The following is a 65,848-nucleotide window of genomic DNA, read 5'->3' as shown; positions in this document are numbered from 1 at the left end:
TTTACCTTTAGGATAAATTACAAGCTCCTGCATAATCTGGCCCCTACTTGTTTATCTAGCCAGCTTCATTTCTTGGCATGACCCGCCTCTCTCTCTAGACTTTAAATATACTGAACTCTTCGCAGGTGCCTGACCGAGTCATTCTCTCTCTTGCCTCCAGGCCTTGGAACATGTTGTTTTCTCTACAGGGAGCATGTGTGAATTTCCTAGGACTGCCTGAACAAAGTAATACCATGAAGTGAGTGGCTTAAAACCATGAAAATTTATTGTCTCCTGGTTCTGGGAATGAGAATTCCTAAATCAAGTTATCAGCAGATTCATGTGCCCTCTGAAACCAGGCTCCTTCCTTACCTCTTCCTAGTTCTTGGTAGTTGCCAGCCATTCTTGGTATCCCTAGGCTGGCAGTGGCTGCAATTCAATTTCTGCCTCTGTCATCACATAATCTTCTTCCCTTGTGTCTTCACCTCCTTTTCTTTCTTTATTTTTTATTGTTTATGAATAATGAAGTCCTGGGTCTTCATTGCTGTGTATGGGCTTCTCTAGTTATGACACACGTGCTTAGTTACAGCATGTGGGATCTAGTTCCCTGACCAGAGTTCAAACCTGGGCCCCCTGCATTGGGAGTGTGGAGTCTTAGCCACTGGACCACTAGGGAAGTCCCACACATCCTTTTCTTATAAGGACACTAGTCGTATTGAATTGAGGACCCATTCTACCCCAGGATGATCATATCTTTTTATTCCCCCATGTTTATTGGGATATAATTGACAATGATGTTTAAGATTAGTCATTTTAAATAAGGTTAGTAATCACCTCTGTCACCACACATAATTAACATTTAATTATTGTAATGAGAATGTTGGAGATCTACTCTGTTAACAACTTTCAAGTATATGATACAATATTGCTAATTATAGTCACCATGCTGTACATTAGATCCTCAGAACTGATTCATATAACTAGGCATTTGTACCCTTTGACCACCAACTCATACTGATCTAGGGTGGCATCATCCTGCAGCAGCTTGAAGCACGTCTTGGCTTTCCAGCCAGAGATTGAGGTTGGGTTACGGTGCTGAGAGCACTGAATCCTAGCTACTAGACCAGTGGTCAGTGACAAGGCCCTGGCCCTTTGGCTGTGCAGAAAAGAATTCCCACAAAGATGGAAAGTAGTGAAACAAGTAAAGTATTTATTGGGGGAAAAATAGAGTACAGTTCGTGTGGTTAAACACACAGGCAGGCTCAGAGAGAGTCGCTGAGTCACACCCTTGTGGCAGTTTGAATCACTTTTATGGGCATTTCTTCCGGGTTTCCTTTGACCAATTATCTTGCTTTGTCTGGTCCTGAGTCTGTATTTGGTTTGTCTCAGGGTCCTCCCGTGTGTGTGTGTGTGTGTGTGTGTGTGTGTGTGTGTGTGTGTGTGTGTGCGTGTGCGTGTGCGTGTGTGTGTGTGTGTGTGCATCTCTCAGCCAAGATGGATTTGGTTTGTCTCAGGATCCTCCCATGTGTGTGTGTGTGTGTGCATCTCTCAGCCAAGATGGATTCCAGCAAAGAGGCTTACGGGTAGTTGAATCACTTACTATGAGGTGACAACACCCTCTCCCTTTTGACCTCCAGGGAGCCTTTCTGTGTATGTGTAGTCAGGGAAGTCTCCTTGACTTCAAGAATGAGAAATATGTTGTCTTTTATCTCTTATCTTGGCAGGGCCCAGAATCCTCCATCACCCTGCTTTTATGGAGTTTCTGCTGTTATGGAGTTTCTGTCCACAGAGGAGAAAGTGTTCAGCCTGGGGCCCATCTATCTCCTACCTCAATACATATAGATCACATCTTCTTTATGCATTCATCTGAGCCATACTTTCTTGTTTCTTTACATGCCTGTAATATTTTGTTGAAAACTGGACATTTTGAATCTTATCCTGTACTAATTTAGATTATGTGCCTCACTTCCAGGATTTGTTGTTGCTTGCCTTGGGTTGTAGTTGTTTGTTTAGTGACTTCTCTAAACTACTTTTGTGAAGACTGTGTTCTTTGCAATGAATGCTATATGAGGTCTCTGTTCCATCAGCTCAGTGGTCAGCTAGTCATTGAACAGAGATTTCCTTAAATGCCTTGAGTCAAATTTTTAAAAATAGAAAGAAAGAATAATATACTCTCCAGGTCCTTGAAGAATGGCTCCCTCTTGGGATAATCCTTCATATGTCAGTCATACCATTTACAATTCTGCCTAAACTTTCACTTGCTACTTAGTTGGAGCATAAAGATCAGCTATATGTAGAAGTGTATGGTTTTCTCAGGTCTTTTTTGAGCATGCCTCCTTCCCTGGACATGAATGTGGCCTTCTAGTTTCCCCAGTCTACAAGGCAGCTTGTCAAAACTTTTATTCCCCAAAGAATATCATACCCAGCTTTTCCTGTCAGGCTGTCAGTGTTTCTGTCATTTGCCCCGGTGGTTATGTTTTGCCCCAGGTCACAGTGGCTTTCCTTTCAATGCTTTTGAGGGAGGATCTTTGCCTGGTCCCTCCTCCACTCTGAGAGAGCTCTGATTTAGAGGAAACAAAATCAAGCACTTGTGCCAGTCCTTCATGGAACCCCTAGACCAATCAAAACAGACAAATGCTGCTCCTTGGGATTAAGGTCTACTCTGGTCCCTCTACAACCAGGTACCCACAATGGGAATGCAGGCTGCTGTCTTCAAAGTCACTGCCATCCTGCAGGGGGTGATGGGACTAAGGTAAATTAAAATGCCACAAAGCTCTCCTACTGTGTTCTCATGGCCTTTCTCTTAGTTAAGTATTCACTTGTTGCTGTAAACATTTCATTATCATCCAGTGTTCTGATGAGGTTTCTGCTGACAGTTTTCCCCCAGGTTTTTCAATGATTCTGGGCATGGACAACCTCCCTGATTTCCTTATTCTGCCTGTATTAATCTACTCAGGCTGCTAAAACAAAATACCACAGACTGTGTGGCTTCAATAAGTGAATTTTTTTTTGCACAGTTCAGGGGGCTAGAAGTCCCAAGGTGCCATCAGGGTTGGTTTCTGGTGACGCTTCTCTTGCTGCTTCCTCACTGTATCCTACATGGACTCTTCTCTTGCACACAGGGGAGAAGAGAGAGCTCTCTGGTGTCAAAGTCTTCTTATGAGGACACCAGTCCAATCAGATTAGGGCCCCATCCTTGTGGTCTCATATAACCTTAATTACCTCCTAAAGTCCCTGAGTCCAAATACAGTCACAATGGGGGTTAGGGATATAATAGATAAGCTTTATTTTTTATTTATTTTAAAAAATTTTATTATTGGGTTATAGTGCTTTACAATGTTGTGTTAATTTCTGCTGTATAACACCATGAATCAGCTATTTGTATAATAATTCCCTCCTTCTTAAGCCTCCCTCCCACCCCCACCCCCAGATTTTAGAGGGACCCAATTCAGTCCGTAAAACCACCATTTTCACTGACATCATCCTTGACTTCATTATTATTACAGTTTTTTCAATAAATGGAAAAATTTTCCCTGTAATGTTTTATCTTCCATGCTCCTGGAAGATATTTTTTTGTTTTTTGGTCATGCTGAGTTTTCATTGCTGTGCACTAGCTTTTCTCTAGTTGCAGTCAGCAGAGCTACTCTTCATTGTGGTGTGTGGGCTTCTCATTGAGGTGGCTTCTCTTGCTGAGGAGCACAGGCTCTAGGTACATGGGCTTGGTAGTTGTGGCACACAGGCTTAGTCACTGCATGGGCAGGTGGAATCTTCCTGGACCAGGGATCGAACCCTTGTCCCCTGCTTTAGCAGGTGGATTCCTAACCACTAGACCACCAAGGAAGTCCTGGAAGATTATATTTTAAAGTCTACTTGCGAGGAAGTTTGGGAGCTTCCAGAGACCTTGTATTTGTTGTTACTTCTGTTTTTGTTTTCATTCTCTATACTGGGAGGCAGTGGAGGAGAAGGGAGTTAACAAAATCTTGAGAGTAATGAAAACAGTGCCTGCTGTGCTGGTATTTAACAGGCTAAACCATCCTGGGGAAATGGATCGAGTTAGAGAGTACCTCATTTTGACTCTGAGCTTGCATTGCTCATGGTGCCTCTTTGATTTCAGCTATTTCATTAATGCCTGCAATGCAGGAGACCCAGGTTCAATCCCTGGGCTGGGAAGATTGCCTGGAGAAAAGAATGGCTATCCATTCCAGTATTCTTGCCTGGAGAATTCCATGGACAGGGAAGCCTGGCAGGCTATAGTCCGTGGGGTCGCAAAGAATTGGACATGACTGAGCGACTAACCCTTTCACTTCATTTCATTAATAATTGCAATTTTATACAGTCACTTAAGACTCAAACATTGTTCATCATTGCACCATATTGCTAGATATTTTATGAGAGTTTTAGCATCTAGAGCCACATATTTCCATGGACACTATCAGCTTTGATGGGCATGTGTTATTTTTAAGCCCAATTAGCGCTTTTAAAACTTAATCACACTCTCAGGACTGATATTTATCCAATTGTATGTGTATAGATATAGACATCGGAGAAGGCAATGGCACCCCACTCCAGTACTCTTGCCTGGAAAATCCCATGGATGGAGGAGCCTGGTAGGCTACGGTCCATGGGGTCGCTAAGAGTCGGACACGACTGAGTGACTTTACTTTCACTTTTCCCTTTCATGCACTGGAGAAGGAAATGGCAACCCACTCCAGTATTCTTGCCTGGAGAATCCTAGGGATGGCAGAGCCTGGTGGGCTGCCGTCTATGGGGTCGCACAGAGTCAGACACGACTGAAGTGACTTAGCAGTAGCAGTAGCAGATATAGACATTTAAATTTCTAAGGCAACTGAATAAATATTAAATATCATCCAGAGTCATCAAATCTTTTTTTAAATTGTGGTTTCATTTCCACAAAAATGTTTTCTTTGTTCAAAATCATAAATCCATTGAGTCCAGGGAAGTTTAATAAGGGAAATAAGTGTGATCTCTGAATTATATAACAGTCTGAGTTGTGTCTGAATATCTTCACTTCCTTGAACTGACAACAGTATTTCACATTTTTAGCCTGTAGTTTCAGGTTCAGTGTGTGCAGATGTCTTCTCACATCAGTGAGAAAATAAAACCTCATGGTTCGTTTGAACTCTTATTGTAGAGCTTCTTAGACTTTTTAAATTCCTGAGATCTTAGCGTCAAGAAAGCAGTGCAGTAAATCTCACAAGTAACCACGAATTAATAATCTCACTGTGCTAAAATCAAATAGTCATTACCTGCCTTCTTATTTTTACACATGGTTCCTAAATTAGCAAAGTTTGAAAGTCCACACGGAGGAATATTCTCATTCTTGATCTACCTCATATGCAAGGGATGACTTTGCCTAACAAAATCATTCTCCTGATGCTTGTTGTAGTAGAAGGTAGGCACACCAACTCTTCCTTTGGACTTGAATAAACCACTCAAGCATATTTTTTTAACCATATATTGTACATGACCCACATGTGGCCAATGAACTCTACTTTCCTATATATGCTCACGTTCTCTGGAGTTCTGCAATCTTCTTCTCCTTAACAGCCAAATCACTGCAATTCGAACACCAGAGAATGCCTGGACATCCAGTGTCTTTTCCCAAATATTTCTAGGAATTTTTCAGACTGTTGGTATCCTCCTGATTGTCTCCTGCTCTTCCTTTCATATCTGATCATCTCATCATTTTCTTTTTCTCCTTGCTGCCTCAGGCCCTCCTAGTCTATTTCACCACATGGCCAGTTTCCACTTTATCCCTCAAGATGACCATTAATTCAAGGCTGATGCTATGTCATGCTGGTTTATCAGCTATAGTGAAGACAGGAACAACATAAAGGAATGACACTATAGAAAAGGGAAAACCAACAATCATTATCGTGTGGCCCCGTTCTTGCAGATTATTACCACGAACAGGAAAGTCCCTTATTGCCCATGTCCTCTTTTTCTTTTTTTTAAAATTAGATGACTTCCCCGCCCCCCCACCCCCCACCGGCCATGCCACAAGGCATGTAGGATCTTAGTTCCCTGACGAGGTATTAAACTGGCGCCCCCTGCATTGAAAGCATGAAGTCCTAACCACTGGGCTACTAGGGAAATCCTGCCCATGTCCTCTCTTGGGCCAGATACTCTGTTCTGTTCTTGGGCCTGTTACTCATCTCTGTGAGAAACACTTCTGTCCTCCAGGACATTCTCTTTCATGGTCTCCAGTGCAAGCCTCATATCAAGGTAACACTGTAAGTTTCTCCACTCAAGGACATCATCCTTTTGTTGTATTATTCTAAGCAGCTTAGCTTTTCTCTGACTCTACCTCTAACCCCTTGACCAGGCAATGCCTTTGAATCACCAAGAAGCCTGTTGAAGTGCCTTCCCTCACAAAAAGCAGCATCCCCCCAAAACCAATGCTGCCCCCAAGTGCCAGAGCAATCTGTACACACTGAAGACAGCTTCTAATATGTCAGATTTTTAAGCTGCTTTATTTAAAAATGATGTCAAGCCTGCAGTAGAGTTATCAGAACAGGACAAAGAAACCCAATGTGCTGTTGACCCAGATTTATCAGCTATTGCCATTTTGTCAGATTTCCATGATCATGGTTATTGTTTTTGAACCATTTGAAAATAAATGGCCTACATTTACTCTGAAAGATTTCTGTGTGTGTTGCCTAAGAGTAAGATCAGCAGCAGCAATGTGACAGACTGACATCACGTGCCTCCCTTTTGTGATGCTCTGACAAGGACACTTGCCATTTCTAGCATATTCCCGCCCAAAAGGCGTAAGTTGAGTCTAGTCATAAACAAATGCAGTACCTCAAAGGAGGGACATTCTATGCAATAACCAGCCTATATTCTTCAAACATGCCACAATCAGGAAAAATAAATAAATAAAAGCTCAGGAACTGGTCCAGATTAAAGGATCCCAGAGATACATGACAACTGTATTCCATACATGATCTTAGACTAGATTCCAGAGCACAACAACAAATCACAAAAAGGGCAGTTGGTAAACTCCATGAACTGTAGGTTACACAATAATATTGTATTTGTGTTGTATCTCTTAATTTTGACAACTGTACTGTGATTATATATCTTAACAGATTTTTGCATGTGGCTACAAGTATTGACATGAAATATCTTCAGTTTCTCCTTAGCAAGCAGTCAGACCCTATTATTAATAGTTTTGTTAGGCTAGACATTATTTGGTGAAACTGTCAAGGAAACTAGACCTCAGGCTCACATGAAATGAAGATGCTTTTTCTCTTGGAGAGAATCCTATTTCAATGCCAGTGGTCCTACAAGAACGGACACTTGCCTCTCTCATGTGGCTGACACTTGTGATGACAATGATGATGTTTAGTTGCTCAGTCGTGTCTAACTCTTTGCGACCCTATGGACTGTAGCCCGGCAGACTCCTCTGTCCATGGGATTCTCCAGGCAAGGATCTTCCCAACTCAGAGATTGAACCGGCATCACCTGCATCTCCTGCCTTGGCAGGCAGGTCTCTACTCTCTGAGCCACCTGGGAAGCCTGGCTAACACTGAAGTGACTGACTAACATCTTCTCCAGAATGATCCCTTGCTAACTGCTGCAAGTGGGGCTATGAGAGCTCAGATACCTCCTGGGGCAAGGAAAAGTGATAGCAGAAACACAGAAACAGAGTTTTCCTGCTTCAGGTCAAGGTGAAATATGCAGAAACTGGTTGTACGGAGTCACCCTTGTGGCTCACCAGACTCCTTCAGGCTTCTTGGGTGGAGCCGGTTCTGCATGCCAATGGTTACTGCAGGAAACCATCAGCAACATCTAGACTGTCAGAGGGAGACTGGAAATCAAGGGCAATTCTGGTCAGTCCTTGGTGGGAGAGCTATGTGTTGCAAACTAACAGCAGGATAGCAGAGTTCAATCCAGGGATCTTGGGACAGCAGCTGATGCTCCAAAATAAATGATTTTATTATTGACAGTGAAGCCCTAGCTTTACAAAATGATTCTGGAGGCATGAATAAGCAGTGATGCATCAGACTGCCCGCATTCAAATCTCAGCTCCAGCATCAAGCAGCCATGTGATTCTGGGCAAGCTACTTTATCTCCTCATGGCTTTTATCTCTGGTCTTTAAAGAGGGATATGAGTCTTCTATTGCTGCTGTAACAAATTTCCACAAACAATTGGCTTAAATCAGCACAAACTTACTTTCTTGCAGTTCTGGAGGTCAGAGGTCTAGAATCCCTTTCATGGGGTTAAAATCAAGGTGTCAGCAGGCCTGCATTCCTTCTGGAGGCTCCAGAAGAAAATCTGTTTCCTTACCTCTTAGAGATTCTGAAGCTGCATTCCTTGCATTCCTTTGTTCAGGGCTTCTTCCTCCATCTTCAAAGTCAGCCACATAGCATCTTCTCTGTTCTCTGAATTCTGCTTCATCCCTCACATCCTCTCTCAATGCATCTGGACCTCTTGCCTCCTTCAAATAAGGGCCCTTGGGATTACATTGGCCTACTCAGAATAATCCATGATAATCTCCCCATCTCAAAATGTTTAACTCCATCATGTCTTCAAAGTAAAGTTAAAGTTACTTTAACCATGTAAAGTAACATATTCATAGGTTCCGGGAATCAGTACCTAGACATTTTGGCTGGGGTGGGGGACAATACCTTCCCAGGTGGCTTAGATGGTAAAGAACTCGCCTGCAATGCAGGAGACCTCAGTTTGATCCTGGGTCACAAAGATGCCCTGGAGAAGGAGATGGCAACCCACTCCAGTATACTTGCCTGGTGAATTCCATGGACAAAGGAGCCTGGAGGGCTACAGTCCATGGGGTCGCATAGAGTCAGGCACAACTGAGTGACTAACACACAATATTCATCCTACTTCAAATGGATATGATAAGTTTGCACACCTCATAATGTGACTGTGAAAAGTGAATGAGATAAAGCACATCAGGCACTTGGCATGTGTAAAATGCTTTACAAATGTTAGCTATTGTTAGGACCTAGCTACAGTCTATAAAAATAGATTTTTTTCAAGAAAAAAAAAATATTTATACAGGAAGCATCCTCGAAAGTTTTAAATTCAAATCAATGATTAGTGAGAGAAAATAGGTAAGCTTTCCTCATTTTCTTCCTTATTCTTGTGAATAAATGTATGCAAATCACAATCTAAAGAGTTAAATTTTAAATCCTCATCACCAGACATTTTCACTTTCTAATAAATAAAATATCAGGTAAAACCAAGTTCTTAATGCCTTTAATCACCTACATCAGTAAATTACCCCCTCCTCCCTGACTGTCTTCTTTTACTCTATTTTCTCCTTCAAACAAGAAATAGAATATCTGGATCCCATTCCAGAAGCCTTATTCAACTTTCACTAACCTTTGAGACTGTGGTTATATGGAATAAAAGTGGGTTGCATTACAACATGCTTTAGTAGGAACCCTTCTAGGTATAAGTGGTAGAAAGCCAACTCAAACCGTTTTTTCTTCCCCTTAAAAATAGGAATTTATGGCTTGTGTAACTGGGTTGGATACTATAATGTGGCAACTTCAAAAGCAAAAGACTTACTCCCCTGCTGTCGACACTTCCAGGGAGTGTCTTAGTGAAGAGCACTATATTGCCCAAGATCACCCAGTCATCCGAGCTTCACATCTCCACACAAGGTTACTGAGGCCTTCTTATGACCACATGATAATTCAGCCTCTCCTTCTGCCCACTGCTGTTTTCTTATTTTTCCTTCCTTTACGTGGGCACATGCCTCCAAAGACACTCTCAGATCAAACTCCTGAGCACTAATCTCCAACTTGGAATGTACTTCCAGGGAACCCAATCTGTAAGAATAACTGAGATATCCAAGTGTCTCAGGTAGATCAGACCCAGAAAGCAAGTGCAGTTATATTTGTCTCCAGGCCTCTCACTCCTTCCCCAACTACTGATCTGATTTTGTGTTGGCATGATTCTTATGCAGCTTCTTGGCACGAAGTAGTAGAGATGGTCAGTGGCAGCCGCAGACATGCATATTCACAAAGAACAAAGAAAGAAGAACTTCACTCTCTCCCCTCCATAGACCCTAAAAACTCCCTCCTTTTGCAAAAAGAACACTCATTGGCCTCATTTGGGTCAAGTGCCCATCCCTGAGACAGTTACTATTTCCAGGAGGATGGCGTCCTCTCAGTCATCCTTAAGCAAGGGAAGTGGGGCCACGTAACTCATGGATGCAGAGTGGGAACATGATAGTTCTGAAAAGAATAGCTTGCACAGTAGAGATAAATGGAACAGAAATCTATTTTTCATTATTACCAGGAATGAAATTTCTCAGGAATCTTGGTGCAGTAACATACCTGCCTTTCTTCACCATTCCATACATCCGTCTGGAAATAACTTTAGTATATATATATTTTTTTAATTTGACAAAGCTTTCCTGGTGGCTCATACGGCAAAGAATCTGCCTGCAGTGCAGGAGACCCAGGTTTGATCCCTGAATCAGAAAGATGTCCTGGAGAAGGGAATGGCTACCCACTTCAGTATTCTTGTCTAGAGAATTCCATGGAGAGAGGAGCCTGGCGGGCTATAGTCCATGGGGTCGCAAGGAGTCAAACATGACTGAGCAACTTTCACTTTCACATACTTTTTTAATTTGACAAATCGGGAAAGAATTATACTCAGAATGCAAAATCTAAGGATCTCCTGGAGACATGGGTCTGCTTCTCTCTTTTTTCCCTCCACAAGAGGTGTCTAGGATTTCAATCACAAGCTCATGGCGTTGGTCATTGTCATTACTGCCTGCTAGAAGGGTTGAACACTTTCTTGCATTCATCACAGTCTAACTTGACACTAACAGCTTAGGAGGCAACTGAAGCCCATTGACTGGGAGAAGATAAACTGTTAGGTGATGCATAGAAGTTCAGTTTTCTTCATTCTCCATGTCCAGTCAATACCAGTCAACCAATACCTGTTGCTCCTTTATCAAACTTTTTGCTTGTCTTTTCAAGAGCAGAGCACATTGAAATTAACTTGAACAGTGTTCTCAAAAGGGAAGTTACTTGCTATAAAAGAAAGATTTTACTCTTCATTTCAACTGAGCTCTGAGCTCTCTTCCTCCAGCTGTGAAACTGATTGAGGTTCTTAAATCTCTCAAGACATCTCTACTCACAGCCCTGTGATTACTTTTATGAAGGAGAAAAAAGAAGCCATAGGAAGGAATGGTTAATCACCCATAAAAATATTCTTTCTTTTCTGAATTTTCTTCTCAAACTGTGGAGGGAGGGGAAAGGAGTTAGGAAATATTCAAGGAACATTATTTCCTAGTATATGAGTATCCATGGTCCCCTCACAATTGCTGCCCCAGCAGAGCATGGTTCTTGGGATGTAGATGACAAAATGTGGGAGAGACTTGAAGTTTAAGGTGAGTAGGGTAAAGGGACGATCAGCCAGTAGGTTAGGAAAGAGAGAAGCAGGGAGGGGTGGAGAGGGGAAGACTTTGGCAAGTTTTGTTGTTTTTTTTTTTTAGTTGGGGTATAGTTGCCATACAATGTAGTGTAGGTTTCTGCTGTACAATGAAGTGAATCATATATATATATATATATATATATATCCTCTCTCTCTTGGACCTCCCTCACACACCCCCCTACCCCACCCCTCTAGGTCACCACAGACCACCAAGCTGAGCTCCCTGTGCTATATGGCAGATTCCCACTAGCCGTCTGTTTTACACATGGTAGTGTATATATGTCAGCCCTAATCTCCCAATTCATCCCATCCCCCCACCATGCCCACTTGTCCAATCTCTACATCTGCATCTCCGTTCCTGCCCTGTATGCAAATAGATTCATCTGAACCATTTTTCTAGATTCCACATATATGCGTTAATATATATTTGTTTTTCTCTTTCTGACTTACTTCAGTCTATACGACAGACTCTAGGTCCATCCACGTCTCTATAAATGACCCAATTTCTTTCCTTTTTATGGCTGAGTAATATGCTTCCCTGGTGGCTCAGATGGTAAAGAATCTGCCCTGCAGTGGGGGAGACCTGGATGTGATCCCTGGGTTGGGAAGATCCCCTGGAGTAGAGCATGGCAACCCACTCCAGTATTCTTGCCTGGAGAATCCCATGGACTGTATAGCCTGGTGGGCCACAGTCCATAGGATCACAAAGAGTCGGACACAACTGAGCAACTAAGTGCAGCACAATATTCCATTGTATGTAGCACATTTTCTTCATCCTTTCGTCTATCGATGGACTACTTTGGTAAGTTTCAAAGACCCTGATGGAGCAGGAATCATCCCTGTGGAAGAGTTTAAGAGTGGCAGGAAGAGAGAGAGCAGACTTTAAGGTGTTTTACTCCTCTTTAGGCATACATGCCTCACTTCTTTAATTCCATGAGAAAATGAGTACAGGTCTGAATTACTTTCTGTATCAGGCGAAGTCCAGTCAGAAAAACAGAAACCACCCTGTTTCAACAGAGGGAATTTCACACCAGGGATTTGTTACATGGATGATGTGGAAGTGGAGAATCCCAACGTGGGTGGAGAGGCAACAAAAAGATTAACAGCTACAGGGAGTGGTGACCACCCTCCGGGTTGGAGGGAACCTGGGAGGAGTTGGTGTAACTCAAGCCCAGAAGCGAGGGCCATCTGGTAGGAGCTGGACCTATCGTGGTGATGGCCAACAGGACCTCAGGCCACAGGGAGAAAGGCTGACTGGTGGGAGCTGGAGTTTCTGGTTAAAGGCAAGCACTTCTGAGACACCTCTTGAAGCTGAAAGCCAGGGGAAGAAGCACTCTGACTCCTTGCCTGCTCCTCATCCTCCAGTTTGACTGAACATCCCAGAAGCCAGAGGGCCAAGGAGCCTGGCAAATACAACTCTCCCTAAAACAGAACAGAACAAGGAAAGGGCGAGGAATAGATCCCAGAGCAGAGAGGCAAATTACTGACATATAACTTGATTGTCTCTGTTTCTTTGAATTCATCTCTGTGTGTAACTGAACCATGAAGCTGACTGTCCTTGATGTGGGTTACGCATGATTCAAGAGCCATGCAGAAAGTCACAGTTGAGTACCTTTCCTTAAATATTAAAAGGTGAAAAATAATTACTTTACTCATGGTCACAATCCTGCAGGTTGTCTTAAGTGCTTCAGTAGACACCAACCCAAATAGTTCAGGCCTCTCTTTCTTTTTTTTCTTCTCTTTTTCCCTTTTGCTCCTCCAGTTTCTTCTTTTACCTATCTACTCTAGCTGTTGTACAAACACCTTGATGCAATTAGTCAACTTTGAATTCACAGTGGCGTTACCACCCTACCCGCTGTCTCTTTCATGTCCTGAAGACTGGTTGGAAGTCAGGGGGGGAAAATGCTAAATCTGACTTTTGACATCCACCATCTCGAACATACCTTTGTTCTGACCCTGTTTACCTACCCTGCCTAGAAAAATGGCCTGTCAACCTGGGACTACTACAGCCATCCAAACATCTTGGCCTGTTTGTTGTTTTCTTTTCCCATAGTTGTACTGGAAGTGATTTGGGACAGGGTTGCCACTGTCAGGCTTTTCTATTTTGGTATCATGGTAAAAGTATGGCCAAATTATTTGGCTTTCAAATCCCAACTCCACAGTTTCCTAATTGCATGACCTTGGCCAAGTAACTTAACTGCTCTGGGTCTCAGTTTCCTCATCTGTGAATGTAATCATAATAATAGAAACTACTTTATAAGGTGGAATATTAGAATCAAATTAATTTATTTACATACTGAATTTATATATGTGTGTATATGAGTGCCTTTGTTAGACACACACATAGATGTGTATCAACTTATATATATGTGTGTGTGTGTATATATGTACATATACATACACACATATGTATCTTAGAAAATTGGCATAATGTAAGCATGGTATAAATATCAGCCATCACTATTGTTATTATTTTTCTCAGTAAGATTACAAATGCTGCTCCAGCCTATCAAAAAAGATCACGTCTATCTAATTTTTTTTTTTTTTTTACCTAACAGGAAGTCGTGGCTAGTTGGGTGACTTTTTAAAACTTGCCATTTGCTAACCAGTCAGTCCAAAAATTAATTCACTGTGTAATTCACCATGAATTACACTGTTATTTGTCTCTCAGTTGTAGAAATTAGTTTCATTTCTCACTATGTTTAATTGTGATTGGATCATTGTAGACTTTTTCTGTCTTTTTTTTTTTGTGGTTTAAAGATTTAAATTTGTTATGGAAACAAGCTTTTCAGTTGACCAATGATTAGCTAATTTCTGACAATAGAAAAGGAAACAGATTGCCCCAAGGCTGCTGTTTTCATTTCTCCTGGGAAGAAGAAGCATAGCAGAGAAGAAAGGCAAAAGCAAGGCGTTGAACTTTTGCTACCATGGGGAACTGGGCTGTGAATGAGGGCATCTCCATCTTTGTCATTGTAAGTACCAGTAAGAAAGAAATTACGAATTCTCTAACTTGTCTAAGTTCTCTTGAAAATGAAAATAGAGCAAAGCTTTGTTTTATTCATTTGCTTGAGAAATTGTGTTGAAACTTATTTATGTGAACATGCATCCATCTGATGGATACAGAAAGAGTCCATTCTTCCAAATTTATTCATGGAAGGAATGCATCTAGGGGCTCAGTTTGCCTAGTTTATTTCTGGAATTTTTTTAGAAGTACTAAATTAGCCGGCCACAATTTCACAGTGGGAATAGAAGGCATTTCATGATAAAGATCCCTGAATATGAATTGGTTACAATGTTTACTCAGAAGCAAATTTTTCTATTTTTTATGTACTTATACCACCTATAAATGGGCAATTGAAACTTTATACAGTTTTCCAAATAACAAACACAAGATTGGCTGATGTACGGGAAATTGGCCTGCATTTTCAGTAATTACACCAAAAATAATTTAATTTCTCAATTTTCTCTTTTAAAGAAGTATCTTCTTTCTTCTGAGGCAAACTTTAGTTATTTGTGAAGTTTTTTTTTAAAAAGTCAAGGAAAAGGAATTGAAGTAAACTATCCAGATATACAGAGAAGACAATGGCACCCCACTCCAGTACTCTTGCCTGGAAAATCCCATGGATGGAGGAGCCTGTAGGCTACAATCCATGGGGTCGCTAAGAGTCGGACACGACTGAGCGACTTCACTTTCACTTTTCCCTTTCATGCACTGGAGAAGGAAATGGCAACCCACTCCAGTATTCTTGCCTGGAGAATCCTAGGGACGGCAGAGCCTGGTGAGCTGCCGTCCATGGGGTTGCACAGAGTCGGACACGACTGAAGCAACTTAGCATACAGATATATGTGTATAATGTATGTATGATATATATTCCACATAGTTATATATAAATCAATATAATCTATCATGAGAAACAACTTTTAAGTAAAGATATGGCAATTTTTCTAATAGACATGTTGATTTCTTTAGTTTTTTGGGGGGGCAGTTTTAGTTTTGTTTTTTTTTTAATTAGTTTATTTTGTATTTTTTAACTTTACAATATTGTATTTGCTTTCCCATACATTGACATGAATCCACCATGGGTGTACATGTTTTCCCCTTCCAGAACCCCCCTTTTTAGTTTTTAACATAACAAATATCAACTATTATTTTAAGATGGTAGTCTCAGCAAAGCAATCGCAGATGGTTGGGAAGATAGAAATATGATTTATAAGTAGCTTTTCCAGTAGACAATGAAAGTATTATCCAGATTTTTAAAAAGGACACCTGTGAATGAAATTTTTGAAAGAATTTGTCATGAAGTAAATATGACTTTTTTAGCTGGAGAGGTAGAAACAAGTGGCATAAGTAAAATAAAAGCCACACTATTTTTTTCATTTAAAAAATCAAGCCAAATTAACACTAATGAAATACAAAATTGTTCTGAGAACTCAAAGCTCTTAAGTTGATTTCTCATTTCTGTTTTAAGAACAGATGACTCCTATAGAAACTAAGTTCAAATTATACTTTTAGCCCTTGCCACAGTTTTCCCAGGGAAATGACCTCCATCTAAATTATGCATTCATATACTTGAAAGTGAAGACACAGCTTGGAAATCAAGAGTAAACATGACAAAGTTAGGAAATGGAGAAGTGGTTTTAGCACCTTCTTCTTTGTAAAGAGAGACTATTCTCCAGCATTGAAGGACATTAAATCAGCTGAAAGCACAGTTAAGAAAAGATAGCCACTGGGGACCTGAAGGTAGAGCTCCAGACAGAGTCATTGTTGGATGCAGTCAGTGCTTGAGATGAAATGAACACTCACAGTCTAGAAGGATCTCCTTTTAATAATAATAAATCCCATGCCTCTCATCCCCTTGGGCTTCTCAGGTTGCTCTATTGGTAAAGAACCTGCCTGCCTATGAAGGAGACACAAGAGATGCAGGTTCATTCCCTGGGCTGGGAAGATCCCCTGGACGAGGGCATAGCAACCCACTCCAGTACTCTTGCCTGGAGAATCCCATGGACAGAAGAGGCTGGCAGGCTACAGTCCATAGGGTCACAAAGAGTCAGACACGACTGAAGCAACTTAGCACGCAGTCATCGCCTCATTGATGCTCGCTATTCCCTCTTTCAAAAGTGAAGCAAAATTCATCAAGTAGAACTAAAGAATTGCCATTTTAGCTGAGGAGACTCCCACTAACTGGGGCAAGATGCTGTGTGATGGAGGGAGATCTTCCACCTGTGAGAATTGAGAATCGAACACAGAGTCCTCCTGGTGTGAGAAATAGCATAGTAACAGATTCCTTTCCCTTCGAGTCACTTGCTATCATCTATCAACCTAAGAGAAGGAGAAAGAAACAAGAAGAGATAGACAGATAATAACGGCATAGTGGCCAAGTAGTAGAACAATCACAGGGGACAAGACAGAGTGGAAAGTTTACTACCAAAGTGCAGAGACACCTTTGCAGGAAAGAGCTGGTTCAAAGCTGGTTCCACCCAGCTTTGTAACTACCTTTATTGAGGGCTGTCCATGGGGAAGTCCTGACCCTGGTCTGATTCCAACATGGTGTGAAATTTGCCTGTTGAAACTTGAAAACTTCATGCAACCATTTCTATTTGTGCAGCTGGTATGGCTGGGGATGAACGTCTTCCTCTTTGTCTGGTACTACCGGGTTTATGATATCCCAGATAAGTTCTTTTACACTCGAAAACTTCTTGGGGTAAGTATAAGTTCCATTTTCCATGGTATTGACCGGCTCCTGTGTCTAATCAGAGATTCTTGTTCCTATTCCTCTTAACATTTTAAAGAATGTTTATTCTGACCACCCCAACAGCACCATCAGCCTCAGTCCCTCCATTGCAACTCCCTGAGCAAGAGTCTTTAGGTCTTCCAGTGTGGGACAAACAGAAGGGTGGCAGAAGGTCCCAGCAGCAACCTTCCCCTCCCAAGAACTACTGTGCACCTGTTTAGCTTAAAGGAGAAATCCAATACTGACTCTGGAATGGATGGCCAGGTTGAAGAGATCCATCCAGGGTGACACAGGTAGCACAAGTGGGACTTTCTATATTCTCTAAATCATCTGATTCCTACTACTTTTTTTTGCATGAAAAGCCCTAGTGACATGTTATGAAATAATCTTCAGGAAATAAGCCTCTCCCTACATATGGAGCCTTTGAGGAACTTGCCCAAAGGTCACATCTGTTGACTAGATTGGCGGAACAAAGGGCCCTGCCTTTCCTTGGGCCCGTTAGCATTCTCAGTTTCCTTGAACTGCCAGAGTTCTTCTTCATCATAAATGAAATAATTACAATTAGGGCTGCCTCAGAGGATGTCATTTGTTACATCATGCTGAAACCACAAATTGATTACTTAATGATACTAATTATAATATGTATTATGCATCATATGCATAAATACTTATAGCATATAATTATACTATGTTATTATAATTGTTAATTTATTCAGGTTGATGCTGAAAAGGATGATTTCCTTTTGCATTTTCCTCCCCCCATATTTAATTGCATATATGCAATTTCTTTAGGTATTACAAAGAACAGTTTTAATGACAAAGCATTACACCATACCAACTTAGTTACTGTTGAGGTTAGTCTAAGTGCTAAGAAAATCTTCTTTACAAAGCCCCAGTTTCTATACTGAACTCTAATTAATGATATGCATACTGAGGTATTCAGGAGGAAGTGGACTGATGTCTGCAACTTGGAAATGCATCAAAAATAAGATGCATTGATGGATGGATGGATGGATGGATACAGAGGTAGGCAGATGAATGGATAGATTAATAGACATGTGCTAAAGCAAGCATCATAAAATGTAAAAGGTAGAATCTGGGAGATGAATAAACAGGTATTCATTGTGAAATTATTTAAGATGCTCTTTGTGTTTGAAAATGTTCATAATAAAAATGGGGTGGGGAGCGAGGCCTTAAAAATAAGTCCTTGGCTCTGAAGAACCTTTGTTCCCAGATAACTTGATGTCTCTGGAGTGTGGTCCTTGTGCTTGCTGGGAAGTGTGGGGGTTGGGGGGCCGGAGTGAGATGGGGGGTGTTCTGGGCTCACAGGAATCACCTGCTTTTCATCCTGCCCTTTCCAGTCAGCGCTGGCCCTGGCCAGAGCCCCTGCAGCCTGCCTGAATTTCAACTGCATGCTGATTCTGCTGCCTGTCTGTCGAAATCTGCTGTCCTTCCTCAGGGGTTCCAGTGCGGTAAGAACCAACGTTTACAAAGTTTGAGTTCCTCAAAATTTCGAAGGCCATCAAGCTCAACGCCCTTTTATAGGAAAAGCAAACCAAGGGTTTATGAGAATTCCAACCACTGTACAATATTCATTATACAATCAAGCCATGCTTGATTCTCTAGTTTATTTTTATATTATCTGTCGATGGAGCTCCCTGAGACAACCTTTTAACCTGGAACAGACATTGAAAACAAAACAAAACCCCCCAAAAAACAAAACAACCAATCTAACTATACCTCCACAATAACAATAAAGTACATGTACACACACACACAGACAGATATACATAACATGACATATATGTATATATACATACATATAGAAATTTATGGGACTGATGTGAAATTTGAGGATTAATCTCATAGTGTCATGTTTTTCAGAATGTTTAAGTCAGAGAAAATCTCTTTGGTGGATAATATCCCAAGAAGATGGGAACAATGAGCCATGAGTCACTATGCAATGAATGTGACAGGTGTTTGGTCCATGGAATTGAGGAGTTCAGAGCTTTCTAAATGCCCTAGGCTCTTTCGCCCTCACTTTAACAGTCTACTGAACCCCTAATATACTATGCTGGAAGAAAAAAAGATTATGTAGGAAGAACTGTTGTCATCTGTAAAATGGTATACAAATTTCTTATTGTTATACAAAGATGAGAAGCAATGAACTTGGAATCTACATACATACTCAAATATGATACAAAGCAAAATGTGATGGGTCCCACAAAACGTTACAAAGAAGGAGCTACAGGGAATCAAGCAAAGGCAAAGGAAATTATATCAGGTGGTGTGGGGGATGAAAAAAATTCTTAGAGAAGGTGGCATCAGATATGGGCATAAAGGATAAAGATAAGCCTGTAGGAGATATAAAGCACAGGAAATGGTGAAGAAATCATACTCTTGAAAGAGCTGTGTGATCATGACTTGTGGCTTCTCTTTGGCTGTGTTGGCCATTGCTGACCACATCACAGAGGGTAGCTCTTCCAAACTTAGGGACTGATGCCTGGAGGGACCCATTCCACTGCTCATTAGTGACTAGTTGCCTCTGTTTGGGGGCTTCCCTGCTGGCTCAGTTGTAAAGAACCTGCCTGCAATGCAGGAGACCCAGATTTGATCCCTGAGTCAGGAAGATTCCCTGGATTAGGAAATGGCAACCCACTCCAATATTCTTGCCTGGAAAATCCCATGGACAGAGGACCCTGGTGAGCTCCTGTTCATGTGGTTGCAAAGAGCTGGACATGACTTAGCACGCATGCAGCCTCTGTTTTTCCTTTTAATAAAATGTTCCTTTTATATTAACTAGCTTTTTTAAAAAATGACCTATTAAATAGAAGTCATTTATAGTGGAGAGAAGCAAGCAATCTACTTTGATGAGAGTGTAAGGATTTTAAATGGTAGATACCTGAGGTCAAGTTGGAGCTTTGCAAGTAAACTTGGACCTGAAATGTATAGCTTAGGTGTTAATCTTAATTGGTAATCAGTGACTCCGTGGGGGAAGGAAAGTGATCTAAACTGTCAATAACAATTAGAACTTGCCTTGAACTCTACCTCGCTTTTCCCTAGTCTTACTAAATTCACACTGATCCTAAGGAGATTTTTTTTTCTTTAAGAACTATACAACACTTGATTTACAAATATAGGGTTAACAAGCCATAACTAACACATTAATCACAAGGATTTCCAAAATAATCTTCTCAACCTAAGAAACCACAGAGGTAGAACTCCATTTGATGGAAAACTTTTCTTTTTTATTGAAGTATAATTGATTTACAGTGTTGTGTTAATCTACACTGTATACCAAAGTGACTAAGTTATACATATACATACATTATCTTTTATATTCTCTTCCATTATACTTTATCACAGGACATCATAGTTCCCTGCTCTATACGGTAGAACCTTGTTGTTCATCTATTCTAAATGTAATAATTTACATCTGCTAATACTGAACTCCATCCCTCCCCACACTCCTCCCTTTTGGCAACCACATGTCTGTTCTCTGTTTCTGTGATTCCATTTCTGTTTTATAGATAGGTTCATTTGTGTCATATTTTAGATTCCACATATAAATATCATATGGGATTTTTCTTTCTCTTTCTGACTTTTTTCACTTAGTATGATGATCTCTAGGTGCATCTATGTTGCTGTAAATGGCATTATTTCGTTCTTTTTTATGGCTGAGTAATATTTCATTGTATATGTGTACCACATCTTCTTTATACATTCATCTGCTGATGAACATTTATTTAGGTTGTTTCCATGTCTCAGCTACTGTAAACAGTGCTGCTATGAACATAGGGGCACATATCTTTTTGAATTATAGTTTTGTCTGGATGTATGTCAAGGAGTGGAATTGCTGGATCATATAGCAATTGAAAAGTTTTCTTGAAGGGTGACCTGTAAAGTACAACATCTGGACATTTTCTAAATGAAGTTCAAGGACTGTAGCTGTTTTATTCTCCCCCAATACCGTCTGTTCAAATAGTTTCTATTTAGAGGAAGTAAACTCTGAGAAACAGGCAGTGTTTTCACCAGAACAGCCTGTTAAGAAATCCTTGTTAATCCACAGGCTCAAATTGCACTGCCGTTTCATGTCTATGATCAGCACATGTTGTAATGGCCACTTTTAGGCTTCTTGTGACCTAAAGGGAGTGAAGATCCTCATGAGGGTCTCTAAAGACAAGGGTGAAATGAGGCTGTTCTTCAAATTGCAGAGAAGTTCAGCCCTCTAACTAGAGAGACCTGTACATCAAAGAATGCATTTTTCAAAAATGAGGAGCAAGTAACATTCTTTTATAGATGGGGTGTGTCCTTCCTTCCAGATTTCCGAACCTGAAATGTGAACTTGGCAAAGAACCTTCTTTTCTGATTGGGATTAAAATGAGTGGACATACTGTGGCTCATTGGAAACGGTAACAGCTGCCACTTACTGAGTCTTCATAAACCTTACCTCCATGAAATCTGTATGTCAGGCCAGTGAGGTGGGGATGAAATTCAATGAGAGTGTTGGGGTTCCAACCCAGGTGTTTGTGCCCCCAGAGCCTATTCACTTTCCCACTTGCCACCTAAACTCAAAACTCTTGTGGTGCTGTTACAGTCTTAGGAAGTCCATCAAATATATGAATGTTTGGGCAGGCTGAATAACCTAACCTAGAAGTGGCAAGGATGTTGTAGATTCAAGGATTTATTAGTTGGCCTTTATGAAAACTAAACAGTCACAGAACTTCAGTGTCTAATGGTCTTAATCCTTTAGAGCTGGCTTTATAATCCCTCTGGTTAGCTGGAGAAAGAAAACCCCAGGGTTGGCCTTTCCCAGGGAAGATAGGAGTACACACTCTGAGCCTGCTCTGTTGAGCGAAATGGGGAATGGTGGGATTCAGCAGACAGAAGTCCCTAAAGAAACCTTAACAACCTCAGTTTGGATGGAAGTTCTAGTCTGAAGATCAGAAAGAAGCAGAAACATGAGAGAGTGAGCTCTTTTCTATAACCTTATACAGCCTGAGAGTCAGAGGCTCTCAATGTAGCCCTCTATCTAACATGTGGTCCAGGGCAAGGCTCTTAGACTTCCTGTCTCGTAGTTGTTGTTTTTTTCTCTTTGTTGTTGTTTTTAGCTAAAAAGCAAATGAAATAATGCGAATGTAAGAACAGATATGAATAATATTCTCACAGTGTATTAATTGACTAAGTCTGTCAACTAGTGAGTTGTCAGTGAACAAATATTTGTTGAGTGCTAACTATGTCTTAAGCACAGGGACACATAGTGAGTAGAGGGTAAGACATGGATGAGCCACGAGCTCAGAGAGCTTAGAGTTTTGTGGAAGAGATAGAAGATAAACATGGAATTTTAAAATTATAGACAGTGCTATCTGAATCCAGGGGTGATCTTCATATTTATCGCATATTCTAATGCTTCCAGGTTTCTGTCAGCTTCTTTGCCTCAGTTCTGTAGAGTCAAGGCTGGCTTTGCAATTTCTCTCAAATTGCATATAAATATCTAATTCAGATTCATTTATGGCATTTGTGGTGAGACCAGGTGTACATAAAATAGAACTTTAAAGTTTCCGTTAACACTCATGTTAAAGAAGCTAATGTTATGCTCCATTAAATATGCACTTCTTTGTAGTTCTGTTTCTCAATTTTTTTAATTTTCTTACTCTTATGCAGTTTGAATCAAGCATAGAAATCTGCCAAGGTGACTCAGTAATTTCCCTTGCACTTGAATGTTAGCTTATTGAGCTTGAGCAAGGCTCTAGCTGACAGTAACAGAGGACTTCCCCATAAGTCAATGGAGAGGAAGTTCCCTGATGGTCCTGTGGCTAAGGCTCCATGCTCCAAATACAGGGACCCAGGGTTTAATTCCTGGTTGGGGAACTAGATCCTGCGTGCCTCTACTGAGGATCCCTCATGCCACAACTGAGACCCAGCACAGCCTAATAGATAAATATTTTTCTAAAAAAAAGAAGTCACTGGTCATTCAGTGAAGAAGCTATGGTGCATAATGGCAGCTTGGGTCATTAGTACATGGCTGGTGGTAATTCACAAGTGACTCAAAAGTATAAAAATGGTATCTGCATGGTAGAAAGGAAGAATAAAGCCCTGGGCAGTCACAGGCAGCAAAGCCCTCCCTTCCCAACCAACCATTTCACCCCCACTTGTCAGGAAATGATGAAGAAATTGTATCTGGAAGCCTGGTATAATCATGATGTATGGCTTCTCTTTGGATGTGTTTGCCATTCCTGACCACATTATAGAGGGTGGCTAGGAAAAAACTGAGGGATTGGTGCCCTAGTAGGACCCCATTCTACTAACGCATTAGTGACTACAAGTCTCTGTTTTTCCTTTTAATAAAATGTATATGGTAGTGGTTTAGTCACTAAGTCATGTCTGACTCTTGCAACCCCATGGACTGTAGCCCACCAGGCTCCTCTGTCCATGGGGATTCTCCAGGCAAGAATACTGGAGTGGGTTCCCATTCCCTTCTCCAGGGGATCTTCCCTACCCAGGGATGGAACCCAGGTCTCCTGCTTGGCAGGCAGATTTTTTACCACTGAGCCATCTGGCAAGCTTCAGTTTTGTTACCTGTAAAATGAAAATAGTAATATTTATCTGGTTATATTAAACGGTATAGTGATTATGGATAAGCTGCCTGGCTCATAGAAGGCACTCAACAAAGCCTAATTGTTTTTCTCCCTTTTTCTGGAATCATGTGTCTTCCTTACTAGTATTTCTGCAGTTTCAGGAATCTGCTTTCATGATCCAAACAGCCTGCCCTCCCTAAATGTAACTAACTCCAAGATAGTGGAGTAAGCACAATTTTACATGTAATTCTATTTTTTTCTGTAAAACCAGAATATTTTATTAAAAATAAGTAAGTCAAATATTTAATACCCCTGTATTGAAATTAAATAGGTTTAGAACCAGTTATTTATAATACCTAAGTTTTTTGTTTTGTTTTGGGGTTTTTTTGCTTTGGTCTCCTTAAAAGTTTTCTGAATGTTTATACCAATACATCTACCCTTGGAAACGAAGCAGCCAGAGTGAGCACTTGACCCCTTTTCAGGAAAACAAGGTTCCAATTCAACAAAAAAGCAGGGTTTTTTCTCTATTTTGGGCGATGACCTGAATCCAAATTGAAACATTGAAACCCACAGCCTCTAACATATGTTCGTAAGAAAATTACACTAAGCAATGACCATAATTCCATTGTAATGCCAAGGTAATCATAACAGGTAAGAAATATCAGATTGTTGATATCTCTAGCATCAGGGGACTGGGGTTTAGGCCCCAGCCAACTCTGTCACTTATTAACTGTGAAACCTAGGGGAAGGTAACCTCTCTATGCCTGTCATGTGGTGATAATAATGTTACCTCCCACATAGAATTTGGAGAAGGCAATAGCCCCCCACTCCAGTACTCTTGCCTGGAAAATCCCATGGATGGAGGAGCCTGGTGGGCTGCAGTCCATGTGGTCGTTAAGAGTCGGACACGACTGAGCGACTTCACTTTCACTTTTCCCTTTCATGCACTGGAGAAGGAAATGGCAACCCACTCCAGTGTTCTTGCCTGGAGAATCCCAGGGACAGGGGAGCCTGGTGCGCTGCCATCTATGGGGTCGCACAGAGTTGGACGCGACTGAAGCGACTTAGCAGCAGCAGCAGCACATAGAATTAATGTAAGAATGAAATGAGTCAATGCATGTAAAACACTTCTGCACAAGCTCTTTTGTAAATACCCTTGGCTGTTATTATTTTTGCTGTGATTGTTTAATGATTTCCCTTGTTTTGTCGTCTCTATCAACATGTGCAGGTGGACACTTTTCTACCTCTCATAGTGTGTATTTCCTGGAAAGGTGCTATTCTAAAACTATTCACTTGTTGTAAAACTGTTCATTTGTCTGTGTCCCCACTGGACCTTCAGATCTTTGAGGGCATCCCTGTCCTTATAAAATTTCTATATCCTCTCTTTATTGAATGAATTAATCTGAACTAGAAGCTACATAGTTAGACGCTTTCTGTCCAAATTCATATTTTATACAATTAAGCAATGAATTCCATGCGAGGCTTTTTATGTTAATAGTATGAGAACCTAAAACATTGCTTAAGCCAACCATGCTACTCATTGGCTGTTTGACCTATCTGAGCCTCAGTTTTCTTATCTGCCAAATGGGTAGGATGATATAGGTTTTGGTTTTTTTTTAAAGAATTGGTTGTAATAATTAAATGAGAAAATGTGTGTCTAATATCTGGCACAGAGAAAACTTTCTTGTTAACAATTACTATTTTTCCCTTTAATCCAAAGTGCTGCTCAACAAGAATTCGGAGACAACTGGACAGGAACCTCACCTTTCATAAAATGGTGGCATGGATGATTGCACTTCACACTGGTAAGTTCATTCAGATATTTGAGATTGCAAAGAAAACTTGGAACCAGAGTATTCCCTCTAAGATACTTTTAAAATACGAGATCAGCCTTTGCAGGTAGGTTGAGATATTTTTTTGAACGAGTTCTCTTAGAAAAATATTCAACACTCTTTCTGCCATCCCAAGATTAGGATTTATTCCTTCAGGTCTTAAAACGTTATTCCCTAAGGCTCTTCTGATAAAATCCCAGTGCACTCCCCCTTTTCCACACTTTTTAATGTGAAAATTGTTTGTTAGTTCACATATAAGAGCTTTTGTTCATTCATTTTTTAAAAAATACTTGGTTGAACATATAGATTCATGGGTTTCTTGCAGTAACCCTACAAGGACCATAGCCCATAAATTGAGAATCTAAGATAGACATTATGAGCTGAACATTTTATTTTTATTATTGTTTATATATGTATATATAATAGTATTCATGTATTTATATTATTAAATATTTTGTTTTATTATTATAATTATTAAGAAAGTGGTGTTGGTGTAAGAAGGGATCCTTATCAAATCTCCACTACTCTATCATAGAGTCAGGAAATGGCAACCCACTCCAGTATTCTTCCTGGAAAATTCCATGGACAGAGAAGCCTGGCAGGCTACAGTCCATGGGATCACAATGAGTCAGACATGACTGAGCAACTGAGCACCACACAGACACGCACACGTGCGCGCACACACACACACACTGGGACTGTAGCCAGAAACTCAGCTCCAAATAAAATTATGTACACCACTCACCCTCTTTGTTTCTCTCCTCTGCCCTCTTTAGCAATTCACACCATTGCACATCTATTTAATGTGGAGTGGTGTGTGAATGCCCGAGTCAACAATTCTGATCCTTATTCAATAGCACTCTCTGACATTGGAGATAAGCCCGGTGAAACTTACCTCAATTTTGTTCGACAGAGAATCAAGGTAAGCCTCTAACTTCCTAATTCAGATGTTCTCTAGACTATTAAAACTGAGGATTAGATTTCAGTGAGTGAACAATTTTACTTGATCAGAACAGCAACAATGACAAAAGTAGACTAAGAGGGCCAGGTCTGTAGGTTCTAAGAATGTGGGCACAGAGAAAATGCCTCCCATACTCCTGATGCTAAATGTGGAAGGTCACGAGATGTTTTCCAGTTTCTTAAACTCGCCTGTAAGAACGAGTGAGTATACATGAAGCCTGGAGCAACTCAGGCTTATCCTTGACAAGGCCCAGCAGTCAAAGAAATCCAGGAACATTGTCTAGTCAAACAAACTTGGGTTTATTACTTACTGCAGCAAAGAAACCTCACACTCTGAGGAAATCTGGGGTTTCTCAGGAGGATGTTGAGAAAGGCTTGTTGTGGGATTTGTGTCAGATGATTTGGGAGGGGTTTCAGAAAACAAGCATTTGCTCTGGGTCAGATTCAGTCCAGAATTGGGGATAGTTCCAGTATTAGGTATCTTAATATTTTTTTTTCTAGGAGGCAGAAGAATGGGGCTAAGTCTGTAATAGGCTAAGAAGCAGCAGTCACACATGTGTTTGTCTTGACTGGTCTTAAATGACAAGGTCACAGAATGACCTTGTCTGATGTTGGTGTTCTGTGAAACTGTTTATGTGAAATAGGGAAGCTTCTGGCTGAGGTGTTAATACCAGGTCAGCCACCAGCTGACACCGATCAGCAATGCTTTTCCTCTTTCTTGCTTACAACATCTGAGAGGTGGCCTCTGTCTGCTAATTGCTCCAGCAGCAGCCATATGGGCAATCCACAGGCAAGGACTTCTTCCCTTCCAGTGGTTGCTAGAGCCTTCTACACTCAGAGGGAGAAGGTCGAAATCATCTTCATGTGCCCAGTGGTTGGGTAGATAGCTGAATCACATCACTCACTATACACTGAATTCCAAACACATTTTCTTGTCCGTTTAGATTACAAAAAAAAAAAAAGTCCTTTAATTTTGCAGAAATCATTATCCTCAGGGTGATATTTTAAAATGTGAATCTATTTAGGGACAGAATTAAACAGCATCAAATAAAATAGGAATTCTTTTTCTATGATGTCTTGGATGACTTTTCTTTTATTTATACAATGATACATAGAGGTGGCACTGCGAACACATCAGGTGAGCTGACACTGCAGTGCTGGGCCCAGATCACTCTTCTGATGTCTGTGCTCCCCCGCCCTTCTGTGTGCTTTCATTTTCAATTGCCTGTATTTGTGTTTCTTCCTCAGAGGATCGCCCTGGGGCTACTGGAGGCCTTTGCCCACTAGCTCCAAGATCTGAAAGGGCCTAGATAGCTATCTCACTGAGCTGGTCTTAACCAATAACTGATGGGTTCAGGCCATAAAAACCCAGCTTCTTTGCCTCTAGTCAAGATAAACACTGAGGTGTGTTTGACCCTCTGCAGTTTCCCTGCAGCATCAGGCTGAAGATTTGGCCCAAGATCACCCTCTCGGAAAGGACTCTGATGCAGGGAAAGATTGACGGCAAAGGAAAAGGGGGCAGCAGAGGATGAGATGGTTAGATAGCATCACTGACTTAATGGAAGTGAATTTGAGCAAACTCCGGGACATAGTGGAGGACAGAGGAGCCTGGTGGGCTGCAGGCCATGGGACATGACTAAGCCACTGAACAACACCCTCTTATTTGACTTGACATATTCCTCTTCCCTGTCCTATTAACCATCCTCTTACCAGTTTCTTCAGGAACACATTCTTTCAAAATCACTTACCCATGAATCCTCATCTCAGGATCTGCTTTGGAGGAACACAGCCTAAGATGTGGCATGCCCAGAATACTTTTACAAGCTAAGCATTATGACACTTTCCAAATCAAAGCAAGAAAAGAGCTTTTGACCCTTTTAGGACATAGAGTTGATACTTTTTTCTGATACTGAGAACTACTTTTGTATATCAATTGATATTTCCTATGACACCTCAATCATGTAAGACTTTTAATTTGGAACTATCCATTCTAAGTCTATATGGGCTTCCCTGATGGCTCAGTGGTAAAGAATCCGCCTGCCAGTGCAGGAGATGTGGGTTCGATCCCTGGGTCAGGAAGATCCCCTGGAGAAGGAAATGGCAACCCACTCCAGTATTCTTGTCTGGAGAATTCCATGGACAGAGGACCCTAGTGGACTACAGTCAATGGAGTCACAAGAGAGTCAGCCACAGCTGAGAGACTAAACAACAATTCAAAGTCTATACCACCCTGTTGAGGGATGGTTAGGATTATCTAAAGAGGGAAAGAACATACCTATTGCCCTATTCACTGGACACTCTATAGATAGGGAGTCCTGCATCTGTGAGCATACAAATAATGTGTGTTTGTGTCTGTGTCTATGTATTTTACAGAATCCTGAAGGAGGCCTGTATGTGGCTGTGACTCGGGTGGCAGGCGTCACTGGAGTCGTCATTACACTGTGCTTGATACTAATTATCACGTCCTCCACCAAAACCATCCGGAGGTCTTATTTTGAAGTGTTTTGGTACACACACCATCTCTTTGTGATCTTCTTCATTGGTCTCGCCATCCATGGAGTTCAGTGAGTATTTAAACTCCAAGGCCAAGTACTTTATGCCCCTCAGTTCCCAGACGTGGTGCTCTATTAGAGGCACAGTGACCTTGTCTTGGTATGATCAGCCTGTCTGTTGAGAGAATAAGAGGTGAAAACAGAAGTCACTTTGATAAAAACCACTCAGTACCACTTTAGTTTCTGGTATGCAACTCATAAATATTCATAGTGCAGTTATTTATAGCAAGCTTGAAAAATACACCAAAGTTTTGAATATCTTTGCAAGCGTATATAAAGCATGCTGAGAGTGCAGGTAGAGTCTTGCATGTCCACAATGATGTTTCCCATGGCTTAATCCCTCGTAAATTAGACAAACTCCCAAACCAGGGAGGGTAATGATTCATCAGGTGAAAGGGTCTGTTGTAGTTCAATGAGTTTTAATTCAAGCCAATCATTCACTGATTACCTACTCTATATGAGGGCCAATCTCAGACACAGTGGGGAATACTAGAACGAGAAACACATGGTTATTGCCTTCAAGCATCCTAACATAATAAAGGGAAGACCTAGCTTCTATTGAGCATCTGTGACAGACGTGTTTGTTTTAACCTATAAAAGGAAGACATGCTCTTACTGTCCTCATTTCCTGGGGAAATGATAGACAAGGAAACAGACTTATAAAAGGTAAACACAGGGTTGGCCAGAAAGCTAATTTGGCTTTTTTTGTACCATCCTATGGACAAACCCAAATGAACTTTTGGGCCAACCCAGTATGTAGCCAAGCCACCACCAGTTTATCAGTGGTTTAGGTGGGATTGGAGCTCAGAGGGGCTAAGGCAGGCAGTGATGAATCTGTCCTAGAGACACTCAGTGCCTGGATGTGCGGTTGAGAGAGTTTGCCTTATTGGGACCCCTGTTTCATACCAGGCTTCCTTTTTCTACTGTTTCACATGAGCTGATTCTCCCACCTGCACGCAAAAGCAGGCCTGGGAAGTTCCCCAGTGGGTACGGGGCTGCAGATAACTAAGAGTAGAGGAAGTAGGTGCTCAAGGCTCAGTGACTCTGCTCTGAGTCAAGTCAGCCTAGAAGTGGCTGAGACTTGAGTATGAAAAGGGGAAGAGTGGGAAGAAGCAGTCTGTGGCAACCCCTCATGTGCATTCTTTTTTAAAAATGTTTTATTGAAGTATAGTTGAGGTACCATGTCATGTTAGTTTCAGGTGTACGGCAAAATAACTCACTTATACATTCTTTTTCATCTTCTTTTCCATTATGGTTTATTACCAAATATTGAATATAGTTCCCTCTCCTCATGTGCATTCTTGATCAACTTGCAGACCCTGACCCCTGGTCATCCCTTTCTAAGCACTGAAATATCTGTATAGACAAAGATTCTTTCAGTTCAATTCATTCGCTCAGTCGTGTCCGACTCTTTGCGACACCATGGACTGCAGCATGCCAGGCTTCCCTACCCATCACCAACTCCCAGAGCTTACTCACACTCATATCCATAGAGTTCATGATGCCATCCAACCATCTCATCTTCTGTCATCCCCTTCTCCTCCCACCTTCAATCTTTCCCAGCATCAGGGTCTTTTCAAATGAGTCAGTTCTTCGCATCAGGTGGCCAAAGTATTGGAGTTTCAGCTTCAGCATCAGTCCTTCCAGTGAATATTCAGGACTGATTTCCTTTAGGATGGACTGGTTGGATGTCCTTGCAGTCCAAGGGACTCTCAAGAGTCTTCTCCAATGCCACAGTTCAAAAGCATCAATTTGTTGATGCTCAGCCTTCTTTATAGACCAACTCTCACATCCATACATGACTACTGGAAAACCCTCTTAAACCAATAAGTATCTTTAAATGGGACTCGGTCATCATCCATTTGTTTCAGAGAATCCTAGAGAAAAAAAAAATTAATTTCTTCCCCTCTCTAGCTGAGTAATTCCACCATTTTACATTTGTATAGATTCATAGATTTGTATCTTTTTTTTTTTTTTTTTTGGCCCCGGATCATGTGGTATCTTAGTTCCCAACCAGGGATTGAAACTGTGCCCCCTACATTTCACGTGCAGAGACTTAATCACTGGACTGCCAAGGAAGTCCCTCATAGATATGTATCTTACTGTGGAGCAGGCAGAGGACAGATATGTTCCCTGTTCTCCATCTGCGGAGAATCTGCCACTTACACTGGTTGACTGATTACTTAGTCTCATAGCTAGGTAGCAGCTGAACTGGGATTATAAAATGCAGGTTTTCTGACTTCTGGTCATGGCGCTGAGAAGAGAAGAAAGTCAGATTTTTTTTTTCTATCGCTCCCCATGTGATCTTGAGCATTAAGAACTCTAATAGTTACCATTTGTTGGATCCTTACTTTGTGTCTGGCATCTTATATGCATCATGCCAATTGATTCCTAAAATAAACTTTTAATGAGGTACTTATGCCTATCTTATGGGCTTCCCAGGTGGCATTAGAGGTGAAGAACCTACCTTCCAATGCAGACGACATAAGAGATGCGGGTTCGATCCCTGGTCAGGAAGATCCCCTGGAGGGGGGCCTGGAACCCACTCCAGTATTCTTGCCTGGAGAATCCCATGGACAGAGAAGCCTGGCAGGCTACAGTCCATGGGCTCACAAAGAGTTGGGCATGACTGAAGAGACTTAGCACACACACACATGCCTATCTTACAGCTGAAGAAACTGAGGCTCAAAACAAGTAAAATAACTTGCCCAATTTGCCACTAAATTAGCAAGGGGTGGATGTGGGATGTGAAACCAAGGCTGTCTGGCTTGGGTCCAGAATTGCTTTCACCAAATCATTCTGCTTCTAGTTACCTGGTCTCTCTAAGCCTCAGGGTCCTCATATGTAAAATGAGGGTGCTAGTACTTACATTTCAGGCCTGTTATGAGAACCAACTGAAATAATTTGTGTACAGTGCCTTTCCCACACCTGGCACATGACAGATGCTCAACACATGGTAATTCTCTTCCCTAGGACCTAGGGATAGAAAGCAATGGTTAATGACCTTGAAGTAAAACATCTTCTGAATATACCAAGTGGCCCAAACTTTTACAAAGGGCCTTCTATGTGTCATCTTATATATTTTGAAGTGTTAATGTTAGTCATTTGGTCATGCCCAACTCTTTGTGACCCCATGGACTACAGCCCGCTGGGCTCCTCTGTTCATAGGATTTTCCAGGCAAGGATTCTGAAGACCTTGCCATTTATGTTTCTAGAGACCAGAGACCTGATTCTTTCAACTTTGTGCCTCTCTCCACCTGTTCCTACTCAACCTGCATTGTCTTATGTTATAGTAGTTGCTCAATTAATACTTATTGAAGTGAATGGGCTCTGAGCATTTCATGGAACATACTATCAGTGTTGATGTGTGTGAGAATGGCATAATCTCCACAAAGTCATCTTAAGTGGATTTCAGCCTTTTGATTTAATTTAGATAATTTTGAAACAACAAATAAAGGATCTATACCAAGCCTCAGGGTATACTGTAGATGGTTGTGTGGGTTGTCAGTTACACAAGCGTACCTGGCCAAGGGGGATGAAATTAGTCCATGCTCTGCTGGCCAAACTCTTTTCCCCTAGGACTGTCCTCAAAGAGGTGGGGCATCTTGTTCTAATTTGCACAAAGACCCTGTACCTGTCAGCAGTTGCTCTTTTAGATTTGCAGTTTTTCTGTTTTTGTTTCTAAATGAGAATAATATTTGAAACAGAAGCACAAATGTTGCACTTCAGAAAACATGTATGGATGATCCAAAACTTACCCTGTAGATGTAATGTTACATATAAATATCCTTTGTGCCACCATACATGTTTTTCCTTTTTATTCTTTTTCTCTTTTTTTGGCTATGCTGCGCAGCATGTGGGATGTGGGATCTTAGTTCCCAGACCAGGGATCAAACCCACATCCCCTGCAGTGGAAGCTTGGAATCTCAACCACTGGATTGCCAGGGAAGTCCCCATATAATTTTTTTTTTTCTATTGCTAAAGATCATGCATTTTTCACTTCCTCTAATCTGTTTGGAGGGGGCAATAAGATATTGGTTTTAAATGAAAAGTATAAGACCCATATTAGAATACTAAAAACATGTCCAGAATCTCAAAAAATTAAGAATTCAATGTCTCATTTCTAAATGGTCAGGACTTACATTTCCTCCTCAGGCGGATTGTACGTGGGCAGACTGCAGAGAGTTTGTCAGAACACAAACCAAGACAATGTTATCAAAACATCTCACAGTGGGGAGAAATAGAGAACTGCCCAATCCCGAAGTTCTCTGGGAACCCTCCTATGGTACGTACAACCCATTGTTGCTATTATAGTTTTATTACCAACAATCTTCAAACTGCATCTAAGAAATACATACAAATGTCATAGAGTTGTCCATTATGAATGTCATGGAACTGCTAGGATAAGTATCCAGTGTTTTTCTGCTATGCTAATTGTCTAGAATTAGTTCTTGAAAAGTAACCTTTACATTAGTCTGTTATGAGCATCCTGATATAAAACTTGGAAAAGTGTTGTTTTTTTAAAGTGCATTTGGATTCAAGAACTTCTATCTCTTCTGGATATGATGGCCATGATAATATCAGTTATTGATTTTCAGAGGGATTCCATCCTGAGCTGAATTGGAAAGCTCAGATAATGATTTATAATATAAGGAGCCAGGAGCCTCTTCAGATACCAGGAAATAAGATTTTCTATCCAGATTTCAGAGCTGGGTGGAAATTTGTGAGATGGTACATAGGGCTGCCATTAGGTATCAGGAGGTCCTGTCTGTGAATAAAGGAGACTGGAGAGCCAGGTTCATGCTAACACCCAATGGCACTTCATGGTAGAGCGGGAGCGTGGCAAGGGTGACCAAGGGAAAGGATGCTAAAATATTTCCCTTTTGTTGGGAACTCTCAAGAACTCCATTTTGTTTATTCTCAATATCTCTGTTCCATAGAGTGAGAAGTGAATCCTGTGATTTTCATACCTTTTCCCCCATTGGCAAGCAATACACATTATTGGTTATTATGTTAGCTATTGGTATAAAACTAAGCAAAAATCAACATTTGTACAGGTCTTCTGAAAAGGATCATTAATTGTGTCCTTAAACACAGTATAATATAAAGGCAAATTTCCCATCCCATTTCTCCTTCCTTTTTCCCTGCTCTCCTAATATAGGAGTACTCTTCCTCTAGAAACAGCATGCTATCTGAGGACTTAACATCTTTCAGCATCCTTACTTATTAATGAAACTAACCAGACACATCATTGAACTACCCCCACTACATAGAGACATCAATTGTTGTTGTTGTTTTAGTCACTCAGTCTCATCCGACTCTTTGCGACCCCTATGGACTATAGCCCACCAGGCTCCTCTGTCCATGGGATTCTCCAGGCAAGAACACTGGAGTGGGTTGCCATTTCCTTCTTCCAGGGATCTTCCCAACCCAGGGACTGAACCCACATCTCCTACATGGCAGGTGGATTCTTTACCGCTGAGCCACCAGGGAAGCCCCAAGACATCAACGCTGCTGCTGCTGCTGCTAAGTCGCTTCAGTCGTGTCCGACTCTGTGCGACTCCATAGACGGCAGCCCACCAGGCTCCCCCATCCCTGGGATTCTCCAGGCAAGAACACTGGAGTGGGTTGCCATTTCCTTCTCCAATGCATGAAAGTGAAAAGTGAAAATGAAGCCACTCAGTCGTGTCCTACTCTTGGCGACCCCATGGACTGCAGCCTACCAGGCTCCTCCATCCATGGGATTTTCCAGGCAAGAGTACTGGAGTGGGGTGCCGTTGCCTTCTCCAGAGACATCAATAGACAGGATTAAAAGGGAACTGTATTGCAGGTCATCTTATGAGTTGGGGAAGGCACATTTCCTTGAAGACAGCTGGAGTCAGAATGCTACTACCTTAACAGACACCTACCTCAGACATGCTCCTGGATTTTTGGGAAGATTAGAGGCAGTGTCCAACACCTGGCTCCATTCAATGTGGCCCCAGGTGGCCCCCAGGAAATAGATGGATAATGCTAGACGGTTTGAAAAACCTGTCCCATGAAAATGAAGGCCAGTAGCAGAGGATTTGTGACCTCCAGGCAGATATTTTTCAACTTTGACTAGAGATAGGGCTATTTGGGTGCTCTCAACTTCCAACAATAAGTTTCTGAAAAATTTTCATAGAAACATCATAAGTGAGAGTATGGAAAGTCCTCTGGGATTTCTTCCCCTCTTGGAATCCCTTCTGGGATGTCATATTTTAGATGATATCACCTTCTAAAATTCTTTGCTACTTCAGATATTCAACTAGGAACCTAACTGACTGAATCCCAGGATGGATCTGTTTGGTCTAAATATTTTTGGACAGCCAACAATGCCACAGGGTAATTCCAGTGGTCTGAAACATTGCAGATTCTGACAAGAAGGAACTCTAGAGAAAGCTGAAAATTTCTGGATCTGTCCCTATTCAGCAAGTGCTTTGCTTAGCTCTGAGAACTTGCCAGAATATTGGAGAAACAGCTAAATTCTTACATGAAATTTCTCAACTTGTGACGAATTAAGCTTTGACTACGTGACTGAGAGAAAGTAATTGCAATGTTATATTAAAAATATGATGTTGTTGAAATGCTATCCTTTAGACAAATGTTAATTCCGAAACCAACTTTACTCTGCTGTAGGATTATTGCAACTCCTATTGCAACAATAGGAGGAAATCCCATTCTTGTGGGCAGTTCCTCTTGGGAGAGTTTCATACTGTAGATAAAGTTCCCCAATGTGACCAAAGAGAATGTTCATTTTTACTGGCTCAGAAATTTATTTCAACTTTAGGTATTTTCATGCATTCTTTTATAGAATAAATTTACTAATATAATATCAAATATCTAAACATGCCCACAAATGTTAATTGCATGTCTAAAATGTTTTGTCTTCTTGAATCTTTTATTAACTACCACCCCTTAACACACGTTTTTTTTTCATTGTTTGTTCTGATTACAGACTTGGAAATGGATAGTGGGTCCCATGTTCCTATACCTCTGTGAGAGGTTGGTACGGTTTTGGCGATCTCAACAGAAGGTGGTCATCACCAAGGTAGGCACTGGCTTAGGAATGACTATCTAACTATATCATAGACAAGTCTACCCAAGTTCTCTACTACACTGTCAGAGCTGTCTTTTACTTGGTTTCTTTTGATTAAACTTAGGGCAGAGAGATGACCTATGGTTTGTTTCAGTGCTCCTAGCCTGATAATCAAATGATTGGACCTTTTCATTGAGGACACTAGAATTGAACATTTTCTGTTGACAAATGAACGCAAATGTTTTATGTAAATGAATTTGTGTTATGTGTGTGTGTGTGTGTGTGTGTGTGTGTGTCAAGGGGAGAGGCATGAGGGATGATGTGATTAGTTAAGAGTAAAGAAGTGAAAGAGATGAGTTCAAACAGTCACAAAGATCATTTATTGAGCCTTAAAATATTCAGATGCCAAAAGAATCAGGGAACCCAGGGCAGGTCTTACTGAGATAGAGATCATTCCCCAGGTCCTCTTTGCCTCCTTCTCTGTGCTTTGTATGTAGTCACAGAATATCAGAGGTAACGTCCTCAAAGTCTTCAGTAAGCTAATTAAACTTCATTGGGAGTTGAGTCTGATAACTTCAAATATATAGTGGTTTATTCCCCTCATGTCAATGCCACTTCTTATCACTAAATAAATAAATATCTAACTAAATAAATAGAAATAGAATCACCTTATTATAGTTTCAGGAAACATCAGACAAGACTATTTTTTTCAAATAAAATTGAATTCAATTCAGTTCAAAAAGTATTTACCAAAATTTGCCATGGGTTGCTTTTGCAAAACACACAAAACCTTCCTGTCCACCTACCTCTTCTTTCTGGACCTCTATGGAAAGTCATAGGAACATAGTCCCACTGGCAATGGAGATCTTGAAATACAGGAAGCCACAACAGTTCTCCTTTTATGATATTTATATTGTGTGAGAAAAAGCTCACAGATCAGCAAAAAGAGCCACCACAAAATTTCCCTTACTAGACTAAAATGGACTAACCAGACAAGTATTTCTGCTAGGCCTATTTCTAAGGCAAACTTGTTTTCCTGTGAATAAAATGAATATCTATTTTCTTCTCATGTCAACACATGTAAGAAATGAAGCACTATCCAAAAGTATTCTGTGACTGTGTTGTCCACTAGGACATTTTACTCCCTCCTGTCCCAGTGTTGCCTGTGGTGGCAACATTGCAATATGGTAAAAATCATGTTCACCACACAAAATTGCAATGTGAGCAGTGTAATTTTCAAAGTCATTTTCATCAATCTTTATCTTCTGTTTTCAAAATGAAGTTTTACACCCCCTTAATTCAGTGATGAAGGGACATGGGTGGCAGCCTTGTCATTTAAGTTATATTTGAATCACAAATTTTGGAAACATTTGACAATTCTTCTTAAAAGGATTTCCCATTTTCCTACTCCTCACTCATGAAAAGAAAAGCTCAGCAGTATCAGTCAACATTGTGCTGAGTCCCTTCAGTCGTGTCCAACTCTTTGCAGCCCCATGGACTGTAGCCTGTCAGGCTCCTCTGTCCATGTGATTTCCTAGGCAAGAATACTGGAGTGGGTTGCCATTTCCTTCTCCAGGGGATCTTTCCAACCAAGGGATTGAACCAGCATCTCCTGTGTCTCTTGCATCGCAGGTGGATTCCTTACCACTGAATTACCAGAGAAGCCCATTAGTCAACATTAGGAGACTGCTATTTTGTTTCTGTTGATTTTCCTTTCCTTTGATGTCCCTTGGTTTGTTTTCTGTTGTGCATATTAAAGTCCTTCTAAGATCTCAGGAATCATCACAGAAACAGCATATTACAGCGAAAGCATTTTGTTGTGTTCTATTTTTATTTTTATTTACTGACTCACCAGTTGATGGGCATTTGGACTGTTTCCAAATTGTTTTGCTATTGTAAACAAAGCTATTATGAACAGTCAGGTACATGGAGGACAAACAACGGGTGGGTGGGGCCTGGCTTTGGGAGAGATGGACGGTGTACTCCCCAAGTAGGGAGAAACAGAAACAATGCATGAAATCAGGCAGGCTCAAGGTGGGACTTGGGACAAAGACAGACCAGCACCTCAGGCTTGGTTTGGGGGACGTTGCTATATAACTAGTCAATGGGGTCACCTTCTGCCTCTGTCCGACTGCTAAGGCTCTTGATCATCCCCTGGGGAAACAGGAAGGGTGAGTAGGAAACCATCTCTTCTTCCTGTTTCTAGCCACAGCCTTGATTTCTTAGAGGAAAAACAATCACAATGAGCTGGAGTCTTAGGTTGAATTCCCTAGCCAAGACTCAGAGACAGAGAACTGCATGCAGAAGGCTGATCGGGGCGTGTTCTCAGGAGATGAACCTGTAAAAGAAAAAAAGGCAGGACTGGGGGAAGGAAATGGCTGGCTGTCAAAGTGGTTGTAACTGCAGCCTCAGCTGATCCTATAGGAAGTGCTGGAGCTGGGATGGCCTCTAGGAGTTGTCCCAAAGTGAGGATAAGGGCCAGGCCTTTGGGTCCCTGCATCAGAGCTCATTGTGGGCCACTGGCTACAGCCGAGGGCTATTCCCGGTAAGAGATTCGTTTGCTGGAAGAACTACTGTGTTGGCCCTGAAGAAGGGACTTGGGTGGGGCCTCTTAGCTCAGCCTCTTATCCATACAGACACTGACAAGACAAGTACTGGGAGAAAGGGGCATTTCCAGAGACATGTTTTATTTCCATAGGTGGTCACTCACCCTTTCAAAACCATCGAGCTCCAGATGAAGAAGAAGGGATTCAAGATGGAGGTGGGCCAATACATTTTCGTCAAGTGTCCCATGGTGTCCAAGCTGGAGTGGCACCCTTTCACCCTGACCTCTGCCCCCGAGGAAGACTTCTTTAGCATCCATATCCGCATCGTGGGGGACTGGACAGAGGGACTCTTCAAAGCTTGTGGCTGTGATAAGCAGGAGTTTCAAGAAGCCTGGAAACTACCAAAGTGAGTACAGAGTGCCTGTTACAAAGGTGCATGAGTTCAGGAAAAATGTCACTAAATACCTTTGCTTCTCCCATCTCTCACTCCAGTAGCCCCTGAGTCTTGACAAATCACATGGATTCTACAAACAGAGGTAATGATCTCTGTGTTCCCCATCTTATATGTGGTGAAGTGTTAGTCTCTCAGTCATGTCCGACTCTTTGAGACCCCATGCTCTGTAGCCCACCAGGCTCCTCTGTCCATGGAATTCTCCAGGCAAGAATGCTGGAGTGGGTTGCCATTCAGTTCTCCAGGGGATCTTCCCGACCCAGGGATCGAACCCTGGTCTCCTGTGTCTTCTGCACTGCAGGCAGATTCTTTACCATCTGAGCCACCAGGGAAGCTGTTTATACATATCTGTATAAATCCTATGTAAAGTATAAAATATTTGAATCATATGTTAATCATGGATATTCCCCAATGCCTTTACATTTGTAAGAGTCAAGGTCAAGGTATATTAACTTTCAATCAAAGCTATACTTAAAATTTAATTGCTGTACGTTATTTGAGGGGAAATGCCAGGTGGTGCTAGTGGTAAAGAACCTGCCTGCCAGTGCAGGAGCCATAAGATACTCTGGTTCAATCCCTGGGTCGAGAAGATTCCCTGGAGGAGAGCATACCAACCCACTCCAGTATTCTTGCCTGGAGAATCCCATGGCCAGATGAGCCTGGTGGGCCACAGTCTATAGGGTTGCAAAGAGTCAGACATGACTGAAGTGACTTAGCATGCATGCATGCCAGATATTACTCAGTTGGCCTCCTTTTTCCCACATGCCTAACATGGCGTCAGGTACTTAGTAGATGCTGAAGAAAAGTTGGTCAAATAACTCAATGACTAGACAAATGAAAAGTGGAGATAATAAATTTATAAGATATTATAGCATGGAAAATTCTCACTTTAATGTGCAAGAATTTCAAGTGTGGGCTGCCCTGGCAAGACACAGACATGTTTGTGTGAGTGTGTGTGTGTGTGTGTGTGTGTGTGTGTGTGTGTGTGTGTGTGTGTGTGTGTTTAATGCGTGAAGGGAGGTACAGGGAAAAATACCCCTGAGAGTTACCACATGTTTTCAGTTAGCTAAAAATTCCTCTTCTTACTTCCAACCCCAACGTTCACACCGAGTTGGTTACTTGAAAGCCGTCTCACAGAAGAAAGTGCCACATCAGTACATTGTCCCGGTTTGAAGTGATGTATTGCACACCCCCAGTGATAATGTGTGCCCCCTCTGCCTCTGAAGAGCAAGACATCTGTGTAACCATCTCCCCCCATGCTTCCCTCCAGGATAGCTGTTGACGGGCCCTTTGGCACTGCAAGTGAGGACGTGTTCAGTTACGAGGTGGTGATGTTAGTGGGAGCAGGGATTGGGGTCACGCCCTTTGCATCCATCCTCAAGTCGGTCTGGTACAAATATTGCAATAAAGCCCCAAATCTGAGGCTCAAAAAGGTAGGTTCTTTCTTTTTTTCAGAGGGCTTGGACTGGTCATCACACTCTGCCAAGTGAAGCCTCAAAGAGCCATCAGGGCAGTGGCTGGCAGAGATCAGGCGAAGTGAAGCCAAGTTCTGGGTGGTTTCAGAGAGACAGGCTTCTCACCAATACAAGGGCTATTGGATAAATTAAAGGTGTCTCTGGGACTTCCCTGGTGGTCCAGTGGTTAGGACTCAGCACTTTCACTGCCAAGGGTTGCAGGTTCAATGCCTGGTCAGGGAACTAAGATCCCCCAAGCCTCACAGCACCACCAAACAAACAAATAAATAAATGTGGTTCTATAGAAGCAGGCCTATTATCAAAAGTAATATACCATATTTGCATAGTATTACTAGAAATTCAGAAGAGAGAGAGCTAAAGTGTTCACAATCCCAATCCAATAATTCTCCTTTTGGTAAATTCTCTTCCAACATTTTTCCACTTGTTTATATATTTTTAGAAAGCTGCATATATTGAGCATGTACAATTTAATGTCCCACTCTTTTGAAAACATATAGTGTTTTTCAGTGTTGTCACAAGGTTGCTAATAATCATTTTTGATGAGTCCTTCATGTTCCATTGAGAGGATATAGAATAATTTTTCTATGATCTTATGTTATATATTGAGGTAGATTCCATTTCCAGTCACCCCTCCCCCACATTTATTTGCAGGGGGAGGGCAGGAGACATGTCCTTTCATGACACTTTTACTTTTTTACTTTCTATGGCTGTCTCCTCAGAGTAAAGTCCCAGGGGAATTTTTGGTCCCATGTAAGTTGGGTTTCATTGCCTGAGAAATGACATCTTTAATAAAGCTTGAGTCATTCTAATAACTGTTGTTTAGTCACTAAGTCATGTCCAGGTCTTTGAGACCCCATAAACTGTAGCCCAGCAGGCTCCTCTGTCCATGGGGTTTCCCAGGCAAGAATACTGGAGTGGGTTGCCATTTCTTTCTCCAGAGGATCTTCCTGAGAGGTAACTTCTAATAGGCACATGGAGCTTACTTTGACTTTCATTCTCCCTTCCCCTCTTTTCGATGTTGAGGAGGTGTGGGTAGAACTACTTTTTCCCCTAGAAACTCAGAGGTGTCTGGCGTAGCAGGCAGGGAAGTTGCATGGTGGCAACCATGGCTCCTCTACATCCTACTGATCTTTCTGAAAGGAGAGTCCAAGGAAGCGAGGAATTCTGGGAGGGCAAGAGCAGCCCCAGGGGGCAAGTGGTGGGCTCATGTTTTCTTCTTAAGCTATAGATTTCTGAGAACAAGCTGTCTATTTACTATCCTGCCATGTAAAGGCCAGAGCAGGTTCATGCGAGCTAGTTTGTCAAATATCTAGTTTTCTAAAAACCTATGTTTCTAGACATTCTGAGCAACAGGGAAGAGTGGAAGGTGGGAGGGTAGAAATCCATATGTCAATGCTGATAGGTCTCTATTTAAATATAATCTACTCAATTCACAGATATAGAGAACTAACTAGTGGTTACCAGTGGGGAGAAGGGACAGGGAAGGGCAACATAGGGGGAGAGGATCAAGAGATACAAACTATTAGAAATAAGATAAATTATAAGGATATACAGCATGGGGAATATAGCCAATGATTTATAATAATTATAAATGGGGTATAACCTTTGAAATTGTTGATCACTCTATTATACACTTGTAATTTATATAATACTATACATCAGCTATACTTCAATTTAAAAATAAAATACATATATAATGGTTGGATGGCATCATCGACTCAATGCACATGAGTTTGAGCAAAATCCGGAAAATGGTGAAGGACTGTGAAGCCTTGGCATGCTGCAGTCCATGGGGTTGCAAAGAGTTGGACATGACTGAATGACTGAACAGCAAATACTCTGCTTCATGGTCTGTCCTCCCTCTCAGATCTACTTCTACTGGCTGTGCCGGGACACACATGCCTTTGAGTGGTTTGCGGACCTGCTGCAGCTGCTGGAGACCCAGATGCAGGAGAAGAACAATGCAGGCTTCCTCAGCTACAACATCTACCTCACTGGCTGGGATGAGTCTCAGGTAAGGACAAGATTCCCAACCTCAAGTCTCTCCCATAGCACCCAGGGCTTACCAACTTCCCCTTGGCTATTGGAGTGTCTTGTGTACTGGTTTTAAGAAGAGTCAATGGCTTCAGGTAATCCACCACATTCACTCTGACTCAGTATGCCCATATGTTCAGACTGTTGAGACTAAATTCAAAGCTGGTATCTACGGGACAGGTCAAAGCTAGGGAGCCTACAAAAAAGTCAGAGCCATGACTGTGACCTTGTTAGAGCAGTGCCCCCACCAGGGGTATTGAACCAGGTGGATAAGATGATCCACTGGGTTATGGGAAGAAAAGAAAATATTAGCTTTCTCTCGCTCTCTTTCTCTGTGTGTGTGTATGTATGTGTGTGTGTGTGTATATATATATATATATATGTATATATGTATATATATATATACACATGCATATGTATGTTGCTGTTGTTTAGTCACTAAGTCATGTCCGACTCTTTTGTGACACCATGGACTGTAACCTGCCAGGTTCCTCTGTCCCTCGGATTTCCCAGGCAAGAATACTGGAGTGGGGTAGCTATTTCCTACTCCAGGGGATCTTCCAGACCCAGGGATCAAACCCGTGTCTCCTGCATTGGCAGGCAGATTCTTTATTACTGAGCCCCCTGAGAAGCCCATAAATATGTATACACATGCATATATATGGGTATATATTCCTTTAATTTGTATTATGTATGTTTTATAATATACATAATACATTTAATAAGGAGTCATAATAACTGGTAATAGTTCTTAAGCATATGCTTGTGCCAAGTATTCTTCTTAGTGTTTACATAGATTGTCTAATTAAATCCTCACAACAACCTTATGAAGTAGCTATTATCCTTATCCGTATTTCACAGACAGGGAAACCAAGGCCCAGAACAGCTTAGGTCATTTGTCCAAGGGCATCCAAGTAATAAATGCTCCAGGATCTGCACTCTTAGCCACTTCCAGTAGTTCATGATAATCGTTTGTAAATAAATCAGTATATATCTAATGAAGGTGATATATGTTTGTATATATGTATACATGTGTGTAGTACATATATGTATATATACTCCCTCCTGAGACATTTAGCAATGAAAATGTGAATTTTCAATGGATAAAACAATTACAGCTACAAGTATTGATAAGATAACAATTCACGAGACAACCCCCCACAACAAAGAACTATCTGACCTCAAATGTCTAAAGTGATGAGACTGAGAAACTTAGAAACAAGTTAATGATTCCTAGCGGGTAACGTGTTTCTAAGTAAGCAGACATTAATGACTTGGCCCAGAAGCAGCATAACTGTCCTCCTGAGTGAGGAGCTAAGGCAAGAGTTTCTGGTCACTGGCTCAGCTGGCCACACCCACACACTGGCTTCTCATCAGAGACATTTTTCACATGTACCTTGTACCTGTGAAAACTGACTTCTTCTCATTCAGGTTTTGGCATATTGCCTATCATAAATTCTCCAAGTCTTCGGAAAGTCTTATAGGTCCCGTAGGTCCCACAAACGTAGGTCCCAGGCCACATGACCATGAAAATTGCTGCTCTAGAAAAAGTGGTTTTAAGATGTCACTTCTGCAATTTAAAGACAAAACAACAACAACATTTGGTAAAAACGAAACCCAACGGGAAAAATGTATAATATATAAATTGCTCTGCAGTTCTGTTTTTTGCAAAAGCCAGTTGTTTTTTTTTTAAGTGGGAAATTTTTTGCATTGAAAAATAGTTATTTTGCTTTGCAAAACTTTGTGTCTACAGGATTATTAAACCAGGGAAACCACCCTTCTTAACCTCTTCCATCCCCATTATCCATTCCCTGTCCAGTAAATTTAAAATCTGATTTAATTGTTAAATTTAATTAACCATTTTTACTAAAAAATACCTGTGGTTCAAACTGAGGCTCCCTAGAATGGTAACAGAAAGCAACCCCTCCCCCCACCCCTACCCCCACAGACTATTAATGGCTTTAGGCTTGGTTTGATGTCTCATTACATTAGCAAAATATGAGTGCATTTTAATCTATGATTGTCTTAATTCTTAGTGATTCTCTCAAAACAGTGGGAGTATATTCGGGACAGATTGCTAGATGTACTGCAGAGAGAAAAACAGTGAAACAGAATTTAAATTGTACCCATACTTTAAAGTCTGGCTCAAATGCTGCCACCCTGAGACCTTCTCATATCCTCCACTTGTCCTCCCTTCTTTGTTCTCATGGAGATGTTTGTGCCTCCTCTGTGGCATTCATGGTACCTTAGTCTACAAACAGGATCGCCCACCTTTTTACTTCAAGGTCTCCCTTTCTAGACTATAAATGGCTTGAAATCAGCGTGTTCAGTGTTGTTGAACTTCTAGCTTCTGACATAATGCCTTGCTTCAAATATGTACATTTAGAATGCGTAGTTAGAGCTTGGTTTGTGGGATATGTTAGTCTGTCTGTGTGTGTTTATAGAGCATGCCTCTTTTTCTGAATTCATGTCCTTTCCTGCAGGCCAGTCACTTTGCTGTGCATCATGACGAGGAGAAAGATGTAATCACAGGCCTGAAACAAAAGACCTTGTATGGACGACCCAACTGGGATAACGAGTTCAAGACCATTGGAAGTCAACACCCCAAGTAAGGAGTTCCCCCAACAGAGTGTTCTTGAGGCTTACAGTCTACATAAAGCAGCAGCTCCCAAACACAGCTAAATTTATATATTCTGGAAACTGAAATATCTAGATAACTATATTCACACTCATAAAAGGTTCTAAATATCTCTCACTTTAAGAAGAAGTCTTTAAACCACACTCAAAATTGACTGGTGAATTCCAAACAAAGATTCCCAGGCCCCACCTCAGACTTTCTGAACCCTGCTGCCCCCAAGGAGGCTCATAACTCAATTCTTTGCTTTTATCTCCTAAATTTCACTCATGTATCTGCTTCTATTAATTCAACAAGATTTATATTGTTTACTAAGGAGACACTGGCCCCATTTTCATGTATAGCTTTTGGGTCCTAGATCATAAGTTGACAGATACCCCAGGTCCTTCCTGCCCTCACTAAAGTTTTAATCATTATAAAGCTTTGAGGAGATCTTTTATCTTGTTAGAACACATGACAAACTCAAGAAATCACCATAAATACACTCTTTATGTCATTGCTTCTTACATTTTAATGAACATGTAAATCACTTGGAGGAGCTTTTTAAAATGCTGACTTAGTATATGTGGGGTGGGGCCCAAGAATCTGCATTCTTGGCTTTGAATGGCTTTTTGAGTTTTCTTGAAATCTTAACGTGAACAAGGAATTGGAAATACAGTCACATCAAAGAACAAATCATCACAGCTTTGACATTTAAGCCAAACAGATATTTTAGGGCAGATTTGAAAAAAGTGTGAAGTCATACCAATTTAAAAACAGAGCTGACCTACTTCAATAATATGTATTCTTGAAAAGCTGACACCAGGGCTCTGGTCTGAAACCACAGCTACAAGTTGTTAGCAGAGTTGCTGTTCCTAAGGCGGGTCTGTTCCTGATTTTAAGACACTGGAGGGACTTCCCTGGTGGTCCAATGGTTAAAAGTCTGTGCTTCAAGTATAGGAGGGTATGGTTCATCCCCATGGTGTGGTCAAAAAAAATTTTTTTTTAAAAAGATGCTGGAGTGTTTGAGAACACAGAGCCCTGAAAGGAAGTAGACCACAGGCTCACAAATTCACCACCATTTTCTCTGTGGTAGAAATTTCCATAAACCTTGCTTGAATGTCATTTTTTTTTCAATAAAGTCAGCTGCCTTTTGAAGTAGCCAGCTGCCCCCGTGAACACGACCAAGCCACCCTCCCGAGGGTCACCTGAACTCTTTCATTTGTGGAAAGACAAAGGAGCTGAGGAGACTCTGCTCTGAGGCCTAAAATCAATAGGAACTCTCCCCATGTGCTTTGTAATTGATCCATCCCAAAGCCTAAAACTGTCTTTTTCTTTCTCTTTTTCTCCCCAAAAGTACCAGAATAGGAGTCTTCCTCTGCGGACCGGAAGCCTTGGCTGACACCCTTAATAAGCAGTGCATCTCCAACTCCGACTCTGGCCCCAGGGGAGTGCATTTCATTTTCAACAAGGAAAACTTCTAACTGGTCTCTTCCATGAGGAAATAAATGTGGGTTGTACCATTGAATAACCAAGTAATGCTAGTGGATAAGTTCCTCCCTTAAAAAAAAAAGAAAAAGGAACTATGATGTTATGATTTTCCCTGAAAGGAATGTCAAAGATTTTTAATGGTGGTAAATTTGCATTTGTATGGAGCTTTATGGTTTTCAGAGCAATTATATAAACTTTTTTTTTTTCATTTTTTCTTTCCTTCACAGTAATGCCAGAGAAAGTTAGGGCAAAGATTCTCAGACTCCATTTTCAGGATGAAAAAAAAAAGTTCAAAATGGTGAAGTAACCTCCCTAAGATTAAAGCTGAGACTGGCTCTAGGCCATCTGACTCTAGGTTTGATGATCTTTCAGCAATAGCAGGTTGCCTGGAAATTGGTTTGCATACTCCCCCAAAGAAGAAGCAAACCAGGGAATAATTATTCATATTCCCTTTTGTGTCCCTTTGTTATCGTTATTGTCCTATTGAAGGAAATTTTCCAAGTAGGAGATAATTTATGCTGAGAGTGATTCATCACTTAATAGTGACAACATCCTCCAGTTTACCAATACAGCAGCCTAACTGGGTCAGAGATTTCTCCTAAAAAAGAATGTTAGACTGACTGGATGTATGTATGACCCACCATTTACACTGGTGCTTGGCAGAGGGTGGATACTCATTGAAAGTTAGCTGAATGAATGAATGAAAAGATATTTAGAACCATATAGTGCCAAGGTAGAATCAACTGAAAGCCTTAAACAGTATTATCTGAGGAAATCACTTCCAATACTCTAGTTGACCAAAAGAGCCTGATTCTCTTAAGCGTACAGAACAGGCTAAGGTTAGTAACCAATAGGTTTTCCTGTCCAAACACTCTTATTTGAAGCATTGCACCAAAGGGAGATGGAGGCAGAGAAATGAACTCCTCTCATAACTCTGGCTGGCTCCTTTAGTCCTGCTCCTGATGCTATGAAAGAAATGCAAACTAATTTATTGCCCAAAATGGTCCTCTCCAGCCAGCACTTGTGAATTTGAAACAAAGAATTGTGACAAATATGTATCTGACATCTGCTTTAAATAGCATCCACTCTTTGTTCTACTTAAATACACATGCAAAATTGATCTTACTGGTGTAACTAATGATTCATCTTTCTATCATCATGATCATGATAAAATTTACATCCCGGAAACTAAAATCTTGCTTACTATGTAGCTTTTGAATTCATATCCAATAGAATATTCTGGATGTTCATGAGTTCAAGAATCTCTAAATCACTGTTAATGTAACTGCTTCTACTTCTGGGAACTAAAAACAGCTTTATTTGTTATATTCTCTGGGGCCACAGATATTTAGAAGTAATCAACTTTAATAATGAGAAAGAAGGAGAAAGGAGCAGAGGGGAAGGGCAGAAGACCAGGTTAGGAAGAAAGGGGAGGGAAGGAGGAAGAGAATAGAAGGAAAGTGAGAGAAAGCCATGGAGAAGGCAATGGCAACCCATTCCAGTACTCTTGCCTGGAAAATCCCATGGACGGAGGAGCCTGGTAGGCTTCAGTCCATGGAGTCGCTAGGAGTCGGACACGACTGAGCGACTTCAGTTTCACTTTTCACTTTCCTGCATTGGAGAAGGAACTGGCAACCCACTCCAGTATTCTTGCCTGGAGAATCCCAGGGACCGGGGAGCCTGTCTATGGGGTCGCACAGAGTCAGACATGACTGAAGCGACTTAACAGCAGCAGCAGCAGAGAGAAAGCCAAAAAAAAAAAAGAGCAAAAGGGAAGGGTAGGGGAAGGGGGTCACTTTCTACCCCAGATTTCTTAAAGTCTTGTATGTATTGAATGTAATTACAGGAGCTGTACACATATTCATTTTGATAACATAAGGTATTGAATTTGAAATTCTGGCCACAAATTTGATGCTGAGTGGGCCTCTTCAGGGGACCAAGCAGAACTAAAAAGAACTCAGTTGTTCCATTGGGTCCCCAGGATGCCCATGGCACTGAGGGCATCAAGTCAGGCTTGCTTTGGGAAGGTCATCTCCCCACGATGTCCAGGGCTGTTTATTCAAAGAGAAACTTAGGTCCATCCCATTCACACTGCACCTGAGGTATCAGTCCATTCATTCAACAAATTTGTATTGTGCTCTTGCTATGACTCAGTCTCCATGTTCATAGTTTCATTTCTTTATGCCAAAGTGTGAGCCAGAAGGGGGACCAGGGTTACAGGCAGTCTGAAAATCTGGGCCCTTGCTCCCTATGTGGCATAAGTAAAACCAACTTAATTTGTTGCTCTGAAAGTATTTCTACAGGGTTTTCTATTTTTGACACCCAGGGAGTTACGCCCTGTGTTATCCTGGTTATAAGATGAAAAATGAGTGTAAACGCGCTTGTCATTATAAGAGCTTCCTTCCTGCTCCCCAGCCGCCAGCTGCCCATGCAGCCTTTTTAGCATTTAGTATTTAGTAACAGTTACTGGGAGAACGATTAAGCATTATTTTTAATCTCAAAGCTATGAAGGTGTTTCTTATTTCTTTTGCTTTTGCAACATTGTGTTTATGAAATTTGAATACTTGTAGATGTTGTGTGTGAATAGTTTGGGAGAGGGGGGCCCTGGGAGATAATTTTGGGAAGAACTATCAAAACTGCACTCAATTATTAAAATGAATGAGCTCTCTCTGTGTCTGTGTTATTGATCTTCGTATTCAAGGATGGACTCAGAGGGTACAGATTTTCTCTGCCCCAGTGGGATTGAGATTCTCTGTGTTTTCGTAGATGAGATGTCAAACCCGGCACAATTTCTGGATTGAGTAAGGAAAACTAAGTACTGAGTTCTGTACTGATATCCGGGTGACACTCACAACACTGGTACAAGGAAATGGACAAGAGTGTATCACCTGATATTGTAGATAGAATTTCAAAGGCAAAGAAGCCCTAGTATAGCAACCTCATTTTTTTTTTTCATTTCCACTCATCTTTTTTAGGTTCTAACTTTTCAATTAGGTGCCATCAAATCAGGTTGTGAATAGATATACACTCATGGTTCTGTGTTGGTCATTGTTGTAAATGAGTCAACCAATTATGATCCCTTGATCTAGGAAAGGTATAGAGATGTGGGCATATGTTCCTGTGGGGTTCAGCAAATGCTGCCATGGAGGGAAAGGTCATTAACTGAAACAAACATCAGCAACATCAATAGCTAACCTTTAATAAACACCTTTTACTATGTCAAATGTTTTAATCCCTCAGGATTTTGCAAGGTAGTTGTGTGCATGCGTGCTAAGTTGCTTCAGTCATGTCCAACTCTTTGCAACCCTATGGACTGTAGCCTGCCAGGCTCCTCTGTCCATGGGATTCTCCAGGCAAAAATACTGGAGTGGGTTGCCATGCCCTCCTTCAGGGGATCTTCCCAACCCAGGAGCTACACCCCTATCTCTTAGCAAGGTAGCTATTTTATCTCAGTTTTGTTGAGTAAAAAAACCTGAAGCTGAGAGAGGATAACTGATAGGCTCAAACTATCCCACAACTACTGGGCAACTGTATCAAAATTAAGTCCGTATATTTCTAGCTAAAAATTTCATGTTCTTTATGCCATGCTAGCAGATTAAACAAGGTATAAGTAACTAAGGATTTTTTTTAAAGCTATTGTGCTAGGTACAGATAATGCACTAAGAATAGCTGGGTAACAGTGGTGTATAAGCCTTTGGTTTATACTATCTAAGTATCTTGGTAACTTAATTTAGAAATATTGGTTAACTAGATTCATGCTAATTTTTACTTTATTTTAATATTTTCAGCTTTGTTGAGGTATAGTTGACAAATAAAATTGTAAGATATTTAAAGCGAACAACATGATGATTCACTGAATGTTTTTCCAAAGAACAACTTTCAGTTATATAACCACAATGCAATGAATCAATTCAAGAAATTTAACACCAATACAAAACTATCATTTACTGTATAGTCTATGTATAGGTGACATTGTATCCTTAGTGCATTACATTGGGAGGTAGGTATTATCAGTTTGTCCTGTTATTAGTGGTATTAAGTTTGACCACCAGATTTTTCTGCTATAAATGTAAAAGTATTATTTTACTTTTGTAATCAGTAATTAACATTTGGGGAATATTTCTGACGATATCAATATCATTTTCTCCCATAGTCTTTCACCTAGTCAATGATGGTTACAAAATATCTAGATTCTTAATAAAGCTAGATATTTTATAAATATCTTAAACCTCAATAACCTACCAATTTCTTTCCCCTCCTCAGATTTATTGAGATATAATTGACATGGAACATTGTGTAAGTTTAAGATGTACAACATGTTGATTCAATGCATTTATATATTGCAAAGTGATTACCACTATAGCCCTAGCTAACACTTCCATCCTGTCACATAATTACAATTGCTTTATTGTGGTAAGAATATTTAAGATATATTCTTTGTAGTATCCCAGACATTTTGACATGTTGCACTTCCATTTTCCTTTGAGATATTTCTTGATTTACTTCGATTTCTTTGACCCATTGGCTGTTCAGGAATATGTTTAACTTCCACATATTTGTGCATTTTCCAGTTTCCTCCTGTTACTGGTTTCTGGCTTCATACCATTGTGGTCAGAAAAGATACTCATGATTTCAATCTTCTTAAATTTACTAAAACTTGTGTGAGACCTATCATTTACTCTATCCTAGAGTATGTTCCGGAGAAGGCAATGGCACCCCACTCCAGTACTCTTGCCTGGAAAATCCCATGGACAGAGGAGCCTGGTAGGCTGCAGTCTATGGGGTTGCTAAGAGTCGGACACGTCTGAGCGACTTCACTTTCACTTTTCCCTTTCATGCACTGGAGAAGGAAATGGCAACCCACTCCAGTATTCTTGCCTGGAGAATCCCAGGGACGGCGGAGCCTGGTGGGCTGCCGTCTATGGGGTCGCACAGAGTCGGACACGACTGAAGCAACTTAGCAGCAGCAGCAGCAGCAGAGTATGTTCTGTGTGTGCTTGAGAAGAATGTGTATTCTTTGTTGTTTGATGAAATGTTCTATATATGTCTGTTAGTTCTGTTGGTCTGAAGTATGTTTCAGATTCATTTCATGTTGATTTCCTGTCTGAATAACCTATCCATTGTTGAAAGTGGGGTATTGAAGTCCTCTACCATTATTGGATAGTTGTCTATTTCTCCCTTCAGATCTGTTAGTATTTGCTTAATGCATTTAGGTGCTCTGATGTTGGGTGTATATATATTTATGATTGTTATATCTTCTTGACTAATTGCCCCCCCCTTATCATTATATAATGACTCTGTCTCCTTACCATTTTTGCCTTAGAGTCTATTTTGTCTGATCTAAGTATAGCTACTCTTGCTCTCTTTTGGTTTCCACTTGCATGGAATATCTTTTGCCATCCCTTCACTCTGAGTCTATGTGTGTTCTTAAAGCTGAAGTGAGTCTCTTGTGGGCAACATAGACCCTTTGCGACCCTATGGACTGTAGCCCGCCAGGCTCCTCTCTGTCCGTAGGATTTTCCAGGCAAGGATACTGAAGTGGGTTGCCATTTCCCTCTCCAGGGGGTCTTCCTGACCCAGGGATCAAACCCAGGTCTCCCACATTTCAGGTAGACTCTTTACCGTCTGAGCCACCAGGGAATCCCATATAACATTGTATATATATTATATATATATAAAACAGTCTATCTTACAGAGATAATCTCATTTTAATTACATAAAAACATCTATATTTTTACTACCCCCTTTTATATTCTTTATGTCACCATTTACATCTTTTTATATTGTGTAACTAAACAAATTAATACTTTTGTCCTTTAACCTTTATACTAGAGTTAAGTAGTCAACACATCACCATATTACAGTGTTAAGGTATTCTGAATCTAACCTTATGCTTACTTTACCAGTGTGTTGTCTTATTTTCACATCTAATTAGCATCCATTTGTTTCAAGCTTGAAGAGCTCTTTTCAGCATTTCTCTTAGGGCAAATTTACTGGTGAGAAATTCCCTCAGTTTTTGTTTGCTAGGGAAAGTTTTTGTTTTGCCTTCAATTCTTTTTCTTAATATTTACTTATTTATTTTATTTATGGCTGTGCTGGGTCTTCGTTGCTGGGCATGGGCTTTCTCTGGTTACGGTGAACAGAGGCTACTCTTCTCTCCAGTGTGCGGGCTTCTTATTGCGGTGGCTTCTCTTGTTGCAGACTACAGGCTCTAGACCCATGGGCTTCAGGAGTTGCGGTTTGTAGGCTCAGCAGTTGTGGCTCCAGGCTCTAGAGTGCAAGCTCAGTAGTTGTGGTGCACGGGCTTAGTTGCTCTGTGGCATATGGGATCTTCCTGGACCAGGGATTGAACCCGTGTCCCCTACATTAGCAGACAGATTCTTAACCAATGGACCACCAGGGAAGCCCTTGGTTTCAATTCTGAAATACAACTTGGCTGGCTAAAGTTTTCTTGGCTGGTAGTTTCTTTCTTTCAGCATCTTGAATTTTCAGCATCCTTTAGCATCCCATTCTCTCCTGGCCTGCAAGGTCTCTGCTGAGAAATCCACTGATAGCCTTATGGAAGTTCCCTTGCATGAGAGATTTTTTTTTTTTTCTTTTGCTGGTTTTAAAATTCTCTCTTTGTCTTCGGTTTTGGACAGTGTTGTTATTACATGTCTTGGAGGAGATTGTTTTGGATTGAAATTTTTAGGCGACATTAGCTTCATGAACTTGGATGTCTAAATCTCTTCCCATGTTTGGGAAGTTCTCAGTCATTATTCTTTAAATAAGTTTTCTACTCCTTTCTGACTTTCTTCTTCTAAAACTCTAATGGTGTATACATTATTTTTTATTGTGTCCCATAACCCCCCAGGCTTTCTTCATCCTTTCCCATTCTTTTTTCTTCTTACTCCTTGATTGGATAATTTCACTTGGTCTCTCTTCTCGTTCAAAGATTCTCTCTTCTGTTTGCTAGATTCTGCTGTTCTATACTGACTTCTTCAATTATTGTATTCTTCAGCCCCCAAATTTGTTTTTTTTCCTTCATTTTTTTCTATCTTTTTGTTGAACTTCTCATGTTGTTCTTGTATTTTTTCCTGATATCATTAAGTTGGTTATCTGTGTTCTCTTGTAGCCCTCTGAGCATCTGTAATTATTTTGAACTCTTTATCAGGTAATTCCTAGATCTCCATTTCTTTGAGGCCAGTTACTGAAATTTTACTATATTCCTTTGGTGGAAGCATGTTTCCTGATTCTTCGTCATTCCCGTAGCCTCAAATAGGTGTCAGCATATTTGAAGAATCAGTCGCTTCTTCCAGACTTTATGAACTTAGTTTAGGGAAGGAATCCTTTTACCTGCAAGAGGGGCATACTGGATCATATTGTGACTCTGGGTCACCTGGTCCAGGGTCCCGAGCATGGGGGTATGTCTTAGTGCCCAGTCTGGGGAAACGCGATGTCTCTTCAGCTCAGGCCACTGGACTCCACAGTACAGAAAACTGTGTGGTCCCTGGTGAGTACTGTATGGGGGAGAGGGGTTCTGTCGTGGCTGCTAAACAGTACCTCCAGTTCTGCTAGCTAGTGTAGGCAGTGGGGATGGCCAGAGCTGGTGGCATACACACACTCGGTTGTGGCAGCCAGCAGCAGTTCCCATGCAGTGGCGGAGGCTCCTTGCAGACACATTCGTAGTGATAGGAACCAGGGCTGGTAGCGAGGGCCAGGCTAACCATGTGGCCTCTAGTAGCTGCTGGGGACCTGGCTGTTGACACATTCTCCTGCAGCTGCAGACACTCTCCTGCAGGGTGTACACTGCCATGTAGGCTGGTGATGGGTTCAGGCTGGGGGCATGGAGCAAAGCTGGAGGTGCTAGGTACAGGTGGGCAGGGTGGTGCTGGCCAGTGACAGAACATGGCCGGATCCCAGCTCACAAGCTGCTGTGGGGGCCCTGGTTGTTGGTGCACTCACCCATGCGTGAGCACTCACCCAGGGATGCACACTCCAGCTTGCAGGCTGCAGTAGAGGCCAATGACTGGCTTCAGGCCAGTGATATGCAGGTGCACAGCTGCGGGGGCTAGCTTCCAGGGCAGGCACGGCAGTGGGTTCACCGAGGGGTGGGAGCTAGGCTGGCTGTGAGCCTGACTCCAGGGCGCTGGTGGGGGTAGGGAGAGACTCGGGCGGCTGGTATCTTACACTTGCCCAGCCACCGAGACCTCAGTGCCTGCAGGTGTGACCAGCTTCCAGTGAGGGCAGGGCAAGACTCAGGTGTTAAGCATCACTGAACAGACTACCTGTGGGGCAAAGGCTGGAGACATCAGCAGGGCATCCACGCAGGTGTGCTGGCCATTGCCTTCATCAGTGGAGAAACCTGCAGTTTTTCTGCAGAGCGGGTCTCTGTGAACCACACTCTCTCCCACTGCGTGTCTGCTAATAGTTAGCAGCTAGCCTCTGCGTTTCTTCCTGGCTCGTAACCGGCTGTATTAACCTCTCAATTTGGCCAGTGGGGTGGGGGTGAAACTGAAGCAGAACCTTCCTGCAGTGTTCCAAGAACCCAAGGAAGCTGTCATTCACCCCACTCTTAGGGAAGGGTGAGTTCCTGGTGAGGGCAACTCTTTCTAACGGGGAGGTTCCTTCTTGGCCCTGAACAATGCCTGCTTGGGAAGGGGGGGAGGGTGGCAGGGAATGATGTAGGCAAAATGAATTTGTTTTTTCTTCTCTTTTTGTGTGATGATTCTTAGGTGTTTTTTGTTGTTGTTGTTGTTCCACAGTGTTGCTAACAGTTCCTAAGTGGACTCTAGATGTCTCCCAGAGCTGTTTTTGTTCAGGAAGAGTGTCCAGTCATTAATCTTTGTAGGGAGATTAGGAAGCTGAGTTCTCTTATGTCACTATATATTAATTTTTGGTTGTGTTGGGTTTTCCTTGCATTGTGTGGACTTTCTCTAGTTGTGGCAAGCAGGGGTTACTTTTCTTTCCAGTTTGAGGGCTTCTTATTGTGGTGGCTTCTCTTGTGGAGCAGGGCCCTAGGGCGCTAGGGCTTCAGTAGTTGTGGCAAGCGGGCTTAGTTGCTCTGCAATATGTGGGATCTTCCCTGACTAGGGATCAAACCCACATGTCCTGCATGGATAAGCAGATTCTTTACCACCGAGGAGACATAAGAGAGGCGGGTTTGATCCTTGGATTGGGAAGATCCCGTGGAAAAGGCAACCTACTCCAGTATTCTGGCCTGGGAAATCCCATGGACAAAGGAGCCCGTTGGACTACAGTCCATGGGGTCGCAAAGATTGGAACATGATTTAGCGACTAAAACAACAAACAAACAACACCAAGGAAGCCTCCTATGTCACTATTTATCCCATAACCTAATTTTCACTTTAGAATGGACCTGTTAAGAAATGGAGTTATTTTACTTGGAGAAAAGGCTTCAAAGTGATTCAATAATATTTATGAAATCCATGTTTTTAATATTTATTTTATTCATACAGGATTTCTATCTGACAGAAAAGGCGAGTTATTGTCAATATTGTTGTGTGTGTGTTACGAAATAAAATTGCATGAGGAAGAAGCCAGTTTTGAGTTTTAAGCCAGTTTTTCCACTCTCCTCTTTCACATTCATCAAGAGGCTCTTTAGTTCCTCTTTGCTTTCTGCCATAAGGGTGGTGTCATCTGCATATCTGGGGTTATTGATATTTCTCCCTGCAATCTTGATTCCAGCCTGGCATTTTGCATTAAGTACTCTGAATATAAATTAAGTAAGCAGGATGAGAGCCTTGACATTCTCCTTTCCCAATTTGGAACCAGTCCATTGTTACATGCCAGGTTCTAACTGTCGCTTCTTGACCTGCATACAGGTTTCTCAGGAGGCAGATCGGTTAGTCTGGTATTCCCATCTCTTTAAGAATTTTCCAGTTTGTTGTGATCCACACAGTCAAAGGCTTTAGTATAGTCAATGAAGCAGATGTTTCTCTGGAATTCTCTTGCTTTTTCTATAATCCAGCAGATGTTGGCAATTCGATCTCTGGTTCCTTGGCCTTTTCTAAATCCAGCTTGTACATTTGGAAGTTCTCAGTTCACATACTATTGAAGCCTAGCTTGGAGAATTTTGAGGATGACCTTGCTAGCATGTGAAATGAGTGCAATTGTGCAATAGTTTGAACATCCTTTGGCATTGCCTTTCTTTGGGATTGGAATGAAAACTGACCTTTTCCAGTCCTGTGGCCACTGCTGAGTTTTCCAAATTTGCTGACATAATGAGTGCAGCACTTTAACAGCATCATCCTTTCAGATTTGAAATAGCTCAGCTGGAATTCCATCACCTCCACTAGCTTTGTTCATAGCGATGCTTCCTAAGGCCCACTTGACTTCGCATTCCAGGATGTCTGGCTCTTGGTGAGTGATCACACCATCATGTTTATCCAGGTCATTAAGCTCTTTTTTGTATAGTTCTTCTGTATATTCTTGCCGCCTCTTCTTTTTTTATATTTTTTTTTAGTATCAGTGCAATATTTTTTAAAAATAATAATCATGCAAAAGAATCCTGAATATCAAAACTCTGAACGACAAGATCAGTATGTTACAGTTTCTCCAGCTCTATTGAACTGTAACTCACAGACCATACAATTAACCCATTTAAAGTGTAGACTGTAGTGGTTTTTAGTCTGTTCACTGAGTTGTGGAACTGTCACCATAATCAATTTTAAAACATTTCATCACCCTTTAAAAAAGCCCTGTACCATTAACAGTCACTCTCCATTGCCCCCTAATCTACCCAGTCTTAGACAAACATTAATTTACTTTCTGTCTCTATGGATTAAATTTGCTTATTCTGGGCATTTCTTATAAATGGAATCATTCAATATGTAGTCATTGGTGATTAACTTCTTTCACCTGGCATAATGTTTCCACTTCTTCCTAATATCTTCTGCTTCTGTTAGGTCCATACTATTTCTGTCCTTTATTGTGTTCATCTTTGCATGAAATGTTCCCTTGGTATCTCTAATTTTCTTGAAGAGATCTCTAGTCTTTCCCATTCTATTGTTTTCCTCTATTTCTTTGCATTGATCACTGAGAAAGGCTTTCTTATCTCTCCTTGCTATTCTTTGGAACTCTGCATTCAGATTGGTATATCTTTCCTTATCTCCTTTGCCTTTAGCTTCTCTTCTTTTCACAGCTATTGTAAGGCCTCCTCAGACAACCATTTTGCCTTTTTGCATTTCTTTTTCCTGAGGAATGTTTTGATCACTGCCTCCTGTACAGTGTTATGAACTTCCATCCATACTTCTTCAGGCACTCTATCAGATCTAATCCCTTGAATCTATTTGTCATTTCTGCTGTATAATCATAAGGGATATGATTTAGATCATACCTGAATGGTCTGGTGGTTTTCCCTACTTTCTTCAATTTAAGTCTGAATTTGGCAATAAGGAGTTCATGAGCTGAGCCACAGTCAGCTCCCGGTCTTGTTTTTGCTGACTGTATGGAGCTTCTCCATCTTTGGCTGCAAAGAATATAATCAATCTGATTTCAGTATTGACCATCTGGTGATGTCCATGTGTAGTGTCATCTCTTGTGTTGTTGGAAGAGGCTGTTTGTTATGACCAGTGCGTTCTCTTGGCAAAAATATGACCCCTAGAGTTTTCTGAATACTGGACAAAAGATCGACCAGGTAGCCTGAGATTCTTTAAAAACTGTAGTCTTTATTATCCTGTGGTGATGGTTAGGAAATAAAAGAGCCTCAGGAATTGGATATTCCAGTTAATAATAATTTATACCAACAGATTTGCAATCTTCAAGGAATTGGGATACTTTATAAAGTATAAGAGGAAACTCAGTCCTGATATATACTCTTTTGTGAACAAAAGGAGGTAGCAAGAAATATTATAATACATGAATAGTGGCCTGAGTTTATTTTCTTGATCTTACTCTGAGAACTATTAGCTGTCTGACTTTGGGAAGCAGTTCAAAATATTATATTCTGAAACTTCATCTTTCAGAGACAACTACTCCAAATACAGTAAAATCTGATTTATATAAAAAAATGAGGCTCAAAAATCTTAACTTTTAGAATTACACGAGAATATTAAGTAATCACCAAGTTTACTATTAGATCACTTGCTTGCTAAACACTGCTTCCTCTTTCCAGTCACTCAATTCCCAATTAAGTAACAATAAAAATCACTAGCCCTCCCACTCACATAGAAAAAGCAAAACATCCCTCTTTCACATCAGATGGAGGGAAATTCAGGGCAGAAGGAATGAACCATCTTTGTCTTTCCTGAGATTCCGGAGGAAATTTCAGATCTCCTTGCATTTGTTGATAAGAAAAAAGAATCATGCTTCTAAACATCTCCCAGGAGTAGTTAATGTGCCTGTATTGGCTGAAAATCACCAGAGCATACAACTCACATAGTAATTATTCCATATGTAGCTAATGAAGTTCAGCAGACCTCTCTGATTATCCTGTTTTTCAGTTGAGGGCTCAGCAGCACCCATCCATGGCTAAAATATTAAAGTCAAGTATCTCTGTTGTCAGCTTCCTGGTGCGTTTATTACTTGGTGTTCCATTCTTCTAGGGCCACTGTGCCTGTTACTTAACAGATCAAAGGCAACAACGGGTTTGACCACATCCAACTCATGATAGAATTATACTGTCAACCTCCTTTTAAGAATATGAGTTTTTGCACTTTTTTCCTTTGTAGAAACCATTCAGCACATTTTACTTTCCATGTGCTCGGTAGAAAAATGCATTTTGGGAAGTCTTCCTCTTTAAGATATTGTATATCAAAGAATGTGGAGATGGAAATAGGGGGAAAAAATGAAACATGATACCAACATTAATTAGAAGGAGTGAAACAAAATAGGGACTATTACAATAAAATGGAGTGAGTCTCTTTCCTTGCTTTAAAAAAAAGTAAATGTTTCCATTGATTGCCATTTGGCCCCGAGTTTCCACTACTGTCAGTATCCATGTCCTCTGCAATGTGGCTTCATGGTTTCTTCCAGTAAGAGCAGGAGTCTATTCACTCACCCCCTTAAACCTCGGCTATCCTTAAGACTTGGCACTGACCAGTGGAATGCAGTGAAATTGATGTGTGAGTTCCAGAGTCTAGGCCTCAAGAAACCTGGCCTGCTTCTCTGTTCTCTTTTGCCCTTCTGCCTTTTCCATGGCAGTATGCCCAGGCTAGTTTGCTCAAAGGTCAAGTGTGGAGAACAGAGCAGATCCAGCCTAGTAGTGCCAGCCAAGATACCAGACATACAAGAGCCCAAGACTAACAGAACTTCTTAGGCAACGCACTACTGACTGTGGGTGTATAAGTGAGCCCAGCTTAAGTCAACAGAATCACCCAAATGACCTCTAGATGCATAGAAAATAGTAAAAAGTTCTTCTTTTAAGCCTCTAACTTTAGAATAATTTGTTGCATGACAAAGCTGCTGACTGGACAGATCTAGGATGAGAATTGAAGGTGATAATATACTTGTTGACCATGAGAAATTTTTTCTGGGGATTACCATAAAGAACACGTTGGCTTTACTTTGAATAAAAACACTATATCCTTTGAATTATCATGACTGATGTGGAGTTATACTTGCTTTGAAAATCCCTGGGATCATGGATCCCAAAGGTGTTGCCATGTAGAAAATACAAGTATTTTATTTTAGACAGTTCTAACCCAATAGATAGCATCTTGTCCTGTCTATGCAGCAATAAGCTATCAGACAGTCTGTCTGAAACAGAACTAAAAACTGGGGATGAGGGCAGGAGGAAGTGTATGAGCTGCCAAAATAGAACTAAAATCCACAAACAGTACATATAACTCTGCCCAAGCCAATCTGAAATTCACTCAGAGTTGATGAGAAGTGGCAAGTTAGAAGAACAGGGCAGCAGAGGATGAGATGGTTAGATAGCATCACTGACTGAGTGGACATGAATTTGAGTAAACTCCCGGAGATGGTGAAGGACAGAGGAGCCTGGCGTGCTGCAATTCATGGGGTTGCAAACAGTCGAACACAACTTAATGACAAAAAAAAAAAAAACAACAAGACAGAGTGGTATCAAGTGACATCTGAGAACCTAAAGAAAGGGCAAAGAAAGACATGCTACAGCAGACTCAAAAACTCAGAAGCATAGCAATCTGGAGTCATTTAGTGTAAGGGAAAAGAGGTCCATATACCTCAACAAAACATAAAGACATCATTGTATTGTATTCCCTTTTTTTGTACTGTATTTCTTCATTCATTCATATTCAACACATGCTATATAGACTGAGCTTTTTCTCTGGTCATTGTACTGGCCAGAACCTAAAGGGTGGAGAATATTAATTAGAACCTACAATTTGACACAATATCCTGTGTGATGGCAGTGATATTTTTACTGAAAGTGTTAGTTGCTCAGTCATGTCTGACTCTTTGCAACCCCATGGACTGTAGCCCACCAGGCTCCTCTGTCCATGGGATTCTGCAGGCAAGAATACTGGAGTGGGCTGCCATTCCCTTTGCCAGGGGATCTTCCTAACCCAGGGATCAAACCCAGGTCTCCCACATTGCAGGCAGATTCTTTACTATCTGAGCCAAGAAGGAAGCTCTACTCCATTCAAAAAAAGAAAAAAAGAGTTAAATCATGTTAGCACATGCACAATGATTAAGATTTTTGTCTCTGTTTATTTTTTTTTTTTTTTTTTTTTTTTTAAATAAATTTATTTATTTTAGTTGGGGGCTAATTACTTTACTATATTGTAATAGTTTTTGCCATACATTGACATGAATCAGCCATGGGTTTACATGTGTTCCCCTTCCTGGACCCCCCACCCACCTCCCTCCCCATCCCATCCCTCTGGGTCATCCCATTGCCCCGGCCCTGAGCCCTTGTCTCATGCATCAAACATGGAAAGGTGTTCTGTTTCACATACGATAATATACATGTTTCAATGCTATTCTCCCAGAACGTCCCACCCTCACCTTCTCCCTCAGAGTCCATAAAATTGTTCCATGCATCTGTGTCTCTTATTCTGACTCGCATATAGGGTTATCGTTACCATCTTTCAAATTCCATATATATGCATTAGTATAATGTATTGTTGTTTTTCTTTCTGGCTTACTTCACTCTGTATAATGGGCTCCAGTTTCATCCATCTCAGTAGAACCGATTCAAACGTATTTTTTTTAATGGCTGAGTAATATTCCATTGTGTATATGTACCACAGCTTCCTTATCCACTCGTCTGCTGATGGACATCTTGGTTGCTTCCATGTCCTGGCTATTGTAAACAGTGCTGCGATGAACATTGGGGTACACGTGTCTCTTTCAGTTTAAAGGGTAAATTTTCAGCTATCTGAAAAGTTCAGACATTGAAAATGACTCATTTCAGGGTGTTCCTAGATGGCTTAAGTTTTGCATTATTAGTATGTCCAAGTTATGTCTAATGTGGGTTTTGTAGTGTATCCCTGTCCACTATAGGAATGTCCACATTTCTTGGAGAGAGACAAGGAGGACTTGTGTAGATTTTCCTTTAAAAAGTAAACTTTGTTTTTAATTAAAGATAAAAATACAGAATTAGATTGCTTTCAAAGTGGGGAGGGGAAAATGAAGTCACGTGATATGTAAGACATTAAAAGAAGAAAAATAGTTTTCTTCTTCTGAAAATAATGCCTTAAATCTTCTGCTGAAAATGAAAAAATACAGAATACACTAGCAATTTTTTTAATTTTCATTTTCTTTTACTGATATTTAAAAACAAAATTAGTTATTTTCAGAAATGAGGAAGTTTTGACCTGCTGGATAAAGTTCTGCTGCAGGTGGTGTTGATTGCTTTCAGATGGCAGAGAATGGTAAGCTCTTCTCTAAGTGAAGATTAAACTGGGAAAATGAACCCAAAGCATGCCTAGCACTTAGGGGAAAAAAAACACAAAACCCACAAGTCACATGGAAAAGATGGATTCAACTACATAATAAAAATTTAGACACTTCCAGTTTGAGATGAACTGACCCTAAGCAATTTTCTTCCTCTTTCTCCCAAGACTTATGCAGCACATTTAAAAATAATAATAATATAACCCATGCAAAAAGAATAAAAGAGGGCCACCAAGGGATAAAAGATTTCGGTATATTCCTAGAAGCTGGGTAATTGGCAAGGCAGTGGTAATTCATGAACTGGGATGAAGAAAACCAAAACCAGAATTGTGTGAAGAGGAGGCTAAAGCTCAGGAAGATGCCTACCTGTCCTGACGAATGCCAGAGGGTTTCAGTTCAGTTCAGTCACTCAGTCATGTCCGACTCTTTGCGACCCCATGAACCACAGCACGCCAGGCCTCCCTGTCCATCACCAACAGCCTGAGTCCACCCAAACCCATGTCCATCGAGTCGGTGATGCCATCCAACCATCTCATCCTCTGTCGTCCCCTTCTCCTCCTGCTCCCGATCCTTCCCAGCATCAGGGTCTTTTCCAATGAGTCAATTCTTCGCATCAGGTGGCCAAAGTATTGGAGCTTCAGCATCAATCCTTCCAATGAATATTCAGGACTGCCAGAGGGTTTAGGGACATGGAAATACCAGATATAAAGGAAGAGAATAGTGACAACTGTGACTAAAAAGAGTAGAACATCATCCAACTAATGAAAATTCCAGAAAGAATGCAGAGATAGCAGGTGGGAGAAAAGCATCAAAGAGAGAAGATAATTTCTCTGAGCTAAATAACACAAATTATCATGCTGATAGGATTCCACTGAATAACCAGTACATTGAAAGCGAATCCCCACATCTAGACACAGTGTTACAAAATTTCAGAATATCAGGTTAAAGCAAGATGGAAACAGCCTACACAAAGCACAAACAAATGAAAACACAGCTAACCCATAATGTAGAAAGAATTGAATGGTTTCTACCAACGCTGCGGACTTGAAGACCGTGACCTTCCATAGCTCCTCATAGTTTTGCTACAAGTTATATTCAACTTTGAATTCTATCTGGTCTCAGACTAGGTTCCCTTGAAAGCAGAGTTTAAAGCAAAGATTAAAGTGCAAGAGGTGTGCTCTGCCATCTGAGCCACCAGGGAACCTGGGTCGAATTTAAAAAGTATACTTTTAATTTATTTCAGATGGGACTGAACCTTTAATTTGTGAAATCTGTTGATAACTCCAGATATTAATAGAGAGTGTCAAAACTGAATTGAGTTGTAGGACACCCAGCTGGTGTTAGAGAATTGATCAGTGTGGGGCAAAATCCATCCATACATTCGGCAACCAGAAGTGAAATAGTGTTGAGAGGAGAGAGATTTTCCTTTTCATCACCCACCTCCCATCCCCCCCAGCCTCTAACCTACACTTTTGCACTGTATGGTCCAGCCTCAGTGACATGAGAGAAACAAGAAGTCATGCTTTGCGTTGGGACATTTCATTGAAGTCTGGGGAGAAAGGAGCCACCCCACACAGATGAGACTCTGACATGAGGGAAAGAAAGGAGACATTTGAGAGAATCAAGGAGGAAGCACACAGTTCATGTTCTATAAGCTGGTTGTTGTTCAGTCACCCAGTCATGTCCAACTCTTTGTGACCACGTGGACTACAGGATGCCAGGCCTCCCTGTCCCTCACCATCTCCCGGAGTTTGCCCAGGTTCTGATCCATTGCATCAGTGATGCCGTCCAGCCATCTCATCCTCTGATGCCCTCTTCTCCTTCTGGCCTCAATCTTTCCCAGCGTCAGGGACTTTTCCAATTAGTCGACTGCTCGCCATAGATGACCAAAATACTGGAGCTTCAGCTTCAGCATCAGTCCTTCCAGTGAGTATTCAGCATTGATTTCTTTTAAGATTGACTGGTTTGATCTCTCTATAACTCAGCTGTAAACACTCAATTGTAAGGCAGAATAAAGATATTTTGTGACTTCCATTTTTTTCTTTTTCAAATCACCTGTTGATTATATAATGTATGTAAAGCCAAGTGTATAATGGACACTAATCTTGAGTGTACAATTTGAGCCATTTTTTACGTATGTAGGCACCATGTAACACCACACAGATTGAGACCCAGAACATTTCTAGAAACCTGATTTCCCTCTTGCCCCTTGACAGTTAATACCCTGAACCTTAGAGATAATCACTGTTCTGACTGATAATATATACCTGTTTTTTGCAAGCTCTGAATTTCATATTCACAGAATCCTGTAGTATATGCAGTTTTGTGCCTTTTGTTCAAAAGTCTTCCTGTGAATCATTCATGTTGTGTGCAGCAGAAGTTTGTCCTTTTTTATGGCGGTGTTACCTTCAGTTGTGTGATGCCACTGAAATTCATTTACCCATTCTTCCATTAATAAACATCTGGTTTGTTTCAGGTTTGTTTCCAATTTTCAGTTATCATGAGTAAAGCTGCTCTAAATATTTTTGTATATCTTTTGGTAGGCATATGCATATATGTAGGAGTCAGATTCCTAGATAATAGAGTAATGTATGGTGTTTTGTTTTTACAGATTTTTATTTATTTATTTTTATTTTTGGCCCTGCCTCGTGGCATGTGAGATCTTGTTCCTCGACCAGGGAACCAACCTGAGCCCCCTGCAGTGGAAACGAGCACAGTCTTAACCACTGGACTGCCAGGGAAGTCCCTGAATAGTGTATGTTTAGATTTAATAGACACTTCCAGATTTTTCCAAAGTGGTTGTCCCAATTTATAATTTAGAGTCCTGGACTTTCCTAGCAATCCAGTGGCTAAGCCTCCACGCTTCCACTGCAGTGGACACAGATTTCATCCCTGGTCAAGGAACTAAGACCTCACGTGCCACGTGGTGTAGCCAAAAAAAAAAAGAAATAGAAAATATAGTCCTACTAGCATACTATGAATGTATAATAATTAAGACAGTGTGGTATAAGATATAAAATAGGCTATATATTTTTCAAGTTTATATAGTCAAGTTAACATAAATGTATGTAAAGCATAAATATATATAAATCAAGTTAATCTATATTCATGTAAACCAAATGTACTATTGCACTTAAGGGAAAGGTTGGTCTTTTCTATAAATGATGCTAAAGCAATTATATATCCATATGAAATAATATAAACCTTGACTTCTATCTTACCAGAAAATTAGAGATTAGTATAGACTTAAATGACCTAAATGCAAAATGTTACTAACAAAACTTG

General features: G+C 41.1%; 1 protein-coding gene across 2 annotated transcripts; it reads left to right on the top strand.

Annotated features, from left to right (window-relative positions):
* The first annotated feature begins 14,033 nt into the window (after positions 1-14,033).
* CYBB (cytochrome b-245 beta chain) lies at positions 14,034-49,412 on the top strand. 2 transcript variants are annotated; one of them, XM_081566509.1, is made up of 13 exons: positions 14,034-14,394; positions 17,029-17,124; positions 18,516-18,626; positions 25,453-25,537; positions 26,341-26,486; positions 28,898-29,088; positions 33,232-33,361; positions 36,053-36,145; positions 38,832-39,085; positions 40,401-40,563; positions 42,473-42,619; positions 45,123-45,247; positions 46,611-49,412. In XM_081566509.1, exons 1-13 carry the CDS (start codon positions 14,350-14,352, stop codon positions 46,735-46,737), a joined length of 1,713 nt encoding a protein of 570 aa, XP_081422635.1. In that variant the 5' UTR covers positions 14,034-14,349; the 3' UTR covers positions 46,738-49,412. The 2 variants fall into 2 exon arrangements, with proteins under 2 accessions (XP_081422635.1, XP_081422636.1); XM_081566510.1 differs by lacking the exon at positions 17,029-17,124 and having other exon boundaries at positions 14,273-14,394.
* Positions 49,413-65,848: the final 16,436 nt, after the last annotated feature.

Source organism: Giraffa tippelskirchi, chromosome X (assembly GCF_054371585.1).
Source record: "Giraffa tippelskirchi isolate mGirTip1 chromosome X, T2T-mGirTip1v1.2.pri, whole genome shotgun sequence".
NCBI lineage: Eukaryota > Metazoa > Chordata > Mammalia > Artiodactyla > Giraffidae > Giraffa > Giraffa tippelskirchi.
Note: the sequence above shows the minus strand (reverse complement) of the source record. Positions and strands in the feature narration are given on the sequence as shown.

Coding starts and splice junctions, on each gene's coding strand:
- CYBB (XM_081566509.1), top strand. CDS start 14,350: ATGGGGAACTGGGCTGTGAATGAGGGCATCTCCATCTTTGTCATT. Junction 17,125..18,515: donor ACACTCGAAAACTTCTTGGG/GTAAGTATAAGT, acceptor TGCCCTTTCCAG/TCAGCGCTGGCCCTGGCCAG. Junction 40,564..42,472: donor CAAATCTGAGGCTCAAAAAG/GTAGGTTCTTTC, acceptor CCTCCCTCTCAG/ATCTACTTCTACTGGCTGTG.